The sequence below is a fragment of the Amborella trichopoda genome, chromosome 4, assembly GCF_054954075.1.
Source record: "Amborella trichopoda isolate Santa Cruz 75 chromosome 4, AtrichopodaSantaCruz75HAP2 v2.0, whole genome shotgun sequence".
In the NCBI taxonomy this organism is placed as follows: Eukaryota; Viridiplantae; Streptophyta; class Magnoliopsida; order Amborellales; family Amborellaceae; genus Amborella; species Amborella trichopoda.
The window spans coordinates 44,128,099-44,200,187 of NC_142339.1; the positions used below are offsets into that span (position 1 = coordinate 44,128,099).

At 35.0% G+C, this 72,089-nt stretch overlaps 3 protein-coding genes, 2 long non-coding RNA genes and 3 other non-coding genes across 14 annotated transcripts in view; 3 read left to right on the forward strand and 5 right to left on the reverse strand.

Annotated features, from left to right (window-relative positions):
* The window catches only part of LOC18435806 (kinetochore protein), a 24,056-nt gene extending 17,891 nt beyond the window's left edge, over nt 1–6,165 (forward strand). The window contains exons 4-5 of the mRNA XM_011625695.3: nt 5,320–5,466; nt 5,605–6,165. Coding sequence (XP_011623997.1) covers nt 5,320–5,466; nt 5,605–5,817 — 360 coding nt within the window. The 3' untranslated portion in view covers nt 5,818–6,165. The remainder of the gene's footprint in view (nt 1–5,319; nt 5,467–5,604) is intronic.
* A 2,310-nt stretch (nt 6,166–8,475) lies between these two features.
* Nucleotides 8,476–10,845, forward strand: LOC148782487 (uncharacterized). The gene is made up of 2 exons (XR_016054544.1): nt 8,476–9,523; nt 10,458–10,845. It is a non-coding gene; the product is annotated as an uncharacterized LOC148782487 (long non-coding RNA).
* A 13,186-nt stretch (nt 10,846–24,031) lies between these two features.
* On the reverse strand, nt 24,032–24,756 carry LOC148782488 (uncharacterized). The gene is made up of 2 exons (XR_016054545.1): nt 24,610–24,756; nt 24,032–24,511 (listed from the first exon to the last, which is right to left on the reverse strand). It is a non-coding gene; the product is annotated as an uncharacterized LOC148782488 (long non-coding RNA).
* Nucleotides 24,757–34,166: 9,410 nt separating this feature from the next.
* Nucleotides 34,167–49,569, reverse strand: LOC18435814 (uncharacterized). Of its 4 annotated transcripts, none has more exons than XM_020668204.2 (6): nt 49,179–49,569; nt 37,102–37,183; nt 36,526–36,635; nt 36,056–36,427; nt 35,025–35,793; nt 34,167–34,628 (listed from the first exon to the last, which is right to left on the reverse strand). In XM_020668204.2, exons 1-6 carry the CDS (start codon nt 49,200–49,202, stop codon nt 34,537–34,539), a joined length of 1,449 nt encoding a protein of 482 aa, XP_020523863.1. In that variant the 5' UTR covers nt 49,203–49,569; the 3' UTR covers nt 34,167–34,536. The 4 variants fall into 4 exon arrangements, with proteins under 4 accessions (XP_020523863.1, XP_088721438.1, XP_088721437.1 ...); XM_088865312.1 differs by lacking the exon at nt 49,179–49,569 and adding an exon at nt 45,182–45,321; XM_088865311.1 differs by lacking the exon at nt 49,179–49,569 and adding an exon at nt 37,947–38,148.
* LOC148782489 (small nucleolar RNA snoR101) lies at nt 38,930–38,998 on the reverse strand. The gene has a single exon (XR_016055146.1). It is a non-coding gene; the product is annotated as a small nucleolar RNA snoR101 (small nucleolar RNA).
* On the reverse strand, nt 40,199–40,267 carry LOC148782490 (small nucleolar RNA snoR101). The gene has a single exon (XR_016055197.1). It is a non-coding gene; the product is annotated as a small nucleolar RNA snoR101 (small nucleolar RNA).
* On the reverse strand, nt 40,665–40,733 carry LOC148782491 (small nucleolar RNA snoR101). Its single transcript, XR_016055145.1, has one exon. It is a non-coding gene; the product is annotated as a small nucleolar RNA snoR101 (small nucleolar RNA).
* Nucleotides 49,570–66,455: 16,886 nt separating the features above from the next.
* Nucleotides 66,456–72,089, forward strand: part of LOC18435816 (RHOMBOID-like protein 10, chloroplastic) — a 12,196-nt gene continuing 6,562 nt past the window's right edge. For 2 of the 4 annotated variants that reach the window (XM_020668205.2, XM_011625688.3), the window contains exons 1-2: nt 66,456–66,657; nt 70,296–70,561. In XM_020668205.2, coding sequence (XP_020523864.1) covers nt 66,541–66,657; nt 70,296–70,561 — 383 coding nt within the window. In that variant the 5' untranslated portion in view covers nt 66,456–66,540. The remainder of the gene's footprint in view (nt 66,658–70,295; nt 70,562–72,089) is intronic. The other 2 variants (XM_088865313.1, XM_088865314.1) reach the window with 2 other exon arrangements.

Genomic DNA, 72,089 nt, shown 5'->3' on the forward strand with positions numbered 1-72,089 from the left:
CCTAGTTCACCCATTACTTTCACCCCTTCTCTTTCATGTCTTGATGTAGACATCCATAACCATGAGCCTATGTTGGGTAGTCAAATTCTCTCGTAAGATAACCTTGCAGTCTTTACATGATGGTCGGTCTACCTTCTTAACTAGGAATAGGTCTATCTGGCTTTTATGTAATCCACTTTTATAGGTTATTAAATGTTCGTCTCGCTTTTGAAGTAAGTGTTTGCTTTTGCTAGGTCATAGGCCATAGCAAAATCTAGAATAGTCTCACCCATTTCATTTCTTTCACCAAATCCATATCCCTATGTAGCTCTTCATATGCTCTACTATCCTTCCCTACATGACCATCTCAGTCCCCTCCTAAAAAGGTCCTCTCTCCATTTGCTTTGTCTTGGACTATCCCAACTATGTCCTCCCAAAATTCTCTCTTAATTCTATCATCTAATCCTACTTGTGGTGCATAAACACTAATTACATTAATTATCTCTTCCCCTAATACAAGTTTAGTTAATAAGAGCATATCACCTATTCTTTTCATATTAACTGCTTTATCATTTAAATCTGTCTACTATTATGCCTACGTTGTTTCTGTTATTATGCTTTCCTGTATACGAAAGTTTATATCCATCGATTTCTTTAGCTTTTTCTCCTTTCCCTTTAGTTTCTTGTAGACAGACTATGTTTACTCTCCTTCGTCTCATTGTATCCACTAACTCCATACGTTTACCTGTAAGCGTTCCTACATTCCATGTGGCTAGATAAATCCTATTCTCTTGGACTAGCTTCTTTACCCGCGCTTGTCCAGGATGTCGTGGGAACCCTTGCCAATTTTTTACTGCAACCGGGCGACACTATGGCATGTCGCTTCTGGGGAATGCCCTAGCTAACCTTTGCTCATTTCTCACTGTGCCCGGGGTCAGGTACAACGTGTTGCTTTTGGGGAGCACCCTAGCTACCCCATACTCATTTTTCATTGTACTCGAGTTCGGGACAACACGTTTCTTCTGGGAAACACCCTAGCATAAACAAATATTGTCGGTTCAGAATTCATGATAAGTTTTGGCAAAATTTTACGTTGGCTGCCTACCTAACACAACCCAGCCCCTTTACCCGGGCATGGGACGGGTTAAAAGAAAGTTTAAGGTCATCATCCTTCTTAAACCATAGGCTCTACTATAATTATTTTCAGGAAAATTTGTTAAGGTCTTGTTATGGCGAATTTTTTGCCACAATTATAAGTGTACAAATGCTTTGTAAGCGCTGATAGAAGCTTGTAGTATTCTTTACTTGGTCGAGTATTTGTAAGTCTATAATAGTGAGGCTTAACATGGACCAAAGTCTTCTTGAGAAACTTAAAAAGTAATGCCTTATGCCAGATTCTTCCTAATAATTTGCTGAATGCTTGTTCCCTATTTTCTCTGTGCTGGTGGTTAGTGTTGTTAGATGTGGAGCTGCCAATTAATTTGCTTGTGGATGATTTGATAATAAAACCCATTGAATCAACTAAAAAACCTGTTGCATTTAGTCCTTTTTCTATTTTAAAATTTAGGAGATGGTTTGAAGATTGGGAAACTTAAAGAAAAAACAAGAACTTAAACAAAAAAATTCCTAAAGATATTTTTATTTACAAATTGTAAGTAACAAATCTCAGCCCTCAGCCCCCTCATAACCCATCTTCAGTATGTAGACAACACACTTGTTTTCCGCAAAGCATCCCCCATCGAGGTTGACACCAGTCTTCTCTTCCTCAAATGCTTCGAATGGACTGCCGGCTTGAAGGTCAAAATGTCTAAGAAAAAAATGATAGGGGTTGCCCTTGACCTCCCTTCCACTCCGGCCCTCACCGACCGATGGGGCTGTTGTGCCAAGAATCTCCCCACCACCTATCTTGGCCTCCCACTTTGTCTTGGCAAACCCAAACATAGACTTTGGGCTCATCTAGTTAGAAATTTGGTCAAAAGTTCGTTTTATGGAAGGGCCTTTGCCTATCAATGGCTGGTCGAGAAACTCTTATCAAGGCCACTTTGTCCAATTTGCCTATGTACCAAATGTCCCTCTTTCTCATGCCATCTTCCATTCGCTCTCGTCTTGAGCAAGTCATGCGAAATTTCTTATGGACCGGATATGACCAACTCTGGAAAATTCATTTAATCTCATGGAAAAAAATCTGTTTACAACGCAACTGTGGAGGTCTTGGCATTCGGGCTCTTAAAACAGCAAACTTAGCTTTGTTGGGAAAGTGGTGGTGGCGCTTTGCCACCCAAGACAACCATCTCTGGAAGACTGTAATATGCCAGCAAATCCTCTGGTATTTGGTGCACTCTCCTTGGTATTCTCCATCCTTTCAAAGCCCTTACTCGACTCCACCCAAGATCCGGCACTCATATAAGGTTTTGGCACGACCTTTGGATTGGCCAATCCCCTCTCAAAGACCTCTTCCCCTCTCTATTTCCTCCTTGATCTTTATCGAATGGCCTCGGTAGCTGATCACTTCCCGTCATTGGGGCTCCCTAGAACATGGTCTCCTACATTCCGGCGTTCAACTTCAGAGGCAGAAGTGCCGGCTCTCCACTCTTTTTCACTCTATATTCCTTCTGCTATGTGCTCCCGACAAGATCATCTCGTGCCCATCACCTGCGGTCATTTCTTAGTTTCTCCCCACTTTCCCTCATGCCCTATCCCCCCCTCCCAGGTTTCACTTGGATTGCCCTTGCCAAGAGGGCTCTCACGGTAGATCAATTGCAGAGAAGAGGCTACCCATCCCCAATTGATGCACCCTTTGTTATGAGGTGGAAGAAACCAATTCACACCTTTTTCTCCATTGCCATTTCATTCATCAATGTGGGCGCCCTACTATGACTTTTCGTTTGGCAATGGGCGACTCCATGCTCGGTCTGTTCCCCCTTTTCATTATTCCACCCTCTTCCCTGGGCAAAATCTGGCACAGTGCTACGGAAGGTGTCAAATGCAGCCTTAATTTGGAACATTTGGATCAAACGCAACAACAGGATTTTTTGGGGGGAACCCTCTTCCCCGACAGTCCTTCTCGACAAGATTAAATTCCAGGTTACTTCATATTTAAAGGCTTCAGTCCCTCGGCTTTCCATCAAAACTGGCACACTTTATTCCAGGTGGCAACCCTCTCGCGTGTCTCTCTGGAGACCCCCTGAGATTGGCCTACTGAAACTGAATTTCGACGGATGCTTGTTAGGCAACTTATGCCCTTCCGGAATTGGAGGCCTCTTCCGAAAGCACCAAGTTGCTACCTTAGCCTCGTTCTCGAAATCAATTGGCCACGCAGATGCCCAAACTGCTGAAGCAGTTGCTCTCCTTGAAGGGCTCAAACTTTAAAACCCCTCTTGGAGCTCCGGATTGATAATCGAAGGGGACTTCGAGAACATCATCACTTGGGCCTCAGGCTCCTCTGAATGCCCTTGGTACTTGCTTCACATCTTCAACGAAATCACCCAACTGCTAACTCCATTTTCTCCCCTCCAGAAACACGTGTGGAGTGAGAGCAACTCAGAGGTAGATACCCTTGCCAAGGCTGGTGCTTCCCAAGCTGGAGTCTGAGTGGTCCTCTTGTAGAAGCCACTTGTAAATTTTGCAACCGCTCTAGCCCCTGCCTATCCTCTCTAGTTTCCTTTCTTTTGTATTCAAGCCTCCCCTAGAAGGGCTGTATATTGCGTCCCACCTGGGGGGAGCAAATTTTTAATTGTTTTTTACTGCCTTTAAGGAAGCACATTTTTGTACTTTATTCTCTTTAATACAATACAGTTAACGTCTTCAAAAAAAAAAAAAAAAATAGAGCTTTTGTTTTTCTCTAATATTATAGCGTTGTTTGAGTGTCAAAAATAAATTTTCTGTGTCCCTAAGTCAGCGACTCCACCAAAACTCTCCCCTAAACTCCTCACTCCCCTCGATGGTCTTCCATCTCTCGGTTCTGCTATGTTTGCACAAACCTTAATTAAAAGATCTCCCACAAGTCTGCTGCAGCAGCCTTTGTAGCCAACCATGCACCAGAAAATCTCAATTTTCCAGGGATTTCTCCCCTTTAAATAATGGAGAACTGTAACTCCTTGTGCCCTGATTCAGACAATTCATCCCCTCGATCTGGAGAAATTGGCTACAAAGACCAGGGGCCAAGGAGAACCAGCAAGCTATAAGGTCAAGTTCATGTGTGCTATCAATCCTAATTCGGCTGCTCGACCCTATTGCCACTACCGTACCTGATTTGTTCCCTGTCATGGCCTCATACATCCGAGGCCCCAATCCCTCTGTCACATCCATGGTGGGTCCTCCTCTGATAAGGCCATGCCACAAACACTAACATTTCAGCAAAGCCAAATGCTTGGTTTTCCGGCTTCACCTATGGAGACAATGGTGGGCTAGCAGATGGGCTTCATAAGCCAGGTTCTTCTGGTAATAATGGTTGTCAGAGCTATGATCCATACTCGTCAAGTTCAATTTGTAGGATGCATAGTAATGGTGAGGAGAGGAAGCAGGAGATGCTTGAGTATGATGATTTGATGGCCTCTTTTGGTGTAAAGTGACGCTCTATGATAATGTCATTCAGAGAGAGTGAGGTAAAGGGAGAGAGGGTTGGGTGTGTTGGGTCTGCAGGGTGTCTCTTTATCATATAGCTCTACATTGTGAGAGAGAGAGAAAGACAGCTCATTGGTTGTCTTGGGTCTAAGAGGTTTAAGAAGAAACAGAACTTGTCGTCCCAAAAATTTTAAGTCTGATTCTGTATTTTTTTGGTTGAGGTTGGTTGCCTTGATGGGAGAGTAGAGAGTCGTGTTATCTAAACTGCCTAATGTGCAACTGGCGAAATTTTTGGTCGACAATCCACAAATCTTTTAGTTTTGGGTACAACCAAACTAGCCATAAATAAGTAAGTTGCCTTGCCAATTCTCCATCATCTAGTCATTGCAGCTACATATTGAGAACATTGATAATGTCTCTATAAAGCTGGTGTAGGAGGCAAATGGGCCAAGATTTTTGGGGAATACAGGGGTGGAGAGAGTAAGGATTTGACTAGAGTGAGCATTGAAATATCACAAGGAGAGGGTATAGAACCTCAGTTGAGTTGTAGCCATGAAAATAGAGATTTTTTCATTTTATGTTTGATCTAATCACATACGAAAATATAGGTGGTACTTCTCTTTCTTTTAGCTTGTTTACATCATGGTTTCTCTATTTTATGTTTGATCTAATCACATACGAAAATATAGATGGTACTTCTCTATCTTTTAGCTTGTTTACATCGTGGTTTCTCTTTCCTTTTTGTTACTCCTAATCACCAAAGTTTCATGTCCTCAGGCTGAGGCTGAGCAGGATATGTTGAGGAGAGAGATTCAAGAATACACGGTTCACTGTGCAGAAGAAGGTAAAAGGCTCCGAAATGATATTGAGGATAAATCACATCAATTGAATGTGAAAAAATTGGAGGCTGAAGAGTTTCTGAAGGTATGGCTCTTTTCATCTCTTTCTATTGTCTTGACCATTAGATTTTTCTGTTTCGACAATTACTATATTTTTGTGAAAGCAGCAAGTTATATTGCACGATTGGTTCGAGGAATGTAATGAGCTCAATTTTTCATACAGAAGTCTAAATTACAGTTAGGGGATGTGAGGAAGAGATATGAAGAAGAAATCCAGATATGTGGCGGCGAGCTCCTTCAACTGGTTGACTCTATATCAAAGCACAAGGAGAAGATGGAGTTGACATTCTCAGAGATGATGGGAGCTGTAAATAAAACGGCAAATGAGATTGTGGATTCCCACAAGGCCTCCTGGTTGACAAGATGGGGAAACTAGGGGTCCCTGTGTGGGCTCATGAATGAGAAGTGCACTCTCTCTTTCCTATGTATGAATGACCAGATTTGTCATCTGATTAAAAAAGAAGAAAAGACTTGGCGCTTTGGGATCTGGGACTTGTTGGTTTGGGTGTTGAGGGTCACAGCACAAATTGCATGGTTCGAATCCCTCTGCTAACCAGAAAAAAAGACAACTTGGGGCTTGACTCTTTCGCTTTGCAGTTGTACAATAATATATCGGTTTTTGACAACTCTTCTTCATTCACAGTGGTTCTCACAAAATGATATTTTATGCACTATATGATCATGACTTTATTTCATGCATCCAGTAAAGGGGGATTTGAATCGACTTCTGATGTGTCCTCGAAAATATTTTGAGTTTTGTTATTCATCTGGTTTCGTCATGTTTTGGATGTAAATGCTTGCGTGTCCCGATAAATAAATTTTGTTCTAATGATATTTGTGATCCAAGGATTAAAAACTTCGCTTGGGTGGGCAACCACACCCCTTGCTATGTTCGACTTGATCTGGTGGGCTGGCTTACTCAGAACAGTTAGCCCGGTTCAACCTTGCTAAGCTGAGAAAAAGGATTTGGAAAAAAATAAATTCGACACTTAAAAAGTAAGTGAATCTGTAAAATAATTGATACCTACATGACATTTTTAATCAGCGATAAAAAAGTAGTGAATACAAACGGTCAAGTTATTGTCCAAGTGCCACAAAATACATGATATTCATGGTATCAATTAAATATCAATTTTATGTTTATATGAGACAATGATGTGATTGGCTGTTGCCCTAATGTCGTCAGGTTATTGTAGTAATTTGGCTCTAACGAGAGTGATTTGCATCAACAGAAAGCCCTTTGCCTTCATTGACTTTGACTCTTTTCTTCCCCTGCCAACGATATGCATTAATACTCTGTGTTTTTTTTATAATAAAATATTAGGTGTTATTTTACGATATGGGAATCAATATTTTTGGAGTAGTTTTTCATTCCCACGGTGAGAATAGAAAAAGAAAAATCATACTTGAATATGAGAATACCCTTTCTCATTGTATTCCAAGAACCAACAAGGAGGCCTATTCGGAGTACATGAAGTATGCAACGTGTGTGCAAGGACGCTTGAGGTACAATTTGCAGTTCATATGCTTCCTGGAGGTGTCTTTTAGCCTGCACATATGTTGGTTGGGCTCATGACTTAGTTATCATTTTATTACAAAGGGTAATGCTATTGGTTGGACTCATGGCTTCAGAAACTAGATTTTAAAAAAGCCTATGACAAGGTGGAATGAGATTTTCTTGACAGAAACATGGAATTGATGGGTTTTGGGGCTGTCTGGTGCAAATGGATTTTGGGGTGCCTTTCAACTGCCCACTTCTCTGTCTTGGTCAATGGCAAAGCCAACGGTTATTTTCAAACAACCAGGGCTTACGTCAAGACGACTCCCTTTCCCCATTTCTCTTCACCTTAGTTGCTGAAGCTTTTAGCAAAATGCTACTAGGCGTAGCTGACTGTGGAATTATCCAAGTCCTACATGCCTGGCCTAATGGAATTATTCTCAGTCATTTATAGTATGCTAACGAAACTTTGATTTTGGTGAAAGGTCTTGATAACAACATCCATAATTTTTGGTTGTTTCTAAAGGTTTATGAACTTTTTTTCCGGAGCCAGAATCAATATGGACAAATCCAAATCATTGGCATTAACTGCCATTCTTTGAGTTGTCTCATTGGGCCTCCTGGCTAGGATGCGATGTTGAATCTTTCCCTACCAAATACCTAGTACTGTCACAACGTCAGTTCCCCCATATCTCTCTAGGACCCTTTTATTCAGAGAGCACAAGTCAAGCTTGACAGGTGGAAAGCTAGATTCTTTTTTGCGGGAGGTCAGTTCTCATTAAAGCAACTATTTCTAACCAATCTATCTATGATCTTTCTCTTTCAAGCTCTTTTTTTTTTGATCCACAAGGTTGAATCCTTAATGAGGAATTTTTTTTGGAGTGGCTCACAACAAAAAAGGAAATTCCATCTTGTTAAATGGACTTCTATTTGCCTCACCAAAAATGAGGGGGGTTTAGGTATTCGAAGAATGAGGGCGGTCAACGAGTCGTTGTTGACTAAGTAATAGTGGAGGCTTTCGACTAATAGAGATCAGCTCTAGGCCAAGGCTATCTTTGGCAAGTATGACATAGACCCCAATGGCTTCATTGCTATGCAATACTCCAGATTAGTTCTTCTATCTCCTATTTAGAAGGGGATACAAGGAGTTAGGCCTTTATTCCTTTTCTTATTCAAGGATACTTTTGGGTAATGGTTACCAAACTTGTTTGTAGCATGCCAAATGGTTGGGTGACTATCCCTTTAAGCTGCTTTACCTAGAATTGTATAGCAGGTCCATACAAAAGCAGGAATTTGTAGCCAATATGGTATCTTTTTTCACTAGATCAACCGGTCTGGAACGTCAACTTCAATATTAGCAGGGTTGACCCGATTGTGGCAAATCAATTTCAGACCTTACTCGCAGTTAAGACTTTTCTTTGGCTTCTTGGTCAGAGAAAAATTATCACGATTGACCAACTTCGAAGAAGGGGTATGATTCTCACCAACATATGCCTTCTTTATAAAAGTGAGGAGAAATCCATTGATCATCTCTTCATCCACTGCCCATTTGTCGCAACTATATGGGAATGGTTGGTGTATATTGCTAATTGGATTGCGACCTGACATGACTATATTCACTCTCTGTTACAGCAGTGTTGGGCTCCTTCTTTCTCACCTCTGGGTACCAAATTATGGAGAATTTCTGTTGCAGGCCTACTACGGAACCTCTAGAAGGTACGGAGCCTGAGAATCTTTGAGAGTCGAAGCCGTGATCTACCATCCTTTCTCTTAGCAGTCCAACGGTCCATAATGGCTTGGGCTTACAGCTTCCTTCCCTTTAAAGTAGTACCTAAGGGGTTCTTCTTTGCGCACTTCAGAAACCTGATGCTTTTCAAACCCAGTCGCATGTCTCTGCGATTTGTGTGAAAGCCTCCTTCGAAAGGATGGGTTAAGCTTAATTTTGACAGCAGTGTGAAGGGTCAGAATGATCACTGTGGGTCCACAATCTGAACTTATTAAGGAAGGCTTCATCCTTGTAAAATTAATGAAGCTAAGTTATGGGCCTTGAAGATGGGCACTTTAAAATTTGACCATTCTCACCCTAGAGTCCTCATAGAAGGTGACTATACAAATGTGATTAGTTGGTGCCGGCATCCAAACACCACCCCCTGGCGCCTTAGTAGTGTTATGGATGAAATCTTGATCTTTGAAAGATTTCGATGTGTCCTTCTTGCATGTGGTTCGAGGCTTCAATTCGGAGGCGGATTTGTTAACTAACAAGGCCACATCCTAAGTTTGGGTTCCGTCTTTTCCCTTTCTTTTTTGCTCCTCTCTTCCCCTTACCCCCGGCCCTTTGGGGTGCTTTCTTTTTTGGTTTTCCTTTTGTTTTTGTACTCTTATTCGTTATTGAAGCTCGCACTTTCTCAAAAAAAGGTCATTGGGGGATGAGGGTTATGACTCAACACACATGGGAACTCCCGGGGTTATTTGCTGTTTGGCAGCACCAACAAGTGAGCTATCTGGCATAATTGTGTTCCACTTGGTGAGAAAGTATGAAATCTATGGAGTATGCTCCCATTTCTACCTCCAGCAGTGGGACCAGGTTAGGAGAATACGAACTGATATTGTATAGCCTTTTATGATGAAGCACTTCTATAGCTATACCTTTTGTTTTGTCTTTCTTTTCAGCTTTAGCTTGGTGTATAGATCGACTGTTATACGTTTGCATGAGTAATGCGTGAGTATCACAGTCCAGTCGGTATTCCATGTGGCAGCTCACCACGCAGTGGTGTTCATGATTGCAGCAAAATGGAGTAAATTAAGTGGCTTAGTCAGCTAAATTATCAAAATGTTTATATATGGTCAAATTTACAATAGTGTTGGCAAATCCGGCCGGGTCGACCCGGACCAGTCTAGGTTACTTGGAGCCGGCACCGGTTTTGGCCAATTAGGGTGGTCAAGCAGGTTTACTGCCCTAACTTCAATTTTTTTTTTAAAACAAGTATAAAAAATAAAAAAATATAATAGTTTTTTAATATTTTCTATTGTTTTGGAAAAGATTGACCATAAATATTTATTCTTTCAATTTTCATTTTTTAATTATTTTTAAAATACTTTTGGGCACAAATTGATGTTTCGAGATCCATTTTTAACTACTTTTTAAATCTCATTTTGATGCATTTTGTTTTATTATACTTTAAACATATTTTTCTTATTTTTTTTCAAATTCATTTAAATTTTTAGTACTTTTTTAACCTTTATTAACCTGGTTCAGACCTGCCTGACTAAGTCCAATCACTCACATCGGTTTTGGGTTACCTTCCCATGGCCGGTTTGTGCAATCTAATACAATATTCATACGTAAAAATGGAATTGTATATTATAAGATAATTTACTATTGTTATAAAGAGGTCACAATTGCTCTTGACATTTAAATGTCAAATCTGATGGTTTGGGATATGTCACCAAGTTTAAGAAATAATATTAAACTTTGAGTTAGTCACTGACACGCTTAGAACTTATTCCCGATCTTGTAGCTGCTATTGAAAGTTGAGTCACTCAATTGTGGATTCAAGCGGACTCCTGGGCTGGCTGTTCAAAGCTAGCTCGCTCTTTGCTTATAAGGTCACTGAACTCTCAGTGGACTTGAATTTATAGATTGACCCTAAAGCTTAACGACTGAATGAGGCTTTAACAACGCATATCGACTGAACCCGTTATTTAAGCAACACGATTGAAATCTTAGTGGTCTTGCAGGCCTCGACGAAGCGGAATTGTTGCCCTCTCCGCTACCGCTCCTCGATAAGATGCAAGAACCTGATTAAAAAAAGAGGATATTTCTTTGCTTCTGTTGCTCTTCTTTGGGACAATTACATGAGTTGAACTCCCCAATTTAAAATCCAATGTACAAGAGCAATTGTGACATCTTTATACTAATAAGTGAATGATCTCGTTGTATATTTCTTTTTAAAAAATTAAGAAAAAATAAGGAGAATGATGTGGTCCGGTTTACCCACATTTTAGGGTCATATATATATATATATATATATATATATATATATATATATATATATATATATATATATATTTTAATTGCTTTCCAAATTTTACTGTTTCTTTAACAGACCCAAATATATTAGATATATTAACTATAAATTTGAAAACTCATGGATTTAATATGATACATGGTTCTCAGAATTTAGCAATAGTATACAGAATTTATTATAAAGTAATGAATATTCTCTGACCTAATATTATGCAAGCTGATAAAAAAGATCAAACTATACTATTTCAAACTAATATAGAAAAATCAAATACGATTATACCAAAAACCATTACTTGGTCCGATATTATTCTACCTCAATCATGGGCATTGGAAAATGCAAACCAGCCCAAAGAAGTACCTGTGAATAATATTCCAAATCAAATAATAGAACATCAGGATGGAAATATTGAAATAAAATTCCAACATCCTCTAGTACAGGATGATATAGATATTAATAGGAAAAGAAATAAAAATCCATTAATCTCTACAAGAAAATCTTGTTATACTACTCCCGATGTTATCATACTTCCTTCTCCTTCAATACCTACAACATCTTCAGACTTCCAATTACAAGGAGTGAAAAGAGCTGATCATGTAGTTATTCCCACTTATACATCTGAACTTGACATAGCTGAATTTCAAATACTTACTTTACAAATAGAAGATAATATCTTACAAGTAGAAGAAGATATAAATAATGATGATGCATATGATGCATATATAGAAAAATATTTAGCTGCTAAATTAGAAAGAAAAAAAAGAAAAATAGATATTAACTATATCAAACAAGATTACTTTGCTCCAGAAAATCAGGGTATTCGGGAATGATATCTTCAAACCTTCCAACCTAGGTTAATAGAATTATTCCATAAAAAATATAATAAATTTTTGAAAAAAGAAAGAGAAACAAAAGGATTTTTTATATGGTTACAAGAAATATGTACTCAATATAAAATAAACATTCCTCAATTTAATACTCTTCAAACCATAGAAAAAAAAACATATATTAGTACGGATGGTACTACTACTGCTAGTACACACCCTCCTGAAAAAAGTATAATACTCAAAGGTGTCATAACCCCGTTAAGTAAAAGAGAACCACCACAATCCCTATATGATATTATTGCAACACCGTATAAAGTTCTACCAAAAGAAATAGGTAAAAAACAATAACTAATACCTCATATAGTAGAACAAAACAAATATACTAATTTATATATGCAATCTTTAGGAAAACAAGCAGAACGTATAGAAAGAATAGTTATTCCTCAAACTAAGGGAATAACTCCTTCCCTTCCTAAAGTAGTTTTGTTTAAACCACCTACAAAACTCAATAAAAATAAATTCCATATCGACGAAAATAATAAAACCTTAATGGATCAGTTAATATCCAAATTAGCCCAATTAGATATTAAAGGAATCCCTTCTCCTAAACTCAGTATTCCTATACCAATACCCAATATACTTATCCCTTTACCAACTATCCTAGAATCTTCAGATAGGGGAAAAATAAAAATACCAGAGCATGAAACAATGATGCTCCAAGAAGAGGAACCACTTATAGAAGATACCATACAAAACCAAGAATCTGCTTTTATGGATACTTTACCTATTGATATAAACAGAATAGCCTATGGTAAAACATGGAAACCAATCACAGCTTTACCATATTATAAGAGACCTACACCTGTTGATGTACAACTTGAAGAAGATGTCATGCAACAAGCCGTTTCCTATTCAGGAAGATCAATAGTTAATTGGACAATAGATGGTTTATCTGAATTAAAAATATTAGATGTCACGGGACATATGACATTGTTTGCGTCACCAAACAAAATGGCAGGCAATCCAGACCAAGAAGTTGCCAAAGCAATAGTAATGGATTTACTGGCTGGTTAAGAGGCTGGTGGGATTTCTATGTTGATGATGAAACCAAAAATAGAATCCTCACCAATAAAAGACAATGGACCGCCAGAAATGAACAAAATCAAGAAATAATTTATACTGAAAGTGATGCAGTAAACACCTTAATATACACAATTATACTACATTTTGTAGGAAGCACGACCCTATTGGCAGCAAGATCAGAGGATCTGCTATCCAATCTTCGTTGTCCTATATTATCCCATTATAAATGGTACAAGGATGTCTTTTTTTCAACACGAGAAGATTGTCAATTAGACATTGGAAAGAAAAATTTATTGCTGGCCTACTATACTTATTTGCCGAAAAAGTCAAAGAAAAACTTAGAAAGAAACATAATGGAGTTATAATATACTCGGCATATACACTTGGAGAACTATCAACAGAAATATGTGCTGAAGGATTAACTTTATATACTGATCTTAAACTCAAAAGACAATTGGATAAACAGCAAATTACCAAGCGTAAAGAACTTGGTGATTTCTGTGAACAATTTGGATACCATTTAGATAGAAAAAAAAAACTTGAAAAGTTATATAAGAAAAAGAAAAAATACAAAAAAGACAAATATAAATCCAATAAAGTAGATAAACAATATAAAAAGTCCAAACAAAAATTTATAAAAAAATTCTCTCTAAATCTTAAAAATAAAAGGAAACTTCCAGTATGTTATAAATGTGGAAAAGTTGGTCATTACAAACACCAATGCAAATTAAAAAAGAAAATAGAATCATTACACTTAGATGAATCAATTAAATCAAAATTATATAATATAATAAATTATGATTCCATGTCTTCAGATTCTACTGAATCACATATAAGAAATATTCAAGATAACGACCTTTTATGGACAGAGTCATCTGATTCTTCAGATTCTTCTACAGATACAAAATCATCTCATTCAATGGAAGAATCTAATTGTACTTGTCCTATACCTACACATAATCTTCATATGCTTACCCAAGAAGATAATCTGATCTTAGATGTTATTGAGAAAATTATAGATCTAGAAGAAAAAAGATCTGTAATCACCAAATTTATTACTTTAGCTAAAACAAAAGCAAAAACACCTCCTATTAGTAAAACACCTGATGAATACAATTTTGCCTCTATTATGAAAAGATTAAGTGAACAACATATTACTAAACAAAAAGAACCTTCTATTTCAGAACTGAAACATGAAATTAAAGAAGTCAAAAAAGAGGTTCATCAATTAAAAAATAGAATTAAAACCCTAGAATTACAAAATTTATCTCATCAAAATTCAGATACAGATGAACTAGAATTCAATCATCTTATTACCACATATAGTCCTGATCCACCGGAAGATATACCAGAAACCTAAGAAGCTAAACCACTTATGATAACAACTTCTTCTGTAAATCTGATAGATAAAAATTATGATTCAAAAATGGTTTGTTCAAGTCACTATAATAGTAGCAGAAGATTATCGCTTTCAAACATCAGCTTTAATAGACTCAGGTGCTGACCTTAATTGCATCAATGAAGGATTGTACCGACAAAATATTTTGACAAAAAAAATCAGATCTTAAATACTGCAGATGGCAGTAGACTTTTTATCAATTATAAATTATCCAATGCTTCTGTTTGTAATAATCAACAATGTATCAATACATCATTTATCATGGTCAAAGGACTAAGCCAAGCAGTTATTCTTGGAGTCTCATTTCTTACATTACTATATCCCTTATCAATAGATCAAACAGGAATATCTTCTAATTATCAAAATGTACCAATACACTTTGACTTTATTCATAAACCAAAATTAAAGGAAATCAATAACGTCAAAAGTCAATTACACAATAAAGAAAAATTTCTTTGTAATTTAAAACAAGAAATTAAATATGAATATGTAGAAGAATAAATACAGAATCCTTTGATCCAACAAAAGATTCAATCTATTCAACAACAAATCGAAACCTCTATCTGTAGTGAGCATCCCAATGCTTTTTGGGATGGGAAAAAACATAGTATTAGCCTACCATATGAACCTGGATTTGATGAAAAACAAATACCTACTAAAGCTAGACCAATACAAATGAGTACTATTTTATTAGATATGTGTAGAAAAGAAATTACTGACCTCCAAACAAAAAAGTTAATAAGACCAAGCTCATCACCATGGAGTTGTGCAGCTTTTTATGTTAATGAAAATGCTGGAAAAAAATGAGGAGTTCCTCGATTAGTCATTAATTATAAACCCCTTAATAAAGTATTACAATGGATTAGATATCCTATTCCCAATAAAAAGGATTTACTAGATAGAGTAGCCAATGCTTGTATCTTTTCCAAATTTGACATGTAATCATGATATTGGCAAATACAAATTCAAGAAAAAGATAAATATAAAACAGCATTTAATGTACTTTTTGGACAATATGAATGGAATGTAATGCCATTTGACCTAAAAAATGCTCCATTAGAATTTCAGAAAATAATGAATGATGTCTTTAATGCTTATTATCAATTTATGATAGTCTATATCGATGATGCCTTGATCTTTTCTGAATCCATAGATGAACATATTAAACATATTAATACTTTTATTCATGCAGTCCAGAATGTTGGATTAGTTGTATCGGCAAGAAAGATTACTTTATTCAAAACCAATATTAGGTTTCTAGGACATAATATTCATCATGGGCTATTATTTCTATAGATTGATCCATACAATTTACTGATAAATTTCCTGATCAAATACTAGACAAGAAAGAACTTCAAAGGTTCTTAGGATGTTTAAATTATGTTAGTAATTTTTATCCTAATCTTGTTATAGACGTTAAGCCTTTACATAATAGATTAAAAAAGAATCCTTCACCTTGGACGGATATGCATACTGAAGCAGTTCAACTAATCAAACAAAAAGTTAAAACCCTAGTTTGCCTTTCTCTTCCTCATCCTACTGCTTTCAAAATAATTGAATGTGACGTATCCGAATTGGGATTGGGAGGTATCATCAAACAACGCATCGATGGTCATGAACAACTACTTAGGGGGGGCAACACTGACGCCAACGACGATTCACCACTATCACTTGCACTACAGCTCCTTGTAGCCAATAATAATAATACTCTGTCCAATCCACCCACTCTCATGGGCTCTCGTAGCAATTCTTCTCGCAATGAGAAACGCCCTCTAAAAATAATACCATTTGAAAGTGAGAACCCGCCTTTGGCAACCCTTTCACCTTCTATTTCTCCTATTCACCAAATCACTTATCCAGACACTGATACATCCACTCCCGCCTATACTCCAGCTCAATCAAAACCAAACCAAAGGCCTAATTTTCCTCGCTCTGCATATATTGAAAGAGCATATCTTATGGATATTACAATCGATGACCACCATACGAATATGGACCCTATCAAACTTGCTCCACTATAAACCATTTGAATCCAACCAATGGAGTCAAAACTCGTGAGTATTATGAAGCAATCCTCATGGAAACATGATCCATCTCTGTTGTCCATTATTACCAACAAAATACTAGAGTAATTGCATATTCAAAAATCCAGATCAAAAAATTGCTTTCTTATGATGAGTGGGGTTGCAATCGTGCTCAAGGCAAAAAATTACATAATCCTGATTTTTCGTACAAATACTACAAGTATGCCGAATACATAGAAGCATGGCATAAAATGTTTTATTATTAAAATCCAAACAATACTCATAGTTGATATATTCAGTTTCGTTTACCCATTTTCGAAAGATTCCCCAACTGGTTTAAAAATTGGTTTATAGTTTGGGGATCAACTACTGCAATTTTACCTCCTGCTTTTCAAAAAGTGCAGGAACAATTCGCTATATTCAATAATAGTGATGATAATACAAACAATCACTTATACTTTGTTGCACTATACCAACTCCCATGGATTATGAAATGGGAATACTCAATCTCTGTCAATAATACAGCCGACCATACCTATATTCCACGACTGGACAAAACCATCTCAGTAAAATGGTGGGACATCTTTAATATGGATCCCACAACCATAGTTCCCAAACGCATACCTCCACAAAAACCTATATATAATGCCAGTCCAAGTGGACATAATACAGCCAATACTTCCTTTGACTTTCCCACATATTTGAGAAATATGCTCCAATCAAACCTTAATGCTTCCAAAGAAACCTTGGAACAACAAATGAAGGAAATCTTTGCAGAAGCAGGAAGAAAGTCGGTCTCATCAGATAAGACCGTCCAGTCATCACCAACTCACAACAATAGATACTTTCCCCTAGAAGAAACAGACCCTAAAAAAGAAGATGACCCAGATGAATTCAGTCAAAGATACTATGTCAAGATACTCTTCACTAACATACGACAAACCAGGACTGTGCAAAGATGCTCTCCACCGATATAAAAAGACAAAATGATAATTCAAAGATATCGTCACTGTAGCACCGACATAAAAGATAAAATTGTGAACTATTCACAGATGCCTTTTTGTCCACAAGTGCCGACAACGACAAAAGGCTTTTTCACCTTTTTTCTTTTTGATTTTGTTTTCTTCTGCCGACAGCCGACAGCATCTTCTTTATGTCACAACCATTTTTGCTTTACGACTCGTCACCTTGCCTTCGCTACGAAGGCATCCCATTTTCCTTCTCTATATAAGCAGAGGAAGGTCACTCAGAACCCCAACCAGGGAGGCTCTCTTCTCCTCTCTTTTCTTCTCTTCTCTGCTTCTCTTCTTTCATCTCTCTCTCTCTCAGAAGACACTCTTCTATCTTCTACCTGCTCCATCTTCTGCAACAGCTATCCTGACCTCATATCACATGAATACCAGGTCACAATAATTCACCTTGATTACCAGGTTCTATCTTTTCCTTCTTTCCTTTGTACATAGCATGTGTGATTGTAATCTTCGCTCTCTTCCTTCCTATTGCCCTCAACACTGGAAATTTTTTTCCAGTTATTGCATATGTAAACAACAAGTTTTTAATTTTTACAGATAGTTTGTTTTGTAGTTTGTATACAGTCTGTTTGTATTCCTTTTAGATGTATCTGTACAAATTTCTATAAGAATGAAATATTTAATGTTGATGTTATGCAATTCAAAATAGTGTTCAGTATTAAAATAGGTAATTTCAACCACACACAGTGGTTAGTTATCGATATATCAATCAATACCTTTCATCTGTATAATTCTATTTTGTCTAAACCTTTACAAAATTTTACAACACATACTAAAATATAACAGTTTAATATTCACATACTTACTCTAAACAATATATATATATATATATATATATATATATATATGAAAACACTAGAAAATGCCTATAGGTGAAGTTTTAAAGTACTTCACCTACGGCTTATCACCGTTCAAAGTTTATCACATGATCACATATGTCTGATAGTATTTCAATTTTAATATTATTTTTACAAATCATAATTATCTAAAATTTTATAGGTGTGTGAGCCTCAGAGATGCATATAAATAAAATACAAAACAAATAATTTGAATGATAAAAATTACATAAAATACTCACCTATAACTTTTCAAGGGCAATTTCATCATCTTACTTTATCACTATTATTTTTTAAATATTTTATTTTGGTGAGATTTGGTCATATGTACATACGTTCCAAAGTTTAGATAAATCTGATCAGTAAAAAATTTATAAAAATTCAAATACTACTGAAAATTGTGACCGTATTATGAACTTTGGACGGTGATCAGGTGTAGGTGAAGTATTGTAGAACTTCACCTATAGGAATTGTTTAGATATATAGGAAGCATCTACAAAATGCATATAGGTGAAGTTCTACAATACTTCACCTACACCTCATCACCATCAAAAGTTCATCACACGGTCACAGTTTTCGGTAGTATTTGAATTTTTATAATTTTTGTATTGATTAGATTTATCTAAACTTTGGGGTGTGTATACAGATGACCTAGTATCGCCAAAAAAAAATATTTAAAAAATAAAAGTCATAAAATAAAATATTAAAAAAATACTAGTCATAAAATAAAATGATGAAATTACCCTTGAAAAGTTATAGAGGTATTTGTACATGATTTTTATCATTCAAATTATTTGTTTTATATTTTACTCATGTGCATCTCACTAATGTGCGCACACCAACACAATTTTAGATCATTATGACTTGTAAAAAAAATATTAAAATTCAAACACTATCATACATATGTGACCGTGTGATAACCTTTGAACGGTGATAAAGCCGTTGGTGAAGAACTTCACCTCTAGGAATTTTATAATGTTTTCCATATATATATATATAGTTTATATAGAGTTGAGGCTCTAAGCAATCATATTTGAGCCTACCTCAAAAAATTCACTAGAAGAAGTTGTTTTGATGCCCAAATACCTTCAAATTGTTCATCTCGACATCAAGATACATGGACATAAGAAAAAAATGCCATATATATATCTATATATATATATATATATATATATATATATATATATATATATATATATATATATATATATAGCAATGATTATATGAAACCTTCCCATACCCATATGTGCAGGACTCTAAACGATCACCATTAAATTTGGCACAGATATCTAGAGAAGTCAAATCCCACACTTATGTGATAACTTTTCCATAGTTCTGTGCCAAATTTAATGGTGATCCTTTGGGGTCCTACACATATGGGTGTGAGAGAGTCTCATTGGATCATTACTTATATATATATATATATATATATATATATATATATATATATATATATATATATATATATATATATATATATATATATATATGAAATGTCTTTCCAATGCCTATAGGCGATAGGGAACAATAATTTTGCCTCTTATTATCCACCATCTGTTTCAATGTAATGAAATGTAGGATTGTGATTGAACGAAACCCCTTTACCTGCGCGTGAAAGATTTTAGCCCAAAAGCTTCAAACCCAACTTTATTTCAACCCGTACCCCTCTCTTTCGCTAACTCTCCTCTGTGCTAAAGAAGAACCCATACTCCCCTCTTCCGCTCACTATTTCTCCGCCACAGATGCCCCTCTTCTCTCCTGCTGCCAAAGACGCCCCCAAAGCCCTCTCAACCTGCCAGACGTCCCCAAAACCCTCTCGATCTTCCTGACTGCCAAAGACAACACCAAAGCCGTCTCAACTTTCCTAACTGTCACAGAAGTTGGAGCTTCGCCACGAAAAGTTCTTCAGCATCAATTCAAGTGAGTGCACCTCAAATATTATCCTCATTTGTGTTTTTTTTTTTGCTTGAATCTAACCAACAATTTCTGAATAAATTCTAACCCTAAATCAAGAATAAAACCCATTTTTTTTTCCAAAAACCAACTCAAATTTTTTTGGTAGATCCCAAAAAGATATATTCCAATAAAACCATACGTTTTTTTCAAAATAAATCACCAAAAATAGGAGAAAAAATCACAATCATAGAAAATAAAAATGGAAGACAAAACTATATATAGGATAAGAAATTTTGGGTTTGGTTAAAAAAAATTTAGGTAATTTCAATTTATCATAGTTTAAATCCTATCTTTATCACCAATATTGTTCATTCATGTCTAAAACAAAGCCGAAGTTTGTGATTATATCCAAAAGTGAAATTTGTGAATAAAGCTCTATCTTTTGCTCTTCCTTCTTATTGATAGAAATTGATTTTTTTTTTTTATGGTATTATTTTTTTAATTTTGGTTTGATTTGTGGATTTTTTACTGATCGTTCATTGGGTCAAATGGGTGGTTTTAGTTCCTTTCTCTTTTGTTGTTGCTTTTGTTTCCATTTTTGATATAGTCCTAAAGTGATTGTAGAGCAAAATTTTTGAGTGGTTTTTTTATTTTCTTTTGCAGATCGATTACTTGTAGAGCATTCAATATTTCTGAAATTGAAAACAAAACAAAGTACTAATCATGTCAAGCTATGCACATTCTGTTTCATTGAATGCTCATTATTTTATGGTAATGTTTATGAATTGTATTCTTAACCAATTTTACTTTGTGCTGTGAAGTCCTAACCATACGTGTACTTCTGTTTTTTTTCAAATTGTATGTTGTAGAGATCAATCACCGCATCACTTGCCACTTTTTTTGTAAAACGGTCTAGTTAGCACTACACAGTCTTCAACATCCACCTACAATCCTCTATTGTTGATTAAGTTTTTTCCTTTTGAGATTGATGTGGGTCTAGTTCTGTAGATTGAGTTGGTAATTATTTATTCCAATTCATTGGATCTTAAATTGATTTTGTTAACCAAAAGATCCTTATCTATGTTCAATTAAATTGGATTGTCCACAACCCTTGCACTAAAAAGGTGATGCCCATGGATTGTTTAGAAATTATAAGAATCTTTACTGTTCTTCTACAACGGGCTCCATGGTTTGTTTACTATTCTTCAACAATGGGCAACATTGGTTCTTTTTCATTTCTATCTTACCATCATGTCTATTAGCCATTTGAATGATTGTCTAATATGTTTTGATTTTAGAACAACGTATTATTATATCTCTTTCTATCAAATGAGGGACTTTCTATCAAATGAGGGATTTCTTCCTATTGTATAGGGAATTACCATATGGATGTAATAATTGAAGATGCTAAGAGACCTTGATTCCATCTTGGCTGAACCAAGGAAATATAACAAAAAAGCTCTGTCCAAAAAGTTAAATGAACTAGTCATTGAAAAGGTACCCATGGAAAATTTTAAAAAAGTGAAGATCCATGTCACATCTGAAACTCCACGCTCCACTATAATGGCTTTTTTCTGATGGACCCCAAAAATAAAGACCTACATTTAACTCAGCAAGGCCTGAAGAAAACGGAAAAATTACTAGGAAGGGCATTTATAGAATTTCATTTGAAACTCCTCATTTTGAAAAATTACCAGTAAATATTTACTCTCTTCCTAAAGTTTTTAGTATATCTGTTTTTTTTTAATCTTTTGTTGATAAAATAATTAAGTAGATTCGCACTCTTTTTTATATACCTTTCTTCCATTTTTGTTGGTTTGTGGATAAATTCATAAGAGTATGTGTTTGCTGTTGCAGTACTATTAGAATTATATTAAATTTAGATACTTTAATTTAATGTATCTAGTATCTGGCAATGGCTGCAATAATGCCTTGAATCTTTTGGCATTCTCCAAGATCATAAAGAAGTACGACAAGGTCAATCAAATCCCTTAAACTTTTCTTATTTTTTATTTTGGATCCTAAGATATGTTTAATCAACATAAGACATAAGTTCTACTAACTCTATGCATGACTTATTTAGAAAAGGAGTTACTATCTAAATAAAGAAAAATGATAGTCACTTACCAAGAGCCATACACAGTAGAAAACCCCACCCATCCCCCACCAAAAAAACAATACACGTCATGCATTGCTAAACAACAAACCTATTGAAATAAACAAGAATACATTTGATGGATGATTTGCCTCAATGATTTCTTGTTTAACCTTTGGTTGAATGAAAGTAAAACCTAGAGTTAGCTTCTCTCATCACCATCAGAGCCTGATCCCACTCTATGAAATGAATTTTATTAAGTAATTAATATGTCCTATTGTTGTTGAAAACTCTGACTAATCTTTCTGCATAGGGAATTCATGCTTTGGTAATGCAAATTGTATGGGAGAGTTTAACCTTAATACACTGCAAGTAAACTATATGATTTTGTTTCACTACAGATAGTAGAAGAGCATGTGTCACGGTCTTACTTGGTGATGGTGGATAGGTCTTACCTTGGCAGTTCTAAGGAGGTTTGTTTTCATATTTTGAGAGATAAAAAAATAATGCAAATTTACCTTTACTCTTGGAGATGTCACTGAAATTTTCTAGTGAACATGTAGCTTATGTTTCTATTTTATTCTTTTTAATCATAATTTACTTTCATTAGTGGTTCTCCCACAAATTATCATTGTACTTAAACTTGTCCCTGGTTTGTAGACTAATTCACCTCCTCTTCTTTCAGGTTATCAGACTTGTGGAAAGGGTCGAGGCTACCTTCATCAAGCACTTTGCAAATTCAAATTGTGCAAAAGGGATGAGGGCCTTAAGACCACAAGCCAATAAAAAAAATAGTAAAATAATGGGATATGGCAACTTGCAAGGCTTCATTTGCACATATGCATAAAAGATTTTTTGTATTGACTAATTTTTGAAATTTTGAAGATATGTAAATACCCCTTTTTATAATTGACTTTCGGGGTTATGTGAATACTGAATAGTCATATAATTTTGAGGCCATGTAAAACTATTTATAAGGCATGTAAATGACCTAGTTATATGGGCATGTAAAGCACCTAATTATGAGGGGATGTAAAGGACCTATTTTGGGGTAATGTAATCCTATTTTTGGGGTCATGTAATCCTATTTTTGGAGCCATGTAAAGGACCTATTTATTGATAGTGGAAACCATTTATAATGAAATTTGGGTTTATTTGGATGTGACCTATTTATGGGGCATGTAAAGTACTTTTTTGTAAAGGCTTTATTTTTTCATGTATGACATTTATGCATGCAATGTGGGTTTACATAGATAGTGAAATGCATGTGTCTCCAAATAATTCTCATTTTACTTTATTTGGTATGTTGAGTGTTTGATAGCAGGTTCGTGACAGTGCGCCACAGCTTTGCTAGAGCCGTGACGGACTTTGCCCTCTCTTCGGCACTCTTGGCACTAACCAGAACCCTCCTAGAGGGTTTCCAGCCGGCACAAACATGGCAGGTCTGTGATGGCCTTTGCCCTCTCTTTGGCTCTTTCGGCACTGACCAAAACCCTACTGGAGGGCTTCCAGACATCATGGACATAGAACAGCTAAGCATATTTCTGCAACTTTGCTAGCGATATAGGTTGTGGGCACAATGCATCTCACAATAAAACAAAGGAATATGCCTCACTGAAAACTCTCTACCTTCTTAAGGCCATATCCATATCAAGACATTGAAACATGAGCAACACCAAAACATAATGTGCTATCAATGTAACTACCCCAACCTAATACCATATAGAAACAAGCAAATGTGTCAGACCTAAGGATCCAATATTCATTGCCGTCAAAAAAAAATAAAACGTCAAAAGTAATACAAAAATGGCTACTCTTTCATTGTCAAAAGAACTAGCAAACACCATACACGCATCAGATTGCCACGAAAATACAGTTACTAGTTCATAAAAACTTATCAAATTTACTACTGGTTCCAAATTTACACAAAAACGACTTCAAAAAATCAGTAATACTATTCGATATGTACAATGCTCCACTAATTGTGGCCCCTACGTATTTGCTTAAGATTCTGCACCCTGCTTCATAATATCCCCTTGCCTTTCTCAAGGGGACCATCTACATTGCTCCGGCCACCATCTGGATCGTTGCTCTCAACTCTATGATCTAGGCGTCTTCGATGACGCCACAGTCGTCCAACCTCCTCTATTAACGCTGGTGTAGGAATGGGCTGTGTCAGGATCTGATCCTCCGTTCGGGAGCTACTCTCTCCAATGTCCCCAAGTACATCATCATTTGCATTGTCATCCTAGGGCTCCTCTAATGGGATTGGACAATACTTTGATAGGTAGCCGAATGCCTTAATGGCCAAATCCCAGTCCTTGGTCTGATACCATCTCTCAAGAGCTCTGTGCCACTACTTTATAAAACCAAATGTTAATTGGTAAAAATAATACAACAATGAATACTAAAGCAATTCAGCATTAATAATGGGATGTGGTGTGGGTGGCCTACCACATTGGCTTCACCCAGGTAACCTCGAGGATTGTATTTTGGAGTCCTTGATTAGTCTTGCCCAACCCTGCTAAACGCATGTATAAGAGTCTTGCCTAACCCTACTAATCTCACCAGAAGATAATAGAGCTCCTCTATATTGGGAGGCTGCACTTCAAAAAGTGTAACATTAAAAAAACAAGTTCATTTTACTTTTATACATAAAATGAGGCCAGAAAATCATGTTATTCTAAATCCAAGCTAATTTGCCTAACAATTGTAATATACATTAGAAACAAATCCAATATCATCCGTTCAAAAAGTAGCTAAAAGCTTACAAATAAAACTAATTATGGTAATGAAAATCTAGAAACTATTTATTGAAGTCAAAATTTCTAAATTTAGGGAAAGAAAATAATATCATATGCATACCAACAAAGAGTGCACTTTTTTTAGGAACCAACAAAGAGAGTACTATATGCAAGAGAGAGAGAGAGAGAGAGAGAGAGAGAGAGGAACAAAGTAGTACTAATGATAGTAATAACAACATCAACTCAGAATCACAAACGTTCCACATCACTGCATTTTAGAGAAACTGAAGCTTGGAATACGATGATTTGGGGGTGTTTGCATTGCCAAAAGCCTGAAAATTCCATTAGGTATTTCAAAAAAATTGTATTATCCAATGCCATGCCAAATTCAATAACTCTATCATTCATAATTTCAGCCTGCCATGATTTAGGGAACCCAAATATTAGAAAGTCTGTTCATTGTTGGGGATTCAAAAGAGGGTTTAGGAATGCTCATATTTCTATGTATAATTCACTCATTTCATTTTACTCAAAAGTCAATGATATTGAATATACTTGTAAGGTCTTTGAAGGACTGGTTTCTAAGGCTTTGGTCTCTTAGAATTCAATATCAATGCTTTCATAGAGAATGAATGAGCTTCAAAAGCTTTTGGCTTTTTGAAGGAGATGGAATCTAATGGTTTCAAGCCTAATTCGGTTACTGTGGTGACTCTAATTTCAGCTTGATCAAAATCAAAATTGTTAGAGCATGGCCAGTTTATACATGGATTTGTGATTCGAATAGAATTGGGTTTGGATTTTATTGTGATTAATAGTTTGATAGACATATACACAAAATGCTCTGATATAAGATCAGCAACGTTGCTTCTTGAAATGATGGATGAGAGGGATTTGATCACATGGGACACCATGATTGCAGGGTATTCAAATAATGGCTTTTCAAGAGATGTCGTGATTCTTTTTCGAGACTTGCTGAATTCTAATAAGAGATGTAACCTAGCTACTCTAATAGTTGTTCTTTCCTATTGTGAATGTTTAGAGTCACTTGCATTTGGGAGATTAATGCACTATTGGGAAATCAAATCGGGTTTTTCACAAAATGTAGCTGCCCAAAATGCCACTGTCTTCATGTACATAAACTGTGGAGATTTAGAATCTGGGCTGTCAGTGTTCGAGGACATTTTTGTGCGAGAAGTGGTTTCATGGAACATGGTCATAGTTGGATGTGCACAAATTGGATTTTGCAAAGAAACCTTGGAAACCTTTGACCAAATGCTTCTTGTACCTGTAAATCTTGACCCTATTACCATTGTGAGTGTTTATACTACTTGTGGTGAGCTCAAACTTCTAAACCGAGGCATATGGGTTCATGTATATGTACTCAAAGCTCGACTGAAAATCAATCTCCATCTAATCAATGCATTACTATCTACTATCTATGTACTGCAAATGCAAGGATATCAAAAGTGCAGAGCTTATATTTGGTAGTTTCCCTAATCAAAGAAATCTATGCTCGTCGAATTCAATGATATCTGGTTATGCACAGAACAAACAACCCCATAAAGCCAAAGAACTATTTTATCAAATGGATTTCGAGCCAAATGAGCTGACACCGATTCTTTCCTTGCTCATGGGACATTTTCCCAATTTCTAATAATATTTGCAATAAAAAAAATAGGACAAAGTCATAGAAAAAACTCACTAATTTTGTTGAGGCTTGCATGCATGTTTTGTTGCTACCTAGAGACCATGTGTGTGAGACAAGAGAAGCTTGCTCCAAACTCAAGTTAGGAGATATGGTAAAAAGAGAAAAAAAAAAAAGACAATAGAAGCATGGTATTGTGACTATCCTATGATCACTGTAGGGCTCTTATAAAATCGAGAGGCACGTCCCTGTACTCGACTCACTAAGAAGCATAAACGAGAATCAATCGTTGTTAGAATACTTTGACGATACGATCGTGATGACAACCCAACTTGCCGGTAATTGAGAACCCAACCCCAAGCGTCATCAAATCATAAAACTCATTGTAAATGTAACAAAAAAAAAAAAAAAAACTTGCGTTAGAATGGTACTTCTAAATTTTCTAAGAAAAAACAAAAAACAAGCAATCGATCGGCAAAAGAAAAACAAAAAACCACTCTAAAAGTTTGCTCTACAATCACTTCAAAACAATGCATAGGCATCACCTTTTCAGTACAAGGGTTGTGGACAATCCAATTTAATTAAACATAGATAAGGATCTTTTGGTTAAACAAAATCAATTTAAGATCCAATGAATTGAAATAAATAATTACCAACTCAATCTCATAACTAGACCCACATCAATCTCAAAAGAAAAAAACTTAATCAACAGTAAGGGATTGTAGGTGGTGGATGTTGAAGAGTATCTCTGAGTGTGTAATGCTAACAAGACCGTTCTACAAAAAAAGTGGCAAGTGATTATGTGATTGATCTCCACAACATGCAATTTGAAAAAAAAAACAAGAAGTACTAGTATGGTTAGGACTTCACAGCACAAAGTAAATTTGGTTGAGAATACAATTCAGAAACATTACCATACAATAATGAACATTCAATGAAACAGAATATACAATAATGAGCATTCAATGAAACAGAATATGCATAGCTTGACATGATTAGTACTTTGTTTTGTTTCCAAGTTCAGAAACATTTTATGCTCTGCGAGTAATTGATCTACAAAAGAAAAACAAAAAACCACTACAAAATTTTGCTCTATAATTACTTTAGGATTATATCAAAAATGAAAAAAAAAGCAATAACAAAAGAGAAAGGAACTAAATCCACCCATTTGACATCAGTAAAAAATCCACAAATCAAACCAAAAGTAACAAAATAATACCATAAAAAAATCAATTTATATCAACAAGAAGGAAGAATAAAAGAAAGGGCTTTATTCACAAATTCCATTTTTGGATATAATCACAAACTTTGGCTTTGTTTTAGACATGAAAGAACAATATTGGTGTTTATTTGTGATAAAGATAGTATTTAAACTGTGATAAACTAAAATCACCTAAATTTTTTTAAACCAAACCCAAAATTTTATATCCCATACATAGTTTTGTCTTCCATTTTCATTTTCATTTTCTATGACTGTAATTTCTTCTCCTATTTTTGGTGATTTATTCTGAAAAAAAAGTAGGATTATTGGAATATATTATTTTGGGATCTACCAAAAAATTTGGGTTGGTTTTTGGGAAAAAAAAAAAAAAGGGTTTTATTCTTGATTTAGAGTTGGAGTTTATTCAGAAATTGTGGGTTGGATTCAAGTAAAAAAAACACTCAAATGAGGATAAGATTTGAGGAGCACTCACCTAAATTGATGCCGAAGAACTTTTTGTGGCGGAGTTCCAACTTTTGTTACAGCCAGGAAGGTCGAGATGGCCTTGGTGCCATCTTTGGCAGCCAAGAAGATCGAGAGGTGGGGCATCTTTGGCAACAGAAGAGAAGAGGGGTGTCTGTGGCAGAGAAAGAGCGAGAGGAAGAGAGGGGTATGGGTTCGTCTGTAGCATAGAAGAGAGCGAGAGGGGTACGAGTTGAAATAAATTTGGGTTTGAAGCTTTTGGGCCAATATTTTTCGCATGCAGGTAAGGGGGTTTGTTCGATTACAACCTTACATTTGAAATGGACGGTGGATAATAGGAAGCGGAATATATATATATATATATATATATGGGTGCGGTTTCTATAAGGTTGCAAACAATCCAATTAAGGCGCACCTCCAAATTTTATCATAACATGTAATTTTTGCTATAAAACATATTTAGTATTATCTTAAAATCTATTTTCATATCTAATTAGAAAATTTTAAACTCCAAAAATGGTTAAAATCAAGGAGATCTAGAAATATATGAAAATCTTGAAAATGGACGGTCTAGATAATGTGTTGCAAGATGCACTATTTCTGAGACTCCAAAATTTATTTATTTATTTATAATCATACATCTCGATGTTGAGATCAACATTAAAACAACATTTTCGATATATTTTTGAGGTGCATATGTAATTCTACATTTTAAGGTTGCAACCTTATATAAACTTTCTACATATATATATATATATATATATATATATATATATATATATATATATATATATATATATATATATATATATATATGAGTTAACAACCCCTCAAAATACAAATGTTCAAGTTACAAGGGGTTGTGATGAGTTTATTTATCAAAACAATCATTATTTTTTATTAATAAAATATTTAAATAGGTAACTTTACCATTAAACAATGACAAATTTGAAATTTTCACAAAAGTACCATGCCGTTTTGGAAGTTAGTGTCATGAAACTTTATTTATAGAGTGATCTTGTCTTTTAATTAAAATTTCAATTTTACCCTTTATAGAGATGACAAAAATAACATTTGTCTTGTAGTAATATTTACAAATTTGCCCCACAAAAGTAACTTCTTAAAAAAAATAAACAAAAAAATTAATAAATCCACCATTCACAACTCTCTCTATCTTGAACATTTGTAATTTGAAGGGTTGTGAAGTTTAGAATGTCCATATATATATATATATATATATATATATATATATAAGAAAAAGATAGGATTAACCCATTAGCTCATATAAACATATGAGCCCAACGGTCCAGATTAAATCTTGGCCAATCTGACAATCACATATGTTATGTAGTATTTTAATTTTAATTTTTTTTCTACAAATCTAAAGCACTTGAAAGTTTAGGAGTGCGTTCATAAAAAATATTCGAATCTTTGAAAAATATCAAAAAAATAGTTTACATGAAATAAATTGACCAAAATACTCCTAAAATATTTCAAAGGTATTTTGAGCATTTAGTTTTTTATGAATATTTGTTTTATATTTTTATTAGGTGCGCCTTGATGAGAAGAACATATACCTAAAATTTCAAATGATTTAGATATGTATAAAAAAAATTAAAATTTAAATACAAAATGAGGTCACGACCGTCAGATCGGCTCAGATTGAATCTGGGCCGTTAGGCTCATATGTTCACATGAGCTACTAGGCTAATCCCAGCTTTTTCTATATATATATATATATATATATATATATATATAAACTCTTCCCAATGCCTATAGGTAAAAATAAATAGTGATTTTGCATACTCTCATCACCATCCAAACTTTATCGCACGATCACAGTTGTCTGGTAGTGTTTCAATTTTTATTTTTTTTTCTGCAAATCCAAATTATTTGAAATTTAGAGTGTGTGTACATCTTAGTGAGGCGTATCTAATATAAATTGACCAAAATACCCCCAAAATTTACGAGGGTATTTTGGTCAAGTTATAGTTTTTCGAATTATTTTTTCATATTTTTATTAGGTACACTTCACACTAAAATGTATACACGCTCCAAATTTCATATCATTATGATTGGTAAATAAAAAATAAAAAATTAAAACACTACCAGACAACTGTGATTGTACGATGAAGTTTGGATGATGAAAATTTCATATCATTATGATTGGTATAAAAAAATTGTAAATTGAAACACTACCGAGCAACTGTGACTGTGCGATGAAGTTTGGACGGTGATGAGGGTAAACAAAATCACTGTCCCAATACTGATTCTCTGACAAACTATCTCATTATGTAAAAAAAGTAGTTCAATTAATTTATAAAAATGAGGGGGGGCTTTGCCTGATAGTTTTTTCAAAATTAAATGAAGAGCGGTGGCCTACCCCCATATTTTTTTCAGATCTTAGAAAGGAAATCCTACTTCTATTGGCCCGAACCACTTTGAAATGCGCATGAGTAATCGAATGGCATACGCTTTAAACGAGATGCACTTCGACTTTTAGAGAGCGTGAGGCTTGCGCTCGCTCCTTCGTGTCTTCAATGTGGGATAAATAGGTCCCGCTTCTTAACCTCACCGTAAACCGTATAACAAACCATTGGGGCAAATAAATAGTGGCATGACAAAACTTTGGGGTAAATAGATTGTGGGGTGAATAGAGTGGGATTTAAGACAAATAATAATAGTTTATAGGGCTTCTTTAATCGATACGCCCACTTTAAAATGGGATTGTATACAATCAGACCACTTATCTTTGATACATACAATGTGGTCACAATTATTTACAACCATCTGATATGAAGTTTGATAGCTTGGATGTGTCACAAAGTTTGAAAAAAAAAAATTTTAAGTTCGAGCTTGTTCAATGAAATAATTGCAGCTACGCAATTTCACATCCAATGGTCAAGATTAATGTCTCACCTTATACCAAAGTTAAATGGTCTCATTCTATACTTTTCCCTTTAAAATTTGTTTTCAAGTTTCTCTATCCATTTTCCTCATTACAAGTATACATTTATTTATTTATGTATAAATTTTATTAAAGCATAATTGCAAATTCATGTTTTGAATTCTATATTTATTTGGCAATATATATTTTTTGCTTGCTAAATCTCATATAGTGGAGAGGATTTTTTATTTTTTTATTTTTGGTAATTGTAATCATATGGTATGGCAAGATTTTGGAAATGATTTAACTGATATGAATTTGAGATTGTTTCAACAAACAAAACTTCATCAAAAAAGAAAGACTTTAGACTAGCGAAAGCATGTGTGGTGAGAAAACAGAAATGGAAGACCATAACTTTTTCCCCGACTGCCAGTTTGATTTAATAAAAACACAATAGCTCATTGTGAGGGTCATAGCTTTTCTTCTCTCTATTAACTCAAAAGGTCTAAAACTATTGTAGGATCCCTTTTTTTGTTTCACTATAAAAATTTGAGTTATGGAGATCTATGTTATTGGAATGAGTTGCATTTTAAATCTTATTTTGACCATAAAATTGGTGTAATGGAAATCTTGAAAATGAACGGTCCAGATAATGTGTTGCAAGATACACTATTTTACTGACTCGAAATCTTTTTCCTTTTCATATTTATAGATCTTGATATCAAGATGATCAATTAGAGTGTTTTCCAGCATCCAAACAATCTTTTATAACGTATTTTTGAGGTGCATCTTTAATTCTACATTTTAAAGTTGTAACCCTATATAAACTTTTTCCTTTAAGAACGAAATTATAATAATTTTTTGAAATTTTTTAAATGCCAGATCGTACCGATCCGTCCTGTTCTCCTATTGGAATCAGCAATCCACCAAATGGACATAATTTTTTGGTGGCCAATAAGGATCACTAATCCGTTCTTTTAAACCTTGTAGAGTATGTTTAAAAGACTTTTATACCAATTATCGAATTCGTAAACCGATACTCATCCAACTCCTTCTCTATGTGGAAAAGCCTCAAGAATCCGGCAGCCTAAATATTTTCCCAAATTTGTCACCCTATGAATCTGGCTTAGTGCTTGAGTAGCCCTACAAAACTAGAAGCCCTACAAAAACTCGAGGATCAATTTTAAAATGGAACGATCAATAGAAGCCACAAAAAAAACTGGATCGCGGCCATTGATCCCCTAGAACACTAGAAACCATAGGTGATGGCAACCTGAGGGGTTTGCATTCCAGGTTCGTTGGATGTTGGCTGGAACTGCATTTTCTGGTAATGGCGATCTTGAATTCCATTGCCCTCTTTAAGGTTTAAACCAACCAGAAAATCAATCAAAGTGAAATCGCTATTGCAATTGTTAAAAGCATTTTAGGAAACTGACTTCGTGGAACGAAGTGAGTGCAGAGAAAATCACCATTTTCATGGCTGCCAAAGCAAAGCTAAAAACTGAGCTATTCAAAGCATTTTCTGTTGGCGACTGATCCCAGCCTTCTTTGAGCTAGCCAGCCTTTTTCTAGCCAAATTCTCTCTCTCTCTCTCTCTCTCTCTCTCTCTCCTCTCTGGAATTGGGGTACCAGAAAAGGTGTCCGACGAATAAGCCATGGAAGAGAGGAGGCAGAACTGGTGTTCAAAAGCTCACTCTAGTCCCTGCTTCTCTCTTCTTTGAGAAGAAGAGTGGGAACTTGGTGATGAGCGAGGTACACTTTTCCCCTAGTAGGCTCAATTTGTCGGGGCAATGAATTTATGGCAAAAAAAAAGAAAAAAGGGAAAATTTCCCATAGATCTTTAATTTTTTTTGTCGGTAGACCGTCGTTCTATTTTATTTTTAAGCAACATAAGCAAATCTTTAAAGATTTTACCGTACTACTCATCTTTTATTTCTCTCTTTTATTGACTTTTTTTACTACAAAAATTAGCTCTAAAAATTTTTTATGCTATTTTAACTCACAAACGTTTTTAATAGGTAGAAAGAGAAAACGATAGCTAAAAAGTTTTTGAGGTTGAAATAATATAAAAAGATTTGTTGAGAAATAATTTTTATAATAAAAAATCAATAAAAGAGAGAGATAAGAGATGAGAATGTATGATGAAATCTTTAAAAGTTTTCTAATATTGCTTGTAAATAAAACGGAAGGAAGATCTACCATGAAATAATATGAAAAATTAGAGATCTATACAAAATTTTTCCAAAAAAAAGAAAAACCAACTGCGGTATCCTCCATGGGCTTAAAACAATTGTCACTTTTCAGTATGGGCTTAAAACAATTATCACTTTTCAGTTTGAATGGCTTTGACATTTTTTATAAGAAAACAAATCATGCTTTAACATTTTCGACTAGAAAACAAATCATCATCATCAAAGTCTTCCTGTTTTTCAAACTAATTGAAGTCGACTACCACGAATCTTGATCCGCCATTCCACTCTATTAAAAGTTAAGCTCTATTAAAAGTCATGATCTCAATGAAACCATAAATACCTATATTTTTTCTCACTACTATCAACATTGTCCTTTTGAGTCTATCCCTTGCTCTTTTTCAGCTTTACACTTGAACTAACTCACACTTCCTAACAAAAACACTATACTGGATTTACGCTACTCAAGGCCAGCCCACCTAAATCGACTCTCTCAATCTTATCGTCTATTGGTACCATACTTAAATTTTTCTAAGTACATTCATTTCAAATTCTATCCCTTCTTGTCTTGCCACTCATCCATCTACACATCCTCATATCCGCTAAAATAGATAATCTGATAAATTGAATATTCATCCCATTTTTAGAATGGGAAGGAGGTTTGCATATAACTGGGAGTTTACGTAGACCATGTAAGGGTTTTCTCTTTTACTGGTGATATTTGGGTAGTCAATCATGAAATTAGCCAAGAAAACCTAGCCCCACCAAATTCATTGAAATACATACAAATCAAGGGTGTTTACTCTTTACTGCAACGGAAGCCATCCCAAACTCTAGAATAAAAATGTGTAAGAAGCCAGCATTAGCCACATATGCTCGTAGGCAAAAAATTGATGTTTAATTTTTTGGAGAGTTATTCTACATTTATCAATATACGTTAAAAACAGGCCTGCCACCTTCGTGACATTGCCCAAAAAAACACCTTTTGTATATACAATTGCTTTTTTTTTGCTTTCTTTCATCGTTTCTCTAATGCCCTTTCCTCCTCCGTTCACCTCTATGCTCGACACGGATGAAGGATGCTCCAAAACATCTCTACCCAAAGGAAGAGGCGTAAAATCTGTTATTTGAATCTCATGACCAGTGCAGTATTGGAACAAAATGTGGCCAACATGGGGCAAAATATGAGTTTCGGGAAGGTGGACGCTCGAGTCTTCCTTCAAGTATCCTCATCAAATACCTACTACTAATATTTGATGAAGTAGCAACCCTCCTAGCAGGCCTGTTAGAGAGACCTCAGAAATACGCCCACCTGCAATATAAGCTGAAAGCCACACGCATGTGAAAGAGAACCGTCAATTTTTTTTCAGCATATCCTGAAATCCCATAAAGAGGTGCAAGAAAAACATCATTTTGGAAAAAGTATATCATCATCTAATTGACTGTGGACAAACATAATCCCTTAGGGTTATCACCATCCAATAGTACGATAAACAGTGATGATGAGAGAGTGGGACCGTCGTTGGTGTCACATCCTGTCCTTATGGTCCCCCTCTCCATCCCCACGCCATTATCAAACAGCCAATGACCCCAACAGGGTATGTTGACCAACAGTACGGATTATATTACACTTTTCCTTGTTCTGAAACATCTTTGAATGAAGGAAAATGAACCAATATACATGTGCACACACACACACAAGGCTGGGCTAGTAACTCACAACTAGATGGTGAAGGTGAAATTGAGGCAACTGAGCTTGGAGGCTTTGAGGCTTCTTCATCATGCCCGATTTTGGGGGCCATAGGTGAGGGAGATATCTTGCGGTGTAACATTGGAGCAGGACCAAGTCGTTGGTCTTCTGAAGGCACAGCAGCCTGTGGCGAACCATCCAAAGGAACAGAGGGCAATGGTACAAATGAAGCTCTCGAATGAACACATGAAGCAGCTGGTGAAGGCGTTGGTGGATCTGAATAAGCTGGGGGTGTTGGGCCAAAAGATGGTTCAACCACAGGCAAAGGGGAATCTGGATAATATGGGGCAAGGGTAGGAACCACATCTTGTGGATATGGTGCATAATCCTCATAAGGAGGAGGGGTAACGAGAGATGAGGAAGGACCCGAGCTTTGGTGAGTGTTGTCTGGAGAGGGAGGAAGAGGATAAGAGGGAGAAAACGCTCGATGACAAGGGGGCAAAGAAGATGGAGAGGGGAATGGGGAAAGAGCAGAGGGAGAGGGAGAGGGAGAGGGAGAGGACTGAGGTGCATTGAGTGTATGCTTTAAAAATGATGAGAGCTCAATTTGCTTTACTTTGCCAAACACGGTGTTATCAAGGCCAAGGTTCTTGCCGGAAGAGCCAGTGATCATCTCTGCCAACTGCTTTAGCCTTGGCAGTCGTAAATGGCCCTCAAATTTCGACAAGACAGTCGTTTGCACCACAACTGGAGGAGCCAGTGTCGACCCATTTAAGTTGGTCACCTGAACGTAAACATTCTGTACACACATGCAGAGAGAGAGAGAGAGATTTAAATTGGTAAGCAAATTTCATTCAAATAGAAGGAAAAATGTACAACTAAAGAAATGAAAGGAATACAGAGAAAAATGAGAGGGAGAGATTTATATTGGTAAGCAAATTCCATTCAAATGAAAGAAAAAAATACAAAAAGTACAACTAAATCAATTAAAGGAGAGAGAAACTTCGGAGACAATAAGAACCAAGATCAGAATTCCAAGAAAAGCTTCGAAACTTTGTTACCTCGTAAGGCATGAGATGCAACCCATACTTCAACTGGCCGTTAAGCTGGTCAAAGTTCTGTTGTATCTGAGAAACGGAGTTATTCAAGGTGAAGTTGAAGAGGATTTGAGCTCTGGACCAGAGGGAGGCAGTCTGGGGAGGGCCCACAGTGATTCCTCCTGGAAATTTCAAGACTGCAAAGGATGATGGCTTCCCAAATACTGATTGAGTCAACGAAAGGTTCAACTGCTGCAGGACCAATTGTATCATCGATTCCCGAAGCAAACTTAGGTCAACAGCCGAGATGGATAAGTTACTTGAGTCAGGAATTACTCCAAAAACCACTTTAGTCCCATTTGATTTCCCTAGAGGCTCCATTGATATGATAGATACCTGTTCACAAGGGGAATTTACATGTTTGGTCAGAGAAATTTTTAAGGAAAAGGATTTTGAAATGTGCTTAGAAATAATGGAAAATTCTTCAATGTCACCTTTGTGTTTGGAACTCCTATTTCATCCATGATGTCATACTCAAGTCTTTGGGTGTGAGAAGATAACAAAGACATTGGCTTCTCGAGTCTGAAGCTGGCTTGCACTATAGCTGAGAGAGAAAGTTGCAGAGTTAATATATATCAAAAAAAAAACCACGGTTATGATATGGTATGCAGCTGGAAGTTTACGAACATATAATCACGTGTTATTTCACCAACATACAGTAAGACCTAGGCAAGGAACAAGAGACAGTAAGTGATTATTGAAGTACATGATTAAGAGCTACGAACCCATTGCACAAGAAGAGAATAACCCTGTTGAAGTTAAACTAAGAATGCACATCTGGTTTCAAATTTTGTGTTTTAAAGGAAACCCATTATAAGAAACATCTAAATCTCCATAGCTTTAGTGAAGGTCTAACTCCAAAGAGAATTAGACACAGATAAACTGGCAAATACTACTGAAATTTGGTCACATACATCTCCACTTGCATTCATGAGCATGACATGAATCTCCTATTACAAATAAGATATTCACAGCACAACAGCATCGCATTTAGAAATTTAAAAACTTACACGACAGAAAGATCAACCGCTCCCCCTGGATTCTGGATTGACAAGTTGGGCTTGAAAGGCTAAGATGTTGACAACTGCAAAACTGATGCAAATAAAAAAATTGATTATTTTTATTTTTTTTTTATTTTGTGGTTAGGGTTTTTTCTTACTGTATTTTATCGTTAGGAGTTTTTTTAATTATGGGATACTCGATGGTGCGCATTAGAATCCTTTATTTTGGGAGTTGAATAAAGAATTTGGGTCTTGTGAAAAGATCTTTAGGATGGACTCCCTTGAAGACCCAGAGAGAGGGTATGATCTGTCAACCCTTTTTATTTTTTATTTTTATTATTCTGGTTATTATTTTCTTCCTGCATCAGTTGGTATCAACGCAAGTAAGATCTATCAATCACAATGTTGCAAAATTCACTCTTACAATCGAGGATATATTGCCGCAAATAATGGAGTTTGTGGGTCAACAAATTAAGGAGAGCACGAACACAGCCATGGAGGGTATTTGAGGAGACATAAGCGAAATTAAACTGCAAAATTAAATAGAGGTTGCAACAGTTGGAGAAGACTATTATTCGAGTAGAGGGTGCTCGCAACCATGAAGATTTCGACAACAGATATCGTCGTAGAGATGAATCGAAGCCCACGAGTAATTAGGGGTGCCAATCCTGAATATGATGATTATATTGTAATGCAAGAACCACGATCTAAAGAGAGTCCACATGATCTTGGTATTCAAGTCAATCTTCCTGAGTTTTATGAGGAACTTGAAAAAGAAATCACGATTGAGCTAGAGATCTCAGTGTTCTACTACAAATTGTGTTGGATTAATTGGTTTATTGAAGACAAAGTACCGAGAAGAATGGTGGGACTAAATCACCAATTATACGGTTGGCCTTTGAAGGATATAAGTTCCAGGTTGAGCTTCTCCCAACCCTGGGAGACTGATACAAATAAAAAACATAGTCACACATTCATCTCATGCCATTTACAAGTTGCATAGTGAAAGAAATAGGTGGCATGAAGAGGATAAAAATTAGTGATATGTAAGTAAGAAGTAGATGGGGAAGAGTGTGGAGAAACAGGATATGTAAGTAAGAAGTAGAGATGGGGAAGAGTGTGGAGAAACAGGCGAGGACATAAGACCAATTCATTGCAGTGAACATAAAATAACCTACATAATGACATCGTATTCATGAAAAACTAATAAAAAACTTTTCTAGCATCAAATGTGGTAACAAGACAGCAATAATAAACAGCATGTCAAACAACATGACCATTGATTAAATAACAATAATAATCATAATAATAATAATAATAATAATAATAATAATAACAACAATAAAAAGAAGAAGAAGAAAAAGGGAAAACAGAATAGAAACGAATTACAAACAGTTGAGCTGTACTGATTCATTAATTCAGAGTGGGATTTGGGCAAATAAAACTTCAGAAATTTTATAAAATAGAAATATCACTTAGGTAAGTTTCCACCAATATATTCACCCAAAAAACAGTTTTCCACAATATATAAACCCAACGAATAGAAATAAAATTTCCATAAACCAAAATGAGGAAAGAGGGGGGAGGGGTGGAGGGAAAATAGAATAGAAATGAATTACAAACTTATAAGCAGCTGTACCGATTAACTAATTCAGAGTGGGATTTGCACAAATAAAACTTCAGAAAGTTTATTAAATAGAGATATCACTTAAGTTTCCACCAATATATTCAACCAAAAACCAATTTTCCACAATATACAGACCCAATGAATAGAAATAAAATTTCCACAAACCCAAGAAATGAGGAAAGAGGGGTGGGGGGGAGGGGGGGAGATCTTTGCAACAGCATAGTGGAAGAACTTGTCCACACATGAACTTACCGCAAGTTCAGAGATCAAGTGCAAGCCATCATATGCAATTTAAAAACAAACCAAGTTCATTCCTTAAGAATGTTCATAGAGAAAAACCCAATTAAAAATTTTGCAGAATCAACTATTTTAAAACAGTGTACCCAGCATTTAAAAACATAAAATAATCCATAGGACGAAAATTAAAGCATCAAATGAACTAAAGACTTGACTTTATAAATATCATGGTCAAACAGACAGATAATAGAACTACATAAATCGAAAGAGGAACACAAACGGATAATATAACTACATAAATCGAAAGAGGAATTTAGGCTTTATAAGAATATAAGATGAACCAATTGCTTAAATGAGATTTATCAATATGCAAAATCAATTAGAGGAAGAACTGGAATAAATTGGGATCAAGATGATTTAACACAAAATCAAGGCATGCGAGCATGCGTTTTCAATCTTAAGAAAGAAAGATTAGAGAAGACACAAGATGAAGAGGAAAAACAGAGTAATAAGCAAATAACAAACAGAAAAAGGTATGCCAAAATCTTTGTCTCTAGTCTGTAAGTAAACTTTCTCACTTTGAGATCCTAATGCCATCATAGTCACACATACATCTCATGCCTTGTACAAGTCGCATAGTGAGAGAGAGATGGCATGGAGAGGAAAAATGTGAGAGATATGTATGTAAGAAGTAGATGAGGAAGAGTGTAGAGAAACAAGTGGGGAAGGAAGACCAATTCATTGCAGTGAACATAAAATAAACTACATAACGGCATCGTATTCATGACAGACTAACCCAAAATTTTCTAGCATCAAATGTGGTAACAAGACAGAAATAATAAACAGCATGTCAAACAACATGTCCATCAATTAAATAACTATAATAATAACAACAACAACAACAACAACAACAACAACAACAACAACAACAACAACAACAATAACAACAACAACAATAATAATAATAACAACAATAAAAAGAAGAAGAAGAAAAAAAAAAAGGGAAAATAGAGAGAAATGAATTACAAACTTATAAAAAGTTGAGCTCTACAGATTCCTTAATTCAGAGTGGGATTTACACAAATAAAACTTCAGAAATTTTATAAAATAGAGATATCACTTAAGTAAGTTTCCACCAACATATTTACCCAAGAAACAATTTTCCACAATATATAAACCCAATGAATAGAAATAAAATTTCCTCAAACCAAAACAAGGAAATAGGGGGTGGGGGGGAATCTTTGCATCAGTATATTGGAAGAACTTGTCAACACATGAACTTACCTCAAGTTCAGAGATCAAGTGTAAGCCATCATATGCAGTTTAGAAACAAATCAAGAACATTCCTAAGAATGTTCATAAAGCAAAACCCAATTAAAATTTTTGCAGAATCATCGATTTTAAAAACAGCAGTAAAAACAGTGTACCCAAGTTTTAAAACATAAAAGAATCCATAGGAGGAAAATTAAAGCATCAAATGATGGTCAAACAGATAGATAATACAACTACATAAATCTAAAGAGGAATTTAGGCTTTATAAGAATATAAGATGAACCAATTGCTTAAATGAGATTTTTTTTTTTTTTTTGAGAAATGTTAACTTGCTTAAATGAGATTTATCAATATTTAAAATCAATTAGAGGAAGAACTGGAATAAACTGATACAAGGAAAGAACAAAAGAACAAAAAAAAACTAAAAAAAAATATTTGCATCAGCTAAATAGAAGACCTTGTCAACATATGAACTTACCTTAAGTTCAGCGATCAAGTGTAAGCCATCATATGCAATTAAATAAATAAATAAAACAAAAATCAAAAAATAAAAAAAAAGTATAAAACCAAAATCTATCTTTATCAAAACAAAACCCACTACAGAAAGTAGAAAGCCCACAGAAAGGTCAAACTGGCCAAAGCAAACTAAAAATGCATCCATAAGCTACAAAAGGTGGAGAGAGATAGAGAATCTCAAAATTAGTAGAGATAAAGTCTCCAAATAAAGTTTGCTTGGAAATAATGAATTACAAAATAATAGGAAAAAAATTGACTTCTATGAACTAAACATTAGCCTCTCAACGATTATTGGGTGAGTGAATTGCACATGCAAGAAATTACATCTATACCTGTCTACTTGTCTATAAATGGGAAAGCATACCATCCAAATGGAAGCACTACCTCCTATGGTGGCAATTTCCACTCACAATATTCACTCAAAATCAAAGGTAAACCAGGCACACACACAAATAAATAAAAGATGTCCAACGACCCTTAAGCAGAAAATGATGAGGTCATCTCTCATTCAATCTACATTTATAAAGTATTTACATTTGAACAATCAGCGAAATGCACCAGTTTTGCAAAGCTTTTCAGATTTTATTTCTAAAATGAATTTCAACAACCATACACCCTGCATGGATTGACTTCACAATAACTTCAGCAGATCTACATCATATTCAAGGTTTAAAAAATCGATGACCCAATCCGGAATCCGGATCGGGAATCGCCATGGACGCTCCGGATTAGGCCAAAAAACAAGATTCAAGTGGTTTCAAGTAGTAGAATCGCCAATTTCTTTCACAAAACCGCTGATTCCAACAATTCTTCACGGATTCCGACCAATTCTTCATCGAGTCAAGCGAAAAAAAAGGATGAATAGTTTTTTCTTGAATTATTTTTTAAAAAAATTTGAAACAAAAACAACCGATTCCACCGATTCATTCGATCCGATCTACCAATTCCCCTGATCCAACACAGGTATGGGTGTGCCCGATTGGAGTCACCGATCCGTTTTTTTAAACCTTGATATATAACATTAAATTGGCAAACCTTGAAAAAAAAGATAACTCCTTGATTAATAGACATCTTTCATAACCCATCTCTATTCATCACATCTGAGCATCACATCTGAGCCTCATCCCAACTATCTGGGGTTGGCTATGCGAATTGTGTTTCGCCATTCCGCTTTGTCAAGGGCCATACCCTCAGTCAAACCATACGTCACAATATCTCTTTCACTACTTCTATGCATGCCCTTTTGAGCCTTCCCCTTGCCCATTTGGAGCGTTTTACTTAAACCAAATTGTCCCTCCTCACCGGTGTTGTTCTTGATCAACACTGCACATGGCTAGCCCACCTAAGTCTACTTTCTTTCATCTTGTCACCTATTGAAACCAACCCTAAGTTTTCTTGGATGTACTCATTCAAAATTTTATCCTTTCTTGTCTTGCCAATCATCCATCTCAACATCCTCATCTTAGTTACATTCACTCTATGATATGTCTTTTCTTGACCACTCCAAATTATGTTCTGTAAAGCAATGATTACAACTATCCTATAGAACTGCCCCTTCAGTTTCAATAGGTATGCAGTGATCACATAAAACTCCAGAAGCACATCTCCACTTCGCCCACTCAACTATAATTACATGTGTGACATCTTCCTCAATCTCTCTATTCTAATGGATTATCGACCCCAGATATCAAATATAATCTCTTTTAGGTACTTATTGGTCATCAATCTTAACCACTACCTCGTTTCTATTCTTATTATTACTAAACTAGCATTCCATATATTTTGCCTTAGTCTGGCAAATTTTAAAACCTTTGAATTCCATAGCATCCCTCTATGGTTCTTACTTTGCATTAACATCTCCTCTTGTATCATCGATCAAAACTATGTCATCCACGAATAATATATATCACGGTATGTCATCTTGTAAATGCCTAATTAACTCGTCCATAACCAAAACAAAGAGATATGGACTCAACGTTGCCCCCTAATATAGGCCTGATGCCATTGAAAACTTACTTGTCTCGCCACTATTTGTCCTCATATTAGTTAGCGCTCTCTTGTACATAACTACATATCTTCACCATATTAATATATCCTCTAGAGACACCTTTCTTTTCCAACAAGTGAACATTCTCAAAAAAAAAAAAAAAGACTCATTTCTTTTCCAATAACCGCCAAATCAACTCTATAGATACCTTATCGTATGTTTTTTCTAAATCAATAAAGACCAGGTGGATATCTTTTTTCTTCTCTCTAAACTTCTCAATCAATTGCCTAAATAGGAAAATAGCCTCAATTGTTAACATCCTTGGGATAAAACCAATTTGATTTTTTTATACACTCGTTTCCTGTCTTAATCATTGCTCAATCACTCTCTTCTGATCCTAAGAATGCATCTACAACCTCCGACCTCATATATGTCAAAGTTTCATCCTAGCATTGTGCTTTCATATTGCTCGTCATTTAACAATTTCTTAAAATAAATTATCCACCTTTCGTCGACCTCATCATCCATCACCAAGACCCTCTAAACCCCACTCTTAAATGCATTTAACATGGTCTAAATCCCTACACTTTCTCTCTCTCATTTTTCCTAGTTTGAAAACATCTTTTTCACCTCCTTTTGTCCCCAATTTGTTGTAAAAATTATCATATGCCTTAGGCTTAGCTGTACTTACTATTTTCTTAGCATCGCTTTTAGCAATTTTATATTATTCAATATATTCTAAGTTTTAATCATGTTTATTCCATCACCAAGCTTTATGACATGATTGTTTTTCGCAAATAGCCTTTTGAAACTCATCACTCCACTACCAAGTTTCCTTATCTGGATGTCTTTTCCCTCTGGATTCTCTTAAAACATATTTTTCCACTTTTATAATACAATGAGCTACCTCACTCCACATAAAACTCACTTCACCATTAGAATTCCATTTTCCTTCTTTTATCAGTTTATTCCTAAATAAGTTTATTTTTTTCCCTTTTTAAATTCCACCACCTAATTCTTGGACAACTATTAACTTCACTCATCTTCCATCTCTTTATGCAAACATCCATAACAATAAGTTTATGCTGCATGGTCAATTTTCGCCTGGGATAACCTTACGGTCTTTACATGATGGTCTATCTACCTTCTTAATTAGAAAGAAGCCCATCTGGCTTTTAAATGATCCACTTTTATAAGTTCTTAAATGTCCATCACTTCATCTTGCTCTTTAAAGTAGCTATTTGATATTGCTAGATCATACGCCATAGCGAAATTAAAAATAGCATCAGCCATCTCATTTCTTTCCCCAAATACATATCCTCCATGTACCCTTTATATATTGTACTATCTTTTCCTACATGACCATTTAAATCCCCTCCCAAAAAGTCCTCCCTCCATTTGTTATTTCTTAGACTAACCCATCCATGTCTGCCTAGAGTTGTCTTTTAATTCTATCATCTAGCCCTACATGTGGCGCATAAGGACTAATTACATTAATTATCGCCTACCCTAATACAGGTTTAATTAATACAAATCTATCACCTGCTCTCTTAACATCTACTACTTTATCCTTTAAATCTTTGGCTTACTATTATACCTACACCATTTCTATTGTTATCCTTTCCTATATACCAGAGTTAATATCCATCAATTTTCTTAGCTTTTCCCCTTTCCACTAAGTTTCATGTAGGCAAGCTACGTTAACTCTCCTTCATCTCCACTGACTCCATACTCTTATCTATTAGAGTTCCTATATTTCATGCGCCTTAACGAATCTCATTCTCTTAGACTAGCTTCTTTACCCGTGCTTATCCAAAATGGCACACGAATCCTTGCCCACTTATCATTGCCACCGGGCAACATTGCGGCGGGTCGCTTCCAAGGGATGCCCTAGCTAACCTTTGCTTACTTCTCACTGCACTCAGGTCGGGTGCCAATAAAACGCATTGCTTATAGGGAAACGACAACAATTTCTTCCCAACCTCGTTATTCAAGAGAAGTAATTCAAATGAATTGATTTTATGAAAATTGTTTGGCATACAAATTTTCCTATATCTCTTTCTATGTGACTATGGATCAAGAGATCTTCTTCAGGTAGATCAAAAAGCAATATTTCCTCAACATTTAAATAAAAGAGTAGGAAGACTCAATAATCCCCAGCCTCTACAAGCACCTAGATGCCTCAATATGGTAGGAATTACAAACACAATCTATATGTAGTAGGTCAAAGACAAACACTAGTAATTATTACATATGGATGAGGAGGATAAGGTCATCCTTAATTTTACAGTTGAACTCAAGATGTCACATGGGTTTGGTAGAGTATCACAGTGTGTCGCGCAAAATTAGGCTCTGTATTATTAACTTTGTTAAGGTCTTCCCAAGAGTGTGTTAGAAACATCAACTAAGAGCAAAAGTAAAGAGGGCAAAACTAACATTGAGCAGCTAACCTTTCCACTGGAGTCTTTGATAAGTAGTGTTTCAATACGCGGACCGCCCAGCGCCTAGGCAGTCCAAAAGGCCTACATCGCCCAAGCCCAGGTGGCCAAACTAGGCGACGGTCCCTGGGCGTCCGCCCAACGCCTGCACCCTGCACAAGGGTGGAAATGACTTTTTTTAAAGTTCTATTGGGTTTTTTTGGAAGAAAAAAAAAATTTAATGGTGGGTTTTAGGTTCATTTGACCTAAACCCACAATAACCCATTTTAGAGAGAGAGAAACCTTAAAAAAAACTAGATTTTGTGCTTTTCATTGAATCGAAGTGTTTCTCAAAAAAAATGGAAATGGATACAAACATCACCCAAGTAGATTACATTTAGTTTTGAAGATTTTTTAATCCCATTAGAGAGTGTTTTTTAATATTTTAGCACCAAAAAACATCTCAAAGGTGAAAGTTTGGAGTTCGAGCAATCAAAGTATGTGCAAAACTTTATTTTTTAGATTGCTTGTTTTATTTTGAGCTGTCTTCTTCAGAATCTAGTCGAAGTGGGTATCCGGGTTGTAAATATGGATATAACCTGAATCCGAATGACAAAAATTGCATAAGATGCAATTATTGTAAAACAGATATAAAAGGGGGCATAAACCGATTTAAGAAACATCTTGCCGGTATTAAGGAAGATGTTGCCTCTTGTAAAAATGTTCATGAAGCTATCAAAAAGGAGAGTAAGCAATACATGAGTTCTTTAAAACAAAAACAAGAACAAAATTCTTGTCATTTGAATAGGTCTATTTCTGGTTCTGCTAGAAGTGATCCGGGTTGAAAGTATGGTCATAACCCGCAACCAAACAATAAAAATTGTATCAGGTGTAATTTTTGTGAAAAAGATACCAATGGGGGTATTAACCAATTCAAGAAACACATTGTCGGTATTAAAGGGCATGTTGCTTCTTGTAAAAAAGTTCCTAAAGTATTCGGGATGAGATTAGACACTTTTTGAATTTAGTAGAACCAGAAAAGGATGAAAATGAGCCTTGTTCTATGGAAATATCTTCTCCAAGTTCTTCTAGAAGTGGTGATCGAGTTGGAAGTATGGTTATAACCCAAATCAGAATAACAAAAATCGTATTAAATGAAATTATTGTGGAAAGGATACTAATGGGGGTATTTACCAATTCAAAAAACAACTTACGATATTAAGGGGGATGTTGCACCATATAAAAATGTTTATGATGCTACCAAGGAGGAGATCATACAATATTTGCGTTCAGGGAAGCACAAAAAGATAGAAAAGGGTAGAGCAACCAAGACTCCTAAGGCCCCATCTGCACATAGTAAGAGGGAGATAGAAGAAGAGAAGGAAGAGGCAGATTATGAAGAAACATAAGAGGACGAGCGTTATGTTGCAAAGGGAGATGACTCTGATGATGATGGCCTCAAATCTATTGCATATGATGAGACTTACCCTAGTCCTTCAGATGATGATGATGATGACTGAAGAATGAAGAGTTGAAGACGCTTGACTCTTGGTGTCGAGTGTTGACCATTGTGTCCTAATCTCCTAGACTGTATATTTTTTTAATTTCTGTATATTTTCTTTTTTTTCTAGTTTCTACTATCTAACTTTTATGTGTATCAGAATATCAATGTATGCTTGTATGGTTTTAGCATTGTAGGAAAATATGGATTATGGTCTTATGGACTATCAAAATTCTCTTCTCGACTTATCCTCATTCATGGAAATATCAAATATGGATTATGGATAGAATATCCAAATTCTAATATTTGTGGTTAGAATATCGAAATTCTCCTCATTTATGGTTAGAATATCAAAATTCTAACTTTTTCTTTCTACGGGGCCGCCCAAGTTCTGAGCACCCGCCAAGGCACTGGGCGGCCTAGACCCCCACAGCTGCCTAGGCCTAGCGCTTTTTGAAACACTGTTGATAAGTGGGATCGCACCCAATGGCCAAGACAATAATGTCAAAAGGGAAGGCAATGAAATAAAAGATAGAAAATGGTTCTCTTGGTAGCAAGTAAAGTGGTGCAAATGGTGTTGTGTATGTGCATCATCTCCATTTTCTCAAATGAAAAGTATGGAAAAGAGCGTTGTACATGCAGCACTACACAACCACATATAGTTTTATATCTTTAAGCATTAATGATCCTATTCTTGTTATTGGATAACTACAATAGAAACAGTGCTGCAAATGAGGAATCCCACATAAAGTGTGTCTGGCAACAAAGAATAGATAGTACATACATTTAGATAATACATACATTTCAGAAAGAAAATAAAAAATTAAAATTCCTAAAAGCAAGATATAAGGAAATCGCCCATCATGCATGCCAAGGATATAGATGCAATAAGAATAAACAGAACAGAAAATGCTGGAGATATTGTGTCAATTGTGATAATCACATAGAAATATAGAGAAAACAAACTCCAACGACCAAAATTCCCCAAAAAAAAAAATCTAATGGTCAACTGTTGCAACTCAAATTATCATGTGACAAGCGCAATCTGATGCATAATGGAATATATGAATCTATGAAGTTCAGAGATGAAGTATACAAAGGTGTAGGAGCACTAGATGCACATTTCTAGTATCATAACAAACAAGGTAAATAAAATTGGTGAGGTCCTTTCCCCATCAGCATAGTTCAAAAAAATAAAAAGTAAAGTCAACACCAAAAATGGCGCATGCACAAGAATGATACATTTTGAAAGGCTACATTCCTCATAGAGTGAAGAAAGGCCACCAAAGGTCACTAAGACTCAAAGATGTGTCCCTTGATTAAACAACATTAATAAGAAACGTTAGCACTTCTTTTAAGCATTACAAGATGCAGATCTAGCTATACTTCTGCCACATGCGACAATTTATAAATAATCTCTTAAAGAGACAAGTCCATTCAATGGAAACAAAAATGCTTCCATATTGTACTAAGAAAAAATGCATACAATACACTTATTTGTTCAATATAGATTATTGCATGTCAAATGATTGTCATAATACATTCTTGAAACTTCCAACCCGTACTTAGAGTATTTGAATGGATTCACACCTAACCTTGCCAACAACCACAAACATTCTAAATCAGTAAATGGGCAGCTCATGAGGGCGCGATGATTCAAAATATAAAATCCCCAAGTCAAGCATGAAGATGCCGGTGACAAACATATAAATAGTGGCATTGCCAAATACCATTAAGCAAATTTCAGAAACCAAAGCAGGCTAGAGCATCTTGGATAAGCTATATTTGAACATGCACCAGGTAAACTACCCCTTTTGCAAATAGAATCCAGCCAGTGCAGAAAAGTACAAATAGGTTTCATATTCCCTACTGGAATTACCTCTTTGGATGACCCATTAGACACTATCGGAGAGGAGCAAACAATACCCAATAGTGAACTATTCAATCATAGGTAGAAGCAATGAAATTAACACTCAGAATTCAAAACACCACTACATTTCTCACTACCCACTCATAAACTACAGCTAACTAATTTCCAAATGAACAAAAACCCAACGGTGCACATTTGTTAGCTTTGAGCAATTTATAGTTGTGCATATGATGCCTGTGCCTCCATGAAAATCTGTACTGTAAAATCAATCTCTGCAACGACTAGAATTTGCCAGAAAAAATGCAAAGGCGATATAAAATCAAAACATGAAGATCCACCAACTGACAAAGTTCAATGATATTCCCTCTTAACTGATTATCGACCACTATGTTACAATATCACATTCAAATCTTCCAAAAGGTTAAACACCCCATCAATTTTTCTCCAGATCTAGATGCTAATTGACAGTGAAACTCAATTATAACTCAGCACATGCAACATTTGCCGAATTTTCCTGTACTCAAATCAAAATGCTGTACAACCCAAACTAGAAATGCACAAAACCAGCAAAACCCCAGATTACAAAGCACAGAATAATACAAAGACAACAGATATAAAATTACCAATCAAAGTTTCAAAGCGAAAAAAACAGAAATCACCTTTGAATTCATCAGCATGTCCATCACTGGAACCAGACTTGAGAGAAGAAAAAGGTGGCAGCCAAAAGAGGGCAGAGAGAAAGATGCAGGCCCCGAGAACCAGAGCGAGGATGCATCTAAGGCTGAAGAACCGAAGTATAGAAGAAGAGCATTGTTCACAAAACTGATTCCTCTCCTCTGAAGCCTCGATCGAAACCGGTAGGGGTTCTTCTTCCTTCCCCATATGACACGCTCCCTTCTCTCTATCTCTAACCAGAGGAATACCTTCCCTCTCTCACATGAAGCAGAGTTGATACCAACTGGTTGGTGAACCCTAGAGAGCGAAGGGCATAGAGGAAGAAGCTTTCTCTCTCCTCCATTGTTTAGTGGGTGTGGTTTCGGGATCCACAAAGAAGAGAGAGAAAGAATACGCTACTGGTGGAGGTACTCCAGCCCAAGGAGCACGTACATATATTAACGAAAATGAGCATCCTGACACCCCCTGCTTTTCCTTAAATGACTGGAATGTCCATTTCTAAGTGGTTTTTCCATGTCCATTTCTAAGTGGTTCCAACCTGTCTTATTTGTTGGAGGACACGGTTTTTTATGAGTTATTGGACTTGTATGTAGGAATGCGGCCCCCTTTAATAATATACTTTTGAAATAGATTTTGACCTTGATTTTTTAGGAATATTTAAACTTTGAAAAAAAATTAAAGATATTTTTGTGAAGTAAATTTTATACCTATTTTACTTTTTTTTTTTTTTTGATAGGCAACATTGCCCGTTTGTTTGACTGTTGTTGAACACTATTTACGTCCATCTTTGGATGGATAGTCTATGCTCTGGCACACATAACACTTTTCCTTTGTTGAAATGATACATTTCTCTTGTGATCTTTTTTTGTATTTTATAAATATATATAATGAGATTATTTAGTTTTTATACGGGGAGATCTCAATTATCATTGACTGCTAGATTTGAAATCGGCTGGTTAAAATATATATTAGATTAGGCACAAAGTCCAAAGTAAAATTTCTTGAATATTGCGACGATCATTTTTTTTTATTCGATTTGACAACCAATAGTTAAAAATAATTGTGACATTCTTGTAACAAAAATAAATGATGACATGGTATATATTCTTTTCTTTTCTTTTTTTCCTTGTTAAGAGTAGTCATTCAAAGCCTCTAGAGAAGTCCCATAATTTAGAGAGAAGCTTCGTAGACACAATTTACAAGTATGTTAGTTATGGTGAAAAGTGATTCTTTGAATGCAAGTATGCTAGTTATGGCAGAAGGTGATTCTTCCATAGCTGCCTTTGCGTGTTAAACTCACATTTCAGGAGAAGTCCTGCAGATGTGGATCAAATTGTTGAATCATAGAGTTGAAGAAGCGATTTTGGTTGTACCCAGATGATCATTGGAGACACGCATAGAGAAGGGTTGTACTTTATAAACAACATAATTTGCGTAACATCGGCAATGGAGTAATTACATGTTAATCAATTAAAAAAAAAAAAAAAAAGTTCCACAAATTCATGTGAGTTTCTAGGTGTGAAGCAATATTGGAGAGGCGTTATCACTATTTTGAAAAAGATATAATATCCTTTCCTTAACAAAAGGGCAAAAAATAGATTGAATTCCCCGTTTACCCGGTTTTTATTATGTAAAAAGACAACTAAAACGTGGGGTTCATTAAAGTAGGGTGTTTTGGTCATTTCTAAAATATGTTGGATTTCTTGTAAATGTTGCAAAGAAGGGCATTTTGGCTATTTTTTGCCCTACGAGCTCATTTAAAAAGATGGGAACATGCAAGCCTCTTTTCCTTTTTTTTATTTTTTATTTATTTTTAATGCACTTTAACAGGTGGTAGAACGTAGACGTTATACAGGATTTAATTGAGGCATCGTGTGGGCGATTAAGAAGGGCAAGTTTCCTTTAGGGTTTATTATAAATCGATCAAACCATGCATTTTACTTTATTTCTCCCCATTAACAAAAGTTTCAATTTTCAAACAAAAGAAAAAATTGGTGTGCGGCATCGTGATTAATAGCTTCCATTCCATTAGTAAAGGGATGACTACAGAGTCCCAAGTGTTTCAAAATAGCGATCTTTATATTCTAAAATAATAAGAAAATAAAATTAGGAAAAATAATAATAATAAGGAAACAATAAAAAGTTCTTTTAGCCTTTAAAAAACAATACAATTCAATTGAATATGACTAGAAATAGATCCATTTGTATCAAAATTCTTTTTCACTTGTATGAAACTCATGTTATATGAAGCTTCTGGCTTTGCAAGCAATAGTTCATGGCTTGGCTATTATGTGTCATAATTTTACGGTAGGAATTGCGCCATTAGAGTAAGGGAGCCATTTTAAGCATTTTTCAATATATGAGGCCACCTGTAGGGGCATCTTACAGGGGGGGAGATTTGAGGAAGCCATGTGTCACCATGTGGAAAAGAGCTTATGCTTCAAAACACATTGATGGGTTCTTCCTTTTCATGATTGATGTACAATGATGCCCTTCTTTCTCTTTTCTCTAACACTTGAAAGTGCATCTAAATGATCCATCCATTACTGTTTCTCACTAGTGTGTAGCGCATAAATAAAGGTTGTGAATCCTCTAGTATTATACTGGTTTTCATCTTAGATGTAAATTCATATACCATATTTCCCAATAGGAAATAATTCTTCTGAAAATATGGCCAATCATAATGGATTGGTGACAACTCACAATCACAAATACATGAAAACATTATATAGAGTCAAAACATTCTAGGCTCTGGCAAGATCATACTATTTGTTTACTCCCTTGTGTAAGATCCTATTCAATAATATTTTTAAGACCCTAAATTTTGGTGTGTAACCCCTTTTAACTCTAAATGTGCGTAAAGAAAATAATGTTCCAAGATTGAACAAATATCGTCTAATTTTTGGAGGGTGAGAACTAACCGTTGAAACTATCAAAATCCTTTAAATTTCTCATATGATTATTTTTAAATGGATCCCAAAATTTCAGTTATAAAAAATTGATCATGACCTTATGCACACTCTTCCGCCACCATTTAGGATTTCTTCTTGGGACTATGAAGGAAAGAAGAAATATCATTTGGTTAGCCTGAACAAAGCTTGAGGTATGAAGAAAGAAGGGGGCTTGGGTATTAGGGGGCTAGAAAAGATGAGTGAGGCTTTGCTTTCTAAATAGAGTCGAGGTATTTATTATGTGGCAATCATTTGTGGAGGCAGGTACTATCCGTAAAGTACAAGGTAAAATCCAATTTCGAAATTATTAGAAAGTAGAGAAGAACATCTAATGGTTCCTCTTTTTAGAGAGGTCTTTGGGGTGAAAAAAATAGTGCCTAAAAATGTGCAGTCGATAATTGGGAAATCAGATAAAATATTATTTTGGCATTATAAATGGATTGGTGAGACATCTTTGAGGCTTTCTTATCCAAACCTTTTTTCTATCGTATTGACTCCTGCAGCAAAAGTTCAAGAACTCTGTAATTCTCATGTCTCTTTGTTTCTTGGAGCATAACTATCACTTAAAATAGAGTTGCTGATACTATTTTTTAGGAGTTCACTAGACTGCTATCAAAATTGGATAATGTTCAATCACATGGCCATTTTTTTTGGGTGGGTAAATCATGTAGCCACTACTGAAGACGGAATAGCAAAAGCAAGACGAAGGAAAGAGCTCCAGGATTTTTAATGGTATTTTCGATGATTTTTCAATACGGAGGGAGAGAGAGAGAGGGCATTTTGATTTTGTGTTGCTAGGGATTTAGATAAAAGCACGAGTAGCATGCTCTATGGGAGCACATTGTACGTCTACTCCTTCGGGCTGAAGACCTAGTCAAGATGATTTTTAGATTTTTGAAATTTTATAATCCCCTTTAGATCCATTGTATAAGCATTTTTTAAAAGGGATTTTATTCCAAAACACTTAAATCTGAATGTCCAAAAATTGGAGATTCTATTCAATTTTAGAACATTACAATTTTTGGCAAATATATGGGGAGTATAATTTTAAAATTTTTCTTTTTTTGAGATTGGCCGTCCATAAAATTAGGATCTGAAAAATACTCATAAGTAGGGTAAAACCCTAGAGAGTGAATCTTATTTGCTCTTGCAGGAACATAAAATATGTTTGCATTAGATTGTGCATGACACACATTTTGTATTAAGCAACATACATGAGGGAAACCCCCAACCATCGGGTGAAAATTTTGTTATGGAATCGCCGAATTTGACAGCCATCATTGCCATAAATCTTCTTGTACATAGGTTGTTGATGATAGATGGTCGATTTCCCTTGTTTATGGTATTCTTTACACACATTATATATAGTCCACTAACTTCATTTCAAGTATTTGTGGATGATTGAGCATAAGAAAAATACATAGTAAGACCATTTACTATTAGTTCAATAAATTCACAATTATCATTAGCCTTTTAGATGCGAGCAATAGGGGTGTGGCACTAATCAAACTAAAAATCTAAGAAAAGTCTTCCTGATTTTTATGAGATACTCCAAGCTACTTTACTTGAAAATAGATAAGTAAGAATGATTGAGACCATCAACTATCATATACCAAGGATAAATAATCTCACAATATACATAGTAGTTTCATCAGATTTATATCATTTGAAAAAAAAAATCACAGGATTTATGTGGAGCTTTAGAGAAAATCATGTCTTGGAAAGCTATGGGTAATCCTAGAGAAAATGTGATTCAGGAGAGAACCAATGAGGGCCAAAAGGGATTTGATTAAACCGGCAAATTCCCACTTTTTTTCTCTCACCTTCTCTTTCACTTGTTGAGAGTGAGAAGGGGCGAGAGAGAGGGAGCTGGCATTTCCCTCCCTTCCCCATTGCCGAGTTTATAGCTTGCCCTACCCTGACAGCTTCCCATGGATCCCTAAGTGAAAATGTTAAGGCTATGCTATGAAACTCAGGGATATGTTCACCATAATGATTTTTGAATAGCTTACGGGGGTAAGCTATTTACTCAACATGGAGAAAAGGTTTTTGTACATGGAAGAGATGAGGAATTGACTAACTGTAGGGGAAAGAAGAACAATTAACTATCATGGAAATGGTGGAGTCCATGAAAATGGGACCATTGATGGAGGGCATGGAAATGGAAATGGTGGTGGAGCAAATGGTGGAGGAGGAAATGACATAAATCTCCTAGCTGTGGATGTGGTTGATGGTCAGAATGTAGGTGCACACAACGTGGTTGATCAAATGTGAGCACTCAGTACGATGGTTTGCCCGCTCACAACCAATATTCATAAAAAAACGTCAGGCATCGCTTAGGTGATCATGGGGGTCCTGGCCACCCAACACCTAGATGACTGCCTAGGCTGGCACTCAAATTTTTGAGCGGCCTAGGTTGAAAAGCAAAGGTAGTGGAATATGAGTGAGACATTATAAAATATTAAACATTTTTAAAATCTAATAATCCAAAGTTCCAAACCATTGCAAATTTGTAATAAAGTACTATCACAATCAAATATAAAATATAATAGTAAATTAGTACTACATGCACGATCCATAATCCATACTTCATAGGCCATACTCCTACCCCACAGTCTATACCATTCCATAATCCACAATTCCATACAAGGATACAACGATGCAGGCCTGGCTTATACATAAGAGTAGAAACTAGAAAATAAGAAAAGAAAATATACACTCGAAGACTCAAGAGTCTTCAACCATCATAAAAAAAAAGTGGGGTAAGCATCATCATATGCATTAGAGTCGAGTCTATCATCATCAAAATCATCTCCCTCTTCTACGTAACGCTTGTCCTCATCTGTTTATTCTGAATCTGCCTCTTCATCCTCTTTTTCTACCCCCTCCCACCCCCCTCTCTTGCTCTGTGCAGATAACCGAGAGGCTTAAGTAGTGCTAATTGCTCTAATTGATGCCTCTTCACTATTTTCTTACTTTTTGTGTTTTATTGAATTCAAATATTGTTTAATCTCATCCTTGGTAGCTTTAGGAACATTTGAATAATAAGCAACATCCCCCTAATACCGGCAAGGTGCTTCTTAAACCAATAAATATCCCCATAAGTATCATTCCCAAATAATTATATCTTATATAATTTTTTTCATTCCGATTCGGGTTAGAACCATATCTCCAACTCAGATCACCACTTCTTGAAGATTTCATATAATAAGGCTCCTTTTCCGGTTTTACCAAATTCAATATTGTCTAATCTCATCCTCAATATATTCAATGACATTTTCACAAGAAAAAAAATTCCGTTTAATACCAGTGTTGTATTTCTTAAATAAATTAATGCCCTATGGGCATCCTTTTCACAAAATTTGCACTTTACATAATTTTATCATCTAAATTTGGGACACAACCATACTTCCAACCTGGATCACCACTTTTAAAATAGTAAGAAGAAGACTTATCTAAATTACAAGGCTCCTTTTGTTCGTTTTTGTGTTTTATCGAACTTAAGTATTGTTTAATCGCTTCCCTAATAGCTTTAGGGCATTTTTATGAGGGGTAATATCCCCTACCAGAAATGTGCTTTTTGAACCGGTTTGTACCCTCATTAGTATATTTATCAAAATAATTAAATTTTGTATGATTTTATCTCTTGTATTTGAGTTATAACCATACTTTCGACCCGGATCATTACTTCTAAAAGAACCTGAATAAGATATTGAAATAACTAATAAAGTCCCAAACATGAAGATTCTTAACTAACCTCTTTGCTCAATTTTCAATCTTTAACATCTAAGATGTTTCCCATTCTCAAATTCTTCCTAAAACCCTTCTAATAGGCTTAAAAAGACTACAAAATCAAATTCAAACCAAAGGGATGGTATTTGGATCGATTTTTTAAACCTTTAGAATACGTGATAATCTCAAAGAATTGTAAGAAAGTGGTTTTTTTTTTTTTCAAAATTTTTACACTCCAAAAGGTAACAAAAAAGGGGTTTAGGCCACATAAGAACCTAGTGTTCCAAAAGCTGACTCGGTCTGACCACTCAGTCCATGCCCCAGCCGAGAACTCACCTGAGTCTGAGTAACTAGGTAATGTAGGGCAAAGTACAATATCAATTGAAAACTAATTAACAAATACTAAAAATCCCAAAAAATAGGAACATTTTTACATAGAGCAACATTCCCCCAATATTGAAAAGGTGTTTCTTAAAATTGGTAAATAACCCATTAGTATCATTTCCACAATAATTATACCTTACACAATTTTTGTCATTTGGATTTAAGTTACAATCATACTTTTAACTCGGATCACCACTTCCAGAAGAACCTGGAGAAGACATTTTCATATAACACGACTCTTTTTCTTCTTTTTTTGGTTTTACCAAATTTAAATATTGTTTAATATCATCTCTAATAGCTTCAAAAGCCTTTTTACATGAAGCAACAATCCTTTTTTGCAAAAAGAAACACCCTCTTTAATAGTGTCAATGTATTTTTTGAATTGTTTTATACCTCTAAATATTTTTCACAAAATTGCATCTTATCCAATTTTTATCATTTGGATTTGGGTTATAACCATACTTCCAACTTGGATCACCACTTTTAGAAGAACCAAAAGAAGTTTTATGCAAAAAAAAAGGCTCATTTTGTTCCTTCTTGTATTTTACCAAACTTAAATATTGCTTAATCTCCTCCTTGATAGCTTTAGGAATATTTTTACAAGAGGTAACATCCCCTCTAATACCGGCAAGGTGTTTTTTTAACCGGTTTATACCCTATTAGTATATTTTTCACAATAATTATATTTTATACAATTTTTGCATTGGGATATGGGTTATAAACATAGTTCTAACGTAGATCACCACTTCTAAAAAAACCAGAAAAAGACATTGAAATAACAAATAAAATTCCAAATATGAAGACTCTTAACTAACATTTTCGCTCGATCTTCAATCTTTAAATGTATGATAAGTTTTCCAATCTCAAATACCTCTTCAAAACATTATAATAGCTTAAAAAAATCTATAAAATCAAATACAAACTAAAAGAATAATGAATGGATCAATTTTAAAAAAATTTGAAATGCCCAATCGATCACACAAAAATATCAAAAAGTGATTTATTTGTTTTTTTCAAAATTTTCACTTGAAATGGTATCAAAAAGGGGTTTATGGCGATTTAGGCACAAGAAAATGACATGACATGACTTGACACGGAGGAGGGGCGCCTTGCCTTATAATACCATATGGCAGGTGGGTCGTTCATTTCGTTTCGTTGACACAAGTTGCTCTGTCATTGTCATTTTTTGATTGTCCCCATACTCGATCTGATGTATCTACTTATAGTCTTTTTGCCCCTGTTCTGTTGTTCCGTAGCAGGTGCTTTCGGACGCTTTCTAGTTTTAGAAGGAACTGCTATAATAACCACCAAGTGCATTTCATTCTCTTCTATCTTATCTTTGATTTCTTTTTATGAAGTCGCACCGAGAGCTAGTGCTTGCTATCTAAGAATTGCTCCATGGATCTCATCGAAAATGTTTGATGCCTCTTGGGGCTTCTTTGGGGATCGTTCAGTCACCGGATGATTTGCTGAGTATAAGAACCCAATGTTTGAAAAGTTGACTCGGGCTGATTATTTAGCATGTGCCCTCGTAAAGTACTCACCCGTGTACTATAGCAGCTGAGAACTAAATAAAAAATAAAAATACAAAAATATCCCAAAAATAGAAAAAATATATTTAAAGTAAAATTTAATAAAAAAACTAGTTGTAGTTGAAATGTATCAAAAAATAGTTTTTTAAAAATGAGGTTGTGACTGGGAGTATTTTTTAAATTGTCTAAAAAAGATGGGAAAATATAAAAATAAATATTCATGGCCAAAATACATTTTGAAATTTATCCCAAGGATAAATGATATTATAATATACAAGACCATAGTAATATTGTTGGATTTATACCATTTGAAAAGGAAAATCACTAAATTCTTGTGGGGCTTTAGAGAAATCATGTTTAGGCAACCCGCCGGTAATCCTAGAGAAAAGGTAATACAAGAGAGAAGCAATGAGCACTAAAATGGATTACTTAAACAAGTAAATTCCCTTTTTTTTTTTTCTCTTGCCCTCTCTTTCACTTATTGAGAGTGAGAGGGGGTGAAAGAGAGGGAACTAGTATTTCCCTCCCTTCTCCGTTGCCAAGTTTATAGTTTGCCTTGCCTTAAAAGTTTCCAATGGATCCCAAAGTGAAATTGCTAAGGCTACGCTATGAAATTCACAGATTTGTTCATCGTAATGATTTTGGAATGCTCATAGGGGTGAGCTATGCACTCAATATAGAGAAAGGTTTTTGGGCATAGTAGAGAGGAGGAATTGACTTAGTGTGGATCGATTTTACTGGGGGGAAGAAGGACAGTTAACTATGAGTATTTTCATGGAAATGGTGGAGGCCGTGGAAATGGGGCTCGTGATGGAGGACATGAAAATGGAAATGGTGGTGGAGAAATCGGTAGCGGAGGAAATGACTAAAACATCCCAACTATGGATGTGGCTGATGATCAGAATTTGGGTGCACACAATGTGGTTGATCAAAATGTGAGTGTTGGGAATGATAGTTTGGCAGTTCACAACCGGTTATTCAAAAATTGTTGAGCCGCTGGGCAGCTATGTGGTTCCTTGTTGGTCAGGCCTAGGTGGCCGCCGAGGTGGACGCTCATAATTATAGATGGCCTAGCTCGAAAAATAAATCTTTAAAATTCCAAAGCATTGCAAATTTGTAATAGACTACTAGCATAACCAAATATAAATGTAATAATAAATTAGTAATATATGCAAAATCAATAATCAATTATTCATACTCCATACTCCATACATAGTTTCATACAATGATACAACCATATAGGCTTGACATACAATATGAGTAGAAACTAAAAAATAAGAAAAATAAATGTAACAATCCTAAAATTTCAAAAAAAAAAAAAAAAAAAAAAAAGGAGGAAAGATGCTTTTAAATAGGTGATGGTCTATTTGAGTATGATGGTCCTTGGGGACCATCACTATTTTCAAAAGTTTTTACTTGGTTTAAACTTTTGCTGCTGCTTTTGCCTGCTTTTGCTTGCTGATGCTTTTGCCTGCTGCTGCTTTTGCATGCTGCTGCTTGCTGCTTGCCACGTCCTTTAGTGGACGTGGTTTTTGTATGTTAAAAGCAGACTCTTAACGCGACACCTCAGGTATGAGGTAGAGCGTAATAAAATAATATAATAATACGTTATAAGAATTTAAATAGGGGAGGTGAGCACTCCCACCCTGGAAAATTTTGAGATCTCTCTCTCTCTCTGGTCGAAACACAGTGAACTCCTCTCTCGAACCGAATTTTTATCGGAAGCTCCCTCTCAAATATTTGTGAGTAAGTGACATCGTCTTCCTGAAAAATAGTCTGTTTTTAATAAATAGTGATATTTTCGTCCAGGATCTTTATTTTATAAGTTTTGTGTGTAAGTGAGCTCGTCTTCTTGAAAAATAGTCTGTTTTTAATAAATAGTGATATTTCCGTCCAGGATCTTTATTTTATACGTTTTGTGTGTAAGTGACATCGTCTTCTTGAAAAATAGTCTGTTTTTAATAAATAGTGATATTTCCGTCCAGGATCTTTATTTTATAAGTTTTGTGTGTAAGTGACATCGTCTTCCTGAAAAATAGTCTGTTTTTAATAAATAGTGATATTTCCGTCCAGGATCTTTATTTTATAAGTTTTGTGTGTAAGTGACCCCATTGTCTCAAAAAATAATCCATTCTTTTTAAAAATGAAATGAAATAATTATTTCTGCTTATTATCATGAATTTTAGGCGCGATAATTTTATGCGCACGTGACCTCATTATCTTGAAAAATAATATTTTTAATAAAAATTGTGATATTTTATCTATGTTAGAAATTTTGAATGCTGTAAATTAGAAAAATAAATTTATTTATTTTTCTTGTTTATTGTCAGAAATAAATGTGATATTTCTGCTTTTAGTAAAATTATGATATTTCTTTCTACTGTTATGAATATTTAGACATTGTGAAATTCATGTGCAAATGTCTGCCTTATTATTTAAAAAAATTGACATTTTTGCAATTGATTATAGTATTGTTGTGAAATGTTTATTTGTGGATTGATATCCCATAAATTGTGATAATTCTGTATTCTTGAATTTTTATAAGAGTTTTTCTATACATATTAAATTGGCAATTATGCTAGAATGCCTTTACAAACTGCTACCTTTCTAAATTTGAGCCCAAAATATTTGATTGGTTATTTTTGAAATGTTATAGAGAGTGACTGTTATTAATGGTTTAAGTGAAATTCATATTAATGATTTCAGTGATATGTTGAGTACATGATATTGCTGCTTTCGAATGTTTAAAGAGATTTAGAAATAATTTAAGTATGCAAGTGGACTCATCCGGTTCGCCGGTGAGGTATAAGTGGACCTATCTGGGACGCCGGTAGGGATTAAGTGGACTCATCCGGTACGCCGGTGAGGTATAAGTGGACCTGCAGGGATTAAGTGGGCCCATCAGGACGCTGAAGGGGTATATAGGTGACCTACTTAGGATGCCAGTAGGGTATTTTGTGAAATCTTTTGAATTATGTACTGCCGTTAAAAGTGTTATAAGCATTTCAATTACTCGGATTATACTTAATTATGCAGTTATTGAAAGTGAAACTGTTGATGCATTTCTGTTAATAGATCTCATTTTGGAAAATATTGATATCTTTCAATCATAATTATTTTTAGGATTATGATGATCACTTACTGAGTAGCCAAACTCATCAAACTATGGTAAACATTTTTTCAGGATAACTGCGGATTCATTTTGAGTGCTAGTCAAGATCAACCTTGGAAGATACTGTTGTTGTGCTAGCTTTCTTTATTTACTTTGTAAGACCTCGCCACTGTAAATTTGTCCTATCAATAGATGTATATATGTTTTGTCTGTCACATCTCAGGAATAACAGTATTGTAAATTCTTGGGGTGTGACAATAAATTACACACTTGAAAACTCAATAGTTCTAAGTCATCATTAGAAAAAGTGGGGTAGCCTCATCATACGCATCGGAGTCCAGTCCATCATCATCATAATCATTTCTTTCTTTAGTATAACACTGTCCTCCTCCGTTTCTTATGAATCTGTGTCTTTCTCTTCTTTTTCTACCTCCTCTTGTTTTGTGTAGATGATCCAGAAACATTAGGAGTGTTGACTACTTTACTTGATGCTTCTTCACCATGTTCTTGCTTTTTATGTTTTACTGAACTCAAATCTTGTTTAATCTCCTCCATGGTAGCTTTAGGAACACTTTTACAAGGAACAATATACCCGTAATACCAACAAGGTTTTTCTTAAGTTGGTAAACACCCGCTTTAGTATCTTTCCACAATAATTACACCTTATGTAATTTGTTAATTCGGGTTCGGGTAATGACCGTACTTCTAACTCGGATCACCGCTTCTAGAAGAACTTAGATAATACATTTCTATATAACAAGGTTCCCTTTCTTCCTTTTTTGGTTTTACCAAATTCAAGTATTGTCTATTCTTATCCCTAATAGCTTTAAGAACCTTTTTGCAAGAGATAACATTCCCTTTAATACCAACAATATGTTTTTTGAATTGATTAATACTCATATTAGTTTTTTTTACAAAATTACACCTTATACAATTTTTATCATTTTGATTCGAGTTACAACCATACTTCTAACTTGGGTCATCGCTTTTAGAAGAGCCAAAGGAAGACTCATCTAAATGACAAGGCTTATTTTCTTCTTTTTTATTTTACCTAACTCAAATATTACTTAATCTCCTCCTCGATAGTTTTGCAAACATTTTTGCAAGGAGCACATCCCCTAAAATATTGGCAAGGTATTTTTTGAACCAGTTTATACCCCCATTAGTATCTTTTTCGCCATAATTACATTTTATATAATTTTTGTCATTTAGATTTGTTTTATAATCATACTACGGATTTAGATCACCACTTCTAAAAGAAGTTGGAGAAGACATTGAAATAACAAATAAAATCCTAAATATGAAGATTCTTAACTTGTTGTTTTGCTCGATCTTCAATCTTTAATCTCTAAGATGCTTTTCAATCTCAAATGCTTCCTAAAAACCATCCAATAGGCTTAAAAAATCTGCATAATAACATTTAGACAAAAAAGATGATGTTTTGATCAATTTTTTGAAACTTTGAAATACTCCATTGATCTCATAGAAATGTAAGAAAGTGTTTTTTCTTTTATTTTCTTTTTTCAAAATTTTTTCATTCCAAAAGGTAACAAACGTGGTTTAGGTCACGCGAGAACCTAATGTTCGAAAGGCTGACTCGGGCTAACTACTCGGTAAATGTCACAGTCGAGTATTCACCTGAGTCCATGTAACTCGGCCCGAGTAATATAGAACCTGAAAAGTAATTAAAAATAAAAAATCCTCAAAAATATAAGAAAATATATTCAGTAAAATTTTACAAAACACAACTAATTGTAGTTGAAAAAGTAGCAAAAATAGATTTTAAAAAATGAGTTTGTGACCCAGGGTATTTAAATTTTTTTTCAAAAAAAGATGGGAAGGTATAAAAATAAATATTCATGGCCAAAAATACTTTTCGAAATTTATACCAAGGATAAATAATCTTATAATATAGAATACTATAGTAATATCATTAAAATTATCCGATTTGAAAAAGAAAATCACTAGATTCATGTGGAGCTTTAGAGAAAATCATGTCTAGGAAAGCCACAGGTAATCCTAGAGAAAAGGTGATATAAGAGAGAAACAATGATGGCAAAAAAAGATTGTTTAAATGGGCAAATTCCCACTCTTTTTCTCCCTTGCCTTATTTGTCACTTGTTGTGAGTGAGAGGGGTGAGAGAGAGGGAACTAGCATTTCCCTTCCTTCTAAACTATCGAGTTTATAGTTTGCCCTACCATGAAAGTTGCCCATGGGTCCCGAAATGAGAATGCTAAGGCTACACTATAAAACTCAGGGATTTATTCACTGTAATGATTTTGGAATATCTTGTAGGGGTAAGCTATCATAAAAGGTTTTTGCGCATGGGAGAGAGGAGGAATCGGCGTCGGTTTTGTAGGGGGAGAAGAACTGTTAACTATGGGTATTATCGTGGAAATGGTGGAGGCCATGGAAATGGGGCTAGTGATAGAGGGCATGGAAATGGAGATGGTGGTGGAGGAAATGGTCGCAGAGGAAATGACAAAAATGTCTTAGTTGTGGATGTGGCTGATGGTCAGAATTTGGGTACACACAACGGGGTTGATCAGAATGTATAGTGCTCAGAACAATGGTTTGCCTACACACAACTAGTGTTCCAAAAAACGTCGAGCGGTGCCTAAGCCGTAATGGGGGTCCTGACCTCCCAGTGCCTAGGTAGCCACATAGTCAGGTGCCAAGATTTTTGGGTGGCTTAAGTTGAAGAAAATGGTCAGTTGAATATGAGTGATACATTATAAAATAATAAAAATTTTAAAATCCAATAATCTAACATTCCAAACTATTGCACTTTTGTAATAGACTACTAGCATTACTAAAAATAAAATGTAATAGTGAACTAGAAATACAGACACAATCCATAATCCTTACTTCATAGGCTATACTCCATGCTCAATAGTCCATACCATTCTATAATTCGTAGTTATACACATTGATACAAACATACAAGCTTAGTGTACACATAAGAGTAGTAACTAGGAAATAAGAAAAAAAATATATATATACACTCAAAGACTCAAGAGTTAAAGTTCATCAGTCATCATAAAAAAATGTCGGGTAAGCCTCATCATATCCATAGGAGTCAAGTCCATTATTACTAGAGTCATCATCCTCTTCAACATAATGCTCATCCTCCTTTATTTCTTCTGAATCTGCCTCTTCCTCCTCATCTTCTACTCCCATCTTGCTCTGTGCAGATGATCTAGAGGCCATAGCAGTGTTGGCTACTCTACTTGATGCCTCTTAATCATTTCCTTATTTTTGTGTTTACCTGAACTTAAATATTGCTTAATCTCCTCCCTGGTTGCTTTAAGAACATTTTCACAAGGAAGAACATCCCCCCGATACCAGGAATGTGTTTCTTGAACTGGTAAATGCCCATCTTTTTCACAATTATTATACCTTATACAATTTTTGTCATTTGGATTTGGATTATAATCATACTTCCAACGTGGATCACCACGTCTAAGGTTGAATGGGTAAGGGGTTGCAGGGGAGAGAGTCCATTCAATCATTCCTCGTCGAAGAACCTGGAGAAGACATTGCCCTATAACAAGGCTAATTTTCTTCATTTTCTAGTTTTACTAAATTCAAATATTGTCTAATATCATCCCTAATAGCATCTGGAACCTTTTTACAATAAGTAACATTCCCTTTAATACCAACAATGTGTTTCTTGAAACGGTTAATACTTCTATTGGTATATTTTTTACAAAAATTACACCTTATATAATTTTTATCATTTGGATTTGATTTATAACCATACTTCCAACATTGATCACCACTTTTAGAAGAGCCATAAGAAGACCTATATAAATAACAAGGCTCCTTTTGTTCATTTTTGTCCTTTACTGAATTCAAATATTGTTTAATCTATTTCCTAATAGCTTCAAGAATATTTTTACAAGGAGCAACATCTCCTTTAGTACCGACAATGTGTTTTTTTTTATCCAATATATACCCCATTAGTATCTTTTTTTCAAGAAGTACATTTTATACCATTTTTATTATTTGGATTTGGGTTATAAGTATACTTCCAACCCAGATCACCACTTCTAGAAGAACCTGTAAAAGACATTGAAATAACAAATAAAATTTCAAATATGAAGATTCTTAACTAATCTTTTTTCTCAATTTTCAATCTTTAACATCTGAAATGTTTCCAATCTCAAATGCTTCCTAAAAACCTTATAATAAACTTAAAAAATCTAATACCCTAGAGGTTTTAGAAATATTTTTGTCATTTTTTGATGCAAGAAATATTTCTTATTTTCAATCAGGTGCGCCCTATGAGAAGAGGAGACACCCCAAATTTTATCTTAGAATAATTTGTAAAGTAATTGAAATAAGAAAAATTTAGGCTAATTCCACCTAACTATCCATTATTATAGATATGCCCTCCCAAAGTTGTATTTTACATTCATATACCTAAGCTTTTTTTATTTTTTTATTTTTTTTTCAAAATACCACGAGTTCGGATCTTGAAGTTCCCAATTGGGAAGTGATAAAGAAATTATTAATTTATGATTTCCAAGTTTTGAAGTCAAGTTAAAAGTTTCAACTTTGGATAATTAATGTCTAAAGTATCTAAAGTCAAGTCATGAAAGCCTGAGCATGGTCTGTAGTGGTAACAAAACTATTGAGTTCAAATTTTCATGATACAAAATCGCGTCTTAAAAGCATTGGCTTCTGGGGCTTTGACATCCGTAGTCAAGAATTAAAGTCCACAGACCAAAGCAGGGGCATTTTGGAAAAAATAGAAAAGAAGAAAAACGAGATAACCTGTCGACCCTTCTTAACTCGAAAGGAACAATAGACTATGAGACAAAAGGTCACAACCCATGTTGGAAAAATCGGGCAATATAACTGGTAACCGCCAAGTTAGATCGGAGTCGAACTTGGTCGGTTTCGGTTTCAGTTTTAGTGATTTGCTGATAGTTAAAAAAAAATTTCAAAAAATTGTAAATAAAATTTAAAAAATAAAGAATTTGGTTTGTAATACATTTTTAATATTCTTTACATTATGGTAAAGATTAGAAATTATTTTGGTCATCAATATTTACTTTTATATTTTTTCATCTTTTTTGAAAATTTTAAAAATACCCCTAAACACAAATCGATCATTTGAAATCCAATTTTTTCATTAATTTTCAACTTTATTTGAATGTGTTTTGTTTTTAATCATCCTTTATATGTTTTTTATATTTTAGTAGATTTTTTTGTATTTTTTTCAATAATGTTTTAACCACATGGAACTTGCCTGGTTAGTAAGTTGAATCGGCTAGTTGACCGGTTAGGCCGGTTAAACCGCTTCCGACCTATGTCCGATTAACCGTTCCGATTTGATTTTACAATCACCGGTAACAATTGTGGTCAACTTTAATGGCTTGAGGTGGGGTGTGCATGAAATTCAAGGATTATTTATTTATTTATTTTATTTTTTAACTTTGAGTCTAAATAACGACGCACTCACAACCACGTAATTTTAAATGTAATGAACGATAGTAAGGGTCAGTTTGTATTCCTTGGAAACATTTCATTGTTTTATCTGTTTTTTTTTGACGCTTCAATATTTCAGGGACTCGAGTTCCCACAAGGAAAAGACTCTTAGCAAAAGGACGGAGAAAGACTTGGGTCATGGCTGCCCTTCCTCCCCATTATTCTTCCTGGTTCGGGAAACACAGACCCAAGTATTCAATGAGCATCGCCACCGGAATAAACATTGTCCGAATTCAGAGAACCCACATTTATTCAGTGAGTTTCTCTTCTTCTGCGTTTTCTTGATTTAAAAATACATGTTGTACGTGCTAATCCATTGTTCCGTGGAAAATCATAAGAGGAACGAGTATTCTTCTTACCCTGCTATTTCTTTTTTTCTTCCATTGGCACCGTTTTTCTTTCAAGAAAACCTGTACTACTTATTCATATTTTGTAGGAAATAGACTTGTATTTGTTTTCTTCTTAGAGTTTATGGACATTTTTGGATTGAGAGAACATTTACGAACCAGAGGATAAGGATGGGAAAACTAGTATTGATTATCATGTGTTGTTTTCTGTGAGAATGAGCGTGGTTTTTAATATGGGTTTCCAAAATCTTGGCACAAAAAGAGAAAATAACTGTTCACCGAATCTAAAGCACTGAAAATAGTTCTGTATGGCGTGATCGCAGTTCAGGGAGTTTTGGGGTGGTTCCCACTTATTGAGAGATAACTGACCTAAGATGATGATGCCTTTTGACTTCAATGAATTGAGGGTTTGTGCTAAAGATTTAGGCTTGATGACTGGAGGTCGCTGCTATAGAAAAAATGTTGTTTGAATATGTGGCATTGGATTTATGCAAATTCTTTTCTGAAACTATGATTTCCTAGTCGACACTGATCACAGATCTCATTCCACCACCATTTAGAAAAAAAGACAAAAATGAAGGAGGAAATGATGTATTACTTATAAAAGGAAGGAATTTGACTTTTGAGTTCTGTTACCATATCTGTATATTTCTTTCAATTTTACGTCTGCATGATCAAATGATTCTGCAAAGTTGGGGATAAACAAGTTCATCAAACACAATGATAGGCACTGAGGGCTGCCCCTTCTGGGATCTCTAGATGCCTGCCTAAACAGAACCAAGCAAGGGAACCATGTGTTGCCCGGAGCTGAGCCAACTTTTGCTAACCTTGGGTATGGCACCATAACTATGTAATTCACATATGTTAGTAGTACTTACAATGATAATATGCACGATTCTCATTCTTCTAACCTCAACATTTGCCACCATGAAATACAGCTCCAACATGTGTTTTCTCGGAGCAGAACACCATTTATGAGTATCATATAACTGGAAGTATTTCTCATCTTATTCATCATCCTCATGATGAACAATGTCATTTCGTTCGACCTTGACACTTTTTATTTAAATATGAATCACTAGAGCTACAAATGAAACATGATTAGAATTCATTGCAAGTGTAAGAGCTATATATATTTCTAAAAGAATGCCCAACAAGACAAAATGTATCAAAGTAAACTGTGCAATTACCTAGATGTCACTTGAATTAATTTATGAAGAAATGTTTTGAATTACAAATACTGATAACACCATTGGAATTAAAAATACTAATAACACCATTTTTGTTGAATTCCAAATTTAAGGATTTAACCAATGTAGTCAAAGGTGTTCACTCAAAGTGCACAATTGCATATTAAAAGATGCCTGGTATTAAGAAATACTAGAAGTACAAGTGAGGTGCATAATCATTTGCCTCCACGTGGTCATGCATCAGCTTGTTTGAGAACATCATACATTCATTTAGGCAAATTTATTGGGATTCTCAGACATGATTCCAAATCTAACCCCAAACGGCTAATGCGAAAGGTTGGCGGCCATTTGTTTGTTGAATTTTTTGTGAACAGTGTTTAAGAATTCAGAAGGTACTGCTTTGTGCACCTGGGAGGGTGCCTTGTGAAAATTTGTGTGTTAAAGATGCTATCCAAATGCTTGATGTTGTGTTAAGAAAAATGTGTGCGCTCCAATTGTTTGTTCAAAGAAGCCCCCAAATGTTTGATGCTGTGTGCACGTTTTGTATCTGTAAACTTCACGTGTTGGATGTTATTTGTTCACCCAAAGTGTTTCATGTTGTATCTGAATAAGAAGTGTGTGAGCTCCAAATGTATGTTGCGTTTATGCATTCCAAGTGTTTGATGTTGTGTGCTCCTGGTGTTTGATGTTGGAGGCGGAGGAGGAACCTAGGTGATGTGCCTAGCTAAGGAGGAGAGGAGGAGCCTGCCATGGCCCAGGGCCCCTCCTACCCCTTGGCGATTTGCCTAGCTGAGGAGGAGGGACATGCCTAACTGGCCATCTAGGTGGGCACCTAGAGATCCCTTCACTCCATGTGCCTGCTTAGGGCCTGGGGCATCTGAGTTCTTAAAGAGTGTTTGTGAACATAAAAAGTCAATATTAGCATAAGTGTAAATTATTACCCTTATCCTGGATGTTTGTTGATGGTTTTGGGGCGAAATTTCCTGTGATAAGTAACTTACTCTATATTTGGTCTCTTCTATGGCCATTCCACTTAAAGGAAAGGAAATTGTTACATTGTTTTATTGCTAATAATAATATATGTTATGGGTCTTTTGGGTAATGAGTTTATCATTACTTAGTAAACTATTAATGCTAAATGGACTGATAATGCAGTTGAAATGATCTATGACATGACTAGAGCAATAGTAGATTTCCGATCATGATTTATGCCTAACAGTGTTTATCCTTTTTGACATTGGAAAGGTAATGAAATTAGTATTTATATGTTGAGCTGTGCAATGGGTTATGCCATATCAGGTAGAATTCTTTTTTTATCCAAATTAACTCCCTATTCTCAATGCTTTGGCCGTGATAATGTGGATGCCCTATCCATGAAACTGTGCAGGTAGCATGTTTTCTGGTAAAGGGGATGTGGCAATGATTTTTGTAATCAAATGCATGACATAGGAAACTCTTTTTATTGCGGGCCTCATAGTTTCATGTTAATCACACTTTCTACCTGATTTCCTATGTTAATGCTCATATTGGAGATATTTGTTTTTCTTTTTAAACTCATACAATTGATTTTCCTTTATTTATCATTCTCAATAGATATATGAGCATATATGAACACAATTACATTATATGGATAAAAAATATTTACCTTATGTACAGATACAACATTTAATCATTGGCACAAAATTGGGTTTTTAGCTCACATTAATTTCGATAGATATTTGGACATCTATATGACGGCCGCAAGACCAGCCATGCTTTATGAGAGGGAATGTTAGGTGGTCAAAAAACAACATCTCCATAGAATGAGTAAAGCTGAGATGAGGATGTTGAGGTGGATGAGTGGCAAGATAAGAAGGATAGAATTCACAACGAATACATCCAAGGGAACTTAGGGGTAGCTCCAATAGGCAATAAGATGAAAGAAAGTGTACTTAGGTGGTGGCCATGTGCAACATCGTTCTAGAACAACAACAGTTAGGGGGGTGATTTGATTCAACCTGAAGGTTCTAAAAGGGCAAGGGGAGGCTCAGAAGGACATGGAGGAAAGAGTGAGAACGAGAAAAGACACTTATGGTATGACTGACGGTATGACCCTTGATAGAGCGAGATGGCGAAACATAATTCGTGTGCCGACCCCAAATAGTTTGGATAAGTCTCGGATGATGAACATTATTAACATTATGGTATCATATAAATGGTTATTAACCTTCTCTATTATTGTATAATTAAATGTATTTATTATAGTCCTGTAGAACTCGCTATTGCATGAATGCTTGCAAGCTTGCATTCCAATAAAACTCAATCTGCATGCAAATTCGCTTCTCTGTTTTCTGATCTATCGTTGGTGCAACTACAGGAGCCCCACTATCTTGAACTCACAATTAGCAGCAAGAATTGGAAGAAAAGGGCACTTCTCTCAGATAGATTTGATTTCCTAGGAGCGTTATCTGATGTTTTCTTATCCTCAACTTCATCTTTTTGGTGCTTCTTTAATAATAGGAAAGAAACAAAGTGTGAGTTGGAGGCTAAGTCCAGTAAGGTGAATTCAAGTTTAGAGACTTCTAGCGGTAAATCATCAAATGTAAGGATCTGGACCAATGTACTTCTTGCGGTGAATATTTTGTAAGTCTCAGCAGCATCCATTTCATTACATGGGATACAAATTCATTTCGTAATGTGCATTTAATGAATAATTCTTTGGATTAGTAATGATTCTTTTGAATCAAAAACAGAAATAGAAAATTGGAATGAGGACAAAGTATAGAGTTGCCACATGATCTTAAACTTGTAATTGCCTTTATCTGCTACCAAATTAACGTACGCTTCTTTCCTTTTCATGAACAACACAGGCTTTTCATTATTGTAAATTAGCAAAACTTTAGATACCGTGATGTGCAAATAACTGCGAGAAATATATGCACAATAGACTAGAAGTGGATGGACCTCCAGTGATTGACTCTTCTTGAACTACCCATTTAGTTCCTGGAGTCAAAGTATATGCTTTCGAACTATATCACTATAAGAGTCTCCTGTCTCATTACTTATGTCAGAGATCTCCTACCATGAGTATGCAATAATTGAATGGACAAGGGCTATATGAACTGATAACATTAAGTCTCCTTCTACATAGATTTCCATGTCATTGAACATAAGATGTGCATGTCCAATGTCTTCGGTATGTGTGCAATAAGTGTAGTTGAATTTGTTATTAATTGACACTGTGACGATAGTTAGCAAGTTTCCATTTAAAACACGATTTTTGAAAAAATCTCTGATTTTTTGAAATCTGTTAAGAACTACGAGCTTTTCAAACGATCTTCAAAAAATCGCATTTTTTAAATAGAACTAATGTAAATCCGTATTTTATCTTTTTTTAAAAAAACTTCTTCCCTATAGCTTTATTTCTTCATTAACTTAATATTATTGAATCTTGGTTTAATGATAAACACATTAACAGTGGAAGTAAATCAAGAATTCTTGATTTAGCAAAAAATTCCATAAAAAATTTCACCAATAAGTTCCCTTAAAAAATGTGCAAAGAAATACAAGCAACATATTCCCTCAAAAATAAGATATAAAAACCATTTTGTATATCAAAATAATAGGTAGAGTTAGAAGAAGAGTAACCCGATGAAAAATCTTTTTTTTCTTTAAATTCAAAGCATCCTTATAGAGAGCAAGCGAGAGATTCAATGATTACTAAAGATTTAGGCAGCTAGGAATTTATTGTGAGATTCGAATTTGCTTACGCATTTTGTTGCTTTCTTTATGCATAGAGAAGTTTGATTAGTCTTATATTTTTATTTTTTATTTGTTGTTTTATTAGTGTATACAACATTGCATTTTGGATGTTTTTGTTAGATTTATTGAAAGTTAGAAAATAAATTGTCAAGTATTAATCTAACAACACTAAGGCCATAAAATTATTGTTCAATGGCTTTAATGTATCTATATAATAACTGCAAATCGTAATTCTATATTATGTCATCTTTACATATCCGATTTATTACTTCGTTTTTTGAGCCAAATCCAAAATATTCATGATTTAATAACTTACCTTATTTTTTAGCGATCCTTATTTTGACTTGGTTGTTTCCTCCAATTTTTTGAAATAAAATTGACTTATTACCGATGTTTTGGTTCACCGATA

Coding starts and splice junctions, on each gene's coding strand:
- LOC18435814 (XM_011625687.2), bottom strand. CDS start 49,401: ATGGGGAAGGAAGAAGAACCCCTACCGGTTTCGATCGAGGCTTCAGAG. Junction 36,428..36,525: donor TAGGAGTTCCAAACACAAAG/GTGACATTGAAG, acceptor CCTTGTGAACAG/GTATCTATCATATCAATGGA. Junction 34,629..35,024: donor TTCACCTTCACCATCTAGTT/GTGAGTTACTAG, acceptor TGTGGCTTTCAG/CTTATATTGCAGGTGGGCGT.